The 72,089-nt window shown below is 37.5% G+C and overlaps 2 long non-coding RNA genes across 2 annotated transcripts; both read right to left on the bottom strand.

Annotated features, from left to right (window-relative positions):
- Positions 1-1,766: 1,766 nt before the first annotated feature.
- Positions 1,767-9,515, bottom strand: LOC122426542. Its single transcript, XR_006265188.1, has 3 exons — positions 9,422-9,515; positions 8,524-8,640; positions 1,767-1,781 (listed from the first exon to the last, which is right to left on the bottom strand). It is a non-coding gene; the product is annotated as an uncharacterized LOC122426542 (long non-coding RNA).
- A 7,791-nt stretch (positions 9,516-17,306) lies between these two features.
- LOC122426541 lies at positions 17,307-46,223 on the bottom strand. Its single transcript, XR_006265187.1, has 3 exons — positions 46,108-46,223; positions 20,304-20,397; positions 17,307-17,427 (listed from the first exon to the last, which is right to left on the bottom strand). It is a non-coding gene; the product is annotated as an uncharacterized LOC122426541 (long non-coding RNA).
- Positions 46,224-72,089: the final 25,866 nt, after the last annotated feature.

Raw genomic sequence — 72,089 nt, 5'->3', positions numbered from 1 at the left:
ATACTTTTACTTGATAAACTTGTCAACTTCCTGCAGATTATAGTGTGAAATGACCCAGACCAACAATTTTCCATGTGTGAGACTGGTTGAAGCAGCCTTAAGAAGGACACCATAACTGACAATTCTTGGGGCACCATGGTATGCTTCTGCCAAGCACTTTATCTTTTTAATGCATACAGAATGATTGTTGTTGTTTAGTTGCTAAGTCACGTCTGACTCTTTTGCAACAACGGTATGAACTACAGCCCCCCAGACTCTTCTGTCTATGGGACTTCTCAAGCAATAATGCTGGAGTGGGTTGCCATTTCCTCCCCCGGAAGATCTTCCCAACCCAAGGACTGAACCTGCATCTCCTGCCTTGGCATGTGGATTCTTTACCACTGAGCCACCTGGGAAGCAGATAGGTAGATATGAAATATATATGAAGTGAAAGTGAAAGTCGCTCAGTTGTGTCTGACTCTTTGTGACCCATGGATTGTTCATGGAGTTCTCCAGGCCAGAAAACTGGAGGGGGTAGCCTTTTCCTTCTCCAGGGGATCTTCCCAACCCAGGAAGCAAACTGGGGTCTCCCGCAGGCAAATTCTTTACCAACTGAGCTATCAGGGAATATATAGATATATAGATGGGCATAGATATATAAAATTTCATATATACACATCATATATTATATTTAAATAAAATAACACATATGCAGAGAGAAAAGGAAAACACCTGGTTATCTGCCAATCCACCATCCCCCACTGTTCTGTACCCTCAGTTTCTTTCCGAATACCTAGCAATATGACTTTTGTTTAACTCAGTCTCTATTACAGCCTTCCTTTTTCCAGAACTCTGATATTAATTTAAAGAACTATATAAGGTGACAATTCAGTTTTTTTCAGAGCCATGAATGCTCTGACAAAAGGGCAATGAATGTTTTCTTACTTCTAAGTTTATCTCCAGTGACAACTTTGTTCTATCTAATTCTCTTTCCCCTCAAAGTGAGCTCTTTTCTTATTGACAATGCTCAGGAATTAAGGGTGATATTTGTTAATCAACTTTTACCAAATTCGTAGATCAGAAGCTACAATTACAGTAAAATGGAATGGTGACTATAATGGCAGTGTGCCCTGTGAATAGAAATACCTGATTGGGCTGTTGGTGGGGGTGGTGCTAGTCAATTGAAGGTGAAAGGAGAAATGAGGGAGAAAAGAGTTTTCTAGACCAAGACAAGAATCTCTAAAGATACAAAGGCATGTGAGAACATAGGATAATCCAGAATAGCAACTTGCTGAATGCTGTTCAAGTTTAGGAGGCATATGGGATAGCCAGTAGGCGATCAAGCTGAGTTAGAACTTGAAGCATCTTCCTTATCTCGCTAAAGAGTTTGGGCTTCATCCTGACTGGAAAAGGAAACCATTAAGAATTTTAAGAGAACTGTAAGGTCGGGGTTTTATATTGGGTTCCTTTGAAAGTGGAACCTGAGCCAAGGACTTGAGCATACATAGTTTATTTGGGAGGTGATCCCAGGAAGTAGGAGGAAGGAGCAGAAAGAACTGGGTAGAGATGGAGGAAAAAGCCAATAAGAAGTATCTACATGGCTACCGAAGACACAAGGGTTTGAGTCCACAGGCATTTCTGAGGAGGCTACAAAATGCATTCCACCCTTGGTTGGGAAGGACAGAAGCTGAGACACTGATCAGATGACTCCTATCTCTCCTTGGCTGAGGGTTGTATGGGATTGGATGTTGGTAACTCACCTAGATCTTCACAGTCCAAGTAGGTTCCAGGGCTTTCCTGACCTGGAAGGCAGAAAGCAAAGATGGCACATTTATATGAGGTGGGACTCTGTGCACAAATATGAGATTATATCTAAAATCAAAGCCCTAGCCCAGGGGATGAAATGATAGGCAACAGGAGTATCTTCTGGGACTTCCCTGGTAGTCCAAAGACTAAGACTTTACCTTCTCAATGCAGGGGGCCTGGGTTCAGCCTCTGGTTAGGGAACTAGAACCCACATGCAGCATCTAAGAGTTTTCATGCCACAAATAAAGATCTTGCATGCCACGATGAAGATCCTGCATGCTGCAAATAAGACCTGGCACAGCCAAATAAATAAATCAATAAAAATAAATATTCAGAAAAAAGAGTATCTTCAACGATCAGAAATTCATTTGTAATTTACATTATAAATATAATTTGCTAAATTATATATTATAAATATATTATAATTTGCTATTATAATCATAGCAATTAAAAGGGAATTATTCACAAGAAACCCAAGAAGAAAATATTCACTAATGCATGAATGTTATGACGTCGTATTTAGAATTAAAGTCTTTTACACAGACAGTTCTTATCTGCTAGGAATCTGCAATCTAAAAACCATGATATATTCATGCTTTCTAAAAAGATGAAACCAGCCAAAAGATGTACAAATGGAATGTAAACATTAAAAAAAGCAAGGATAAACTTGCTTTTTAAAAATAGAAGAATAATATGTTTCTTAGTGTGGTTTGTTTGTAGTTTTCAAAATTGTAAATGAATATTCATTGGTACATAAATTGCCTTTAACTGAACTTGATAAATGGATGAAAGAAAAATGAGATGAAGGGCAAGGAGGTAATATGTATTAAGTGTCCACTATGAGATTTTTAAATCTGTATTAATTATGTGTACTTCATAACCACCCTGGAAAGTAGTTACTATTGTCTCCCCACAAATAAAAGGAAATTTAGGATCAGGTGTGTAGAGGGCTTGTTCAGAGTCACACAGGTCATCAGTGGTAAAGTCTAGACTCAAGTCCATCATCTCCCTGATTCTCTTTTCCACTTTGTTTAGCTGTCTTAAAAGTTACTTGATTTGTAGGGTAAAATATTGAAATACTTACATTTACAAAAAAGGAAAACTATGGCTATATCATGCACAGATACTAGAACATATATTGCACTTTTACATGTTTGTGAAATATGTGCTTTGATATTTTTATAAACACAATACTGACTACAATAGAAAGTAATCTCTGAAAATGTTCAAATGTGAAGAAGTTTCTTTTGCTCATGGGCAAAAGTTTAGCAATAATAGAAGTGTATCAGGGTGCTTAGTATAGAGAGAGAAAAAAATGTTTTCTGTGGTCATGTTTTCCAACTTTATATATTTGCTTATCATTTTAATATAAACAGGGTGTATTTATATAGCCTAAAGGAATAGGAACCAGATTCCTTGTTTTCAAGATGCCAAGAAAATATAACTTCGAGGATGATAAGCAATAACAGAAAAGAGTGAATCAAAAATACAAGCTTCTATCTGATTCCTGACCAAGATTTTAATTTTAATGCACAAATATGCCATGAAAACAGATATATACAGAAGTACCACCCACCCAAACCTGACGCAGGGAAGGGTCTGCCAGCATTCCCATTATAATCTTTGAAGGGAATTCCGATATTTTAATACACATGAAATTGGCACCTAGGCTCTCAGCAAAATGTATTTTTATTAAATACAACAAAAAAAAAGTTTTAAAAAAGAGTCCTAAAAGTGTCTGCTGTCTTTGATTAGAAGGCGTGCAATGTACAAATTCCAGTGAACCATTATTAGATCTTATGATGTCAGTGGAATGCCTGTATTGGTCTTGGTCACTCTGACCTGGATCCAGAGGGTAATTCCAAGGGTGAGACTTTATTTACAGGGCTAGGGAGAAAGGTGCAGTATCCAAATTCTTCAGGCTATTCCAAAAACCACATATGTAAGAAATAACCACTAAATCTTAATTTAAATCACTCTGCTTTTCATTGTAGAAAGTGAAAAGTTGTCATCGACGAGAGGGAAGATTGAATAATAGTAGTAGCCCAGCCTCTGGAGCCAGACTGCCTGGGTTTGAATCCCAGGTCCATTTAATTCTTAGCTATGTGACCATGGGCGAGTTGCTCAGGCTCATAATGCCTCCATTTTCCACCCTATAAAATGAGACTAGTAATAGTGCCTATCATAGTTTTGAGGTCTAAATGAATTCATACAAATAAGTGCTTCGAACAAACAGCAGAGACTCATTGAATGTTGGAAACTAAGCAAAAATCCATTATGATTATATACATTCTGGATAAGTAAATCTACTCTCAAACCATGCAGGAAAGAGTAAGTATAAAATTCATGCATGTGTATGTGTGTATGTGAAAGTGTTTGTTTTTCTTTCTTAAACACAGATGCTGTGAAAATTGTCATAGCCATAAATTAAAATCTTTTATAAAGATAATAAAAAACAATGTATGTATTTTTTAGAGTTTCAGTGGCTCAGCAGCGAAGAATCTGCCCACAATGCAGGAGATGCAGGAGACTCATGTTCCATCCCTGAGTCAGAAACATACCCTGGAGAAGAAAATGGCAACCCACTCCAGTATTCTTGCCCTAAAATTCCCATGGACAGAGGAGCCTGGCAGGCTACAGTCCATGGGGTCGTGAAGAGTTGGACACTACTGAGTGACTAGGCATGTATTCACATACATAATATTAGTGAGAAAACACTACTATATGCCAAAATGTACACAGCTTCTCAGGGTGGAGGTTAGGTCAAATGGACCGCCAAATTTATGTGAAGGATTAGGACAGTTTTAACCATTAGACACGATCCATGTCTTGAATAGTGTTGTCCAGTAGAAATATAATGCAAGCCACAAGTATTTGTGTCAAGTTTCCTAGTAGGCATATGTTAAAAGTTTCTAAAAATTGATGAAATTAATCTTAATTTTAATAATACACATTATGACAATATATCAGAAATATTATCAGGTAATAATAACATTATAACAGATAAGTATACAATTACTAATGAGAAATTTTACATATTTTTTGTTCTAAGTAAGTGAAATTCAGCGCATATTTATATTTACTGCATGGTTAATTCACACTAGCCATATTTCAAGTGCTCAACAACCATTGGTGGCTAGCAGCTATGTATTGGAAAGTAGAGGTCTAGATCTACGAACTTTTCAAGGATCTAAAACCTTGAAACTAATATTAGAATATTAAAATATTAAACATTTAGCAAGATTAATATAACAGAAAATATTAAAATAGCAGAAAAATATATAACAAACATTAAATAACAAAATTTTTTTAAAGCTTTCTTAAGCATTTAAAAATATAAAATCTACTAAAGTTGCTAATTTTGGTTTAAGGTTCATTAAAATATCATTTCATTTGAAATAAACCTGTAGGCTCATGTCCTGTGTTTATGTCACTAGAATCCTGAACATGCCTGATGCTTTTGGAGACATCATAGCCTACTATAAATTGTTACTCATAGTCTCAACAATCTCAAAAGCAAAAGTATCTTTCAAAAGTCTGCTAAGTGTTTATTTATCGTGGAATGAGAATCACTTTAATATATTTGATGGGACATAGAATGGGGACTCCAAAATGTCTTTATGTCTTCAAAATGGCCCAAATATAATAATGTAGTCTTATTGCTGGCGAACATGGCTACAATGACTATAGGCCAAGAATCTCAGGATAAGGCAAAACATGTGTCCCTTCTCTCAGCTCTGTAATTCAGATGCTTGGTATCCTCTTAAATCCTAGTATATTCCTCTAATAAAATTGTAATATGATTGCAAAGCTCAGATATAGTCTGTTCCTCCAACTGTACTCCCAGTTTGACTTATTTTCTTTTCTCCAATTCAGTTTCCAGGCGGAAAGGCATAGAAGAGCCATCTCTGGAAGTCGACTGAACTAAGATCCAATCCCAGCTCCATCATTTAGGCTAAACTTTGGAAATGTGTTTTTTAAAAAATATTTATAAACAAATATTTGGCTGTACCATGTCTCAGTTGCAGCACACAGGACCTTTGATTTTCATTGTAGCATTGCAGGATCTTTAGTGGTGAAATGAGATCTCTCAGCTGCAGCACGTGGGATCTAGTTCCCTGACCAGGGGTTGAAGCCAGGCCCCCCGCATTGGGACCGCGGAGTCTTAGCCATTGGACCACTTTGGGAAGTCTGAGACTTGGAAATTTATATTCTTCTCTGAGCCTCATGGTTTTCATTTGCAAAGGAGATAATCATATCTCTCTCACAGTTGTTATGATGCCTAAATGAGAGCCTGCAGTAAATCACCTGAAATTTGCCTGATTCTTCAGCAGTGGACACTCTGTATTATTTCTCTCAAAAACCCTGTATTCAGCTTTTACTAACAAAATGTTAGTAAATGTTATTGGGCATCTCCTGTTGTAGATGTTATCTAAGGCTTATATTTTCATGACAATTCTGTGAGTTAGGAGTCATTCATCCTACTTATTGGTGAGTATGATGAAGCTCATGAGGGTCAAGTGACCTGTACAAGATCACCAAATACCATTGAGTTGAGCAAGATACATCATAAAAGTTTTATAATGGTCTCGTCTAACAGATTGAGAAACATCCTCAGTTGAAGAAGCACATGCTCAGAAACACAATTAGCTTTCATTTATTCAGTGACTGAATATTCCACTTGTGTTATTTTCTTAAAATTTATGCCACAAGCTCACAGTGGATTTAATTCCTTTGCAGATGAAAAGTGGCTATTAATATATACATTCACTCAGACATTGGTGTAGATGAAAATCCACAGACATCTAATGTAAAGCTAGAATCTATTGTCTACTAATTATTATTTTCACAGGAAGGAAGGATAAGAGTGTTTACCTCTGAGGCTGCCTGACCACCACAATACCCCCTCTACAAAGGGAACTATGTTCAATATCCCACTATAAACCATAGAATATGAAAAAGAATGGATATATATGTATACCTGAATCACTTTCCTAACTAACACAGCATTGTAAATCAGCTATATTTTAATAAAATACATTTTTTAAAAAGGCTTAGTCCCTAAGTCAATGTCTGACTCTTGCGATCCCATGGACTGTAGCCCACCAGGCTCCTCTATCCATAGGATTTTCCAGGGAAGAATACTGGAGTGGGTTGCCATTTCCTTCTCCAGGGGATCTTCCTGACCCAGGGATTGATCCTGGGTCTCCTCCACTGCAGGCAGACTCTTTGCTGACTGAGCTAGCACGGAATTCCACACCCCACCAAAAGACGAATACCCCTCTAATTCTGGTAAGGGCTGGAGACAGGGGAAATAGTGGAGTCACAAGTCAGCAAATGGCAAAAGGCAACTTGTCAGGGGTGAGTGGGCGGGGCGTGGGGGAGGGTGAGAACGTACATGCCAAGGTATTCACAGTGCTCCATTGGGAAAACATAACCTTCTCTTTCTTTTGGTAAGACTTCAGCATTTCCTCTAACTGACGTTTTTCACAGCCTAAGGCTCTTGTCTGTTGTGGAAGCCAGGGTGAGGGGGACTGAGTGAGGGGGATGTGGATGGTGAGTGGGCATGGCCCACAGGTCCTGTGGGTACTTGTCCTGCATCTCCACGCAGTTTTAGATTTTTCTTTGGCCTTCTCCCTGACCTGTAAGGATGTCACAGCGTTTTCTCTTTCTCCTCTAGGCTTTCTCTAGAAATTTTCTTTCTGCATAGCATTGTAGAGTTGTGGCTTTTCATAAATTCTGTGTTTTTCAACCATAATTCACATTCTCTTTTTGATGTTCATCTTGGAGCAGCTTTGAATCGTGGGAGCCTCTGTAAGGCTGGCATGTGTGACCTTCTGACACTGCCCCATGACGCTTAAAAAGGTTGTGTTTTCTTGCACTAGCTGTTCTAGGCTCACTATGTCCCTACTCCAGTTTTGATATTTCCGGTTGCTTCAGATTAAGCCCAGGTTTCAGAAGGAAAAAAAACCAAAACATAGATAATAATAATCTAATAATTTAGGTATTAAGATGAGTCATGGTAAAACACCACTTCTGATCATATTACTGGACCAAGCACAGGAAATACAAGCATATTGATATTTATTATTCTGCTCTGATGATAAAGTGTTTCCGTATTTTTTTATTCTAAAATTGTATAGCCATTTTCTTTTTATGAAAATCCTACTTTTTTGAGAAAAGTACTTATTTGATAATTCTAGATTTTTTCCCCCAAAATATCCATGCCAATATAATGCAAACAGTAACACTCCTGAACAAAGTTCAGGGTTTTCTATGTGTAGTACATTCTGGGCTTAAAATGCACCCCACTAGACAGTTGTACACCAAAGTGGGGGAGGGCAGTGGGAGCCATGTGTCTCATGGAGGAACATCTTATTCACGTGTTAGAACTGCTGGTGCACTTATAAAAGCAGGCTGACTTTGTCACTCTTAGAATTGCTTCTAAATGTTTTTCAGGCAATGTACCTTTCTTGCCTGAACCCAGGTTATCTGCCTTCCAAAACTGCACCCTTCCCTCCCAATATTCACTGCTACCAGATACAAACAAATTTCTGTATCCTTGTGTTGTTCTAAATTCTCATTCAGTTTTGCTATGTAAGGGCTTCCCTGGATAGTTCTTACAATAGTTTCAGTTCATTTTCAGTTTAAAGATGTTGGCATTTGCACAGCTGACAGTCTGGAGTTCTTAGAAGGTGATTTCTAAACTACTCATCTTTTCTTGGGGTTAGAGCTCACCTCACAGAAGAGGGTGAAGTCCACACTCCCATCCCACCTTGAGAAGATAGGAAAACTTGAGCAACTCAGTATCCAAAATTTTGTACATGAGTTTCATTTTACCACCATCTGGTTCATCTACAATGAGATAATGTATATTTATAAGTGCAAGATTTATATATTTCAGTTCTGGCTGGCACACAGAAAAAGAAAATCTGCTTCCTACTATTTAATTTCTAGTGATATTAGAACTATCATATTTTCATATATTCAAATACATAGCAACTTTTCTAAATCCGGTTCTGATATTAAAGCTCTTAAATTTATCTTGCTACCTTCTTGAAACCACAAACTCTTCTTTATACTACACAAGATTTCTTATCAATACTGTATGCATGCTATAAATTGTGATAGCAAAGTTTGTGGAATAAAGATCCAAATTATTTCATAGTCAGAGTTAGATTAGCAAAGAATTAAGTGTAAATATAGGCTCTTGAGGTTTTATCCAAAATCCTCTTTGACTCTTATCATTAGAGGATATAATTTTAATTTAAATAACATACACATAATATGTAAAATTATATAAATATCCCTGTGTGTATATATATGAATTTTTATTTTAATTAAAAATAGCCCTAGCAAAGCACTCAAATTTTCCATGGACTTACTATAATGCTTCTTAAATTCATACTTCTAAAATCTAATTTACAAAAGAAAACCTAGACTCTATCCAGAAAAAAGGTAAATAAAGAAATATTAAGAACATCACTAAAATTTTGCATATATTTTGTAATTAGTGCTTTCTTCTAGAACTAATTCATAAAAAGTCAGTTTTTCTATTTGCAACATATATTTCATTGTATGATATATTTCAATTCTATGTTTTATAAAACATTAATGTAAAATTTAAGGTATTTACCTTTGAAGTAGAAATTCGATTCTTTCATGGAATCAAAATATGCCATGCTCAACACCACTACCTTTTCTTTTTGTAGTAATTGTATTCAATTCTTCGGGGGGGGGGGGGAAACACAGAACAAAATCACTTAAATTTAGGACAAAGCATTAATTTTTGCAGTTTTACTGTATAATATATTTTTATCAACTTGTGATATTTAAAAGGCACAGATGATTCAGTAATCAAGAAAGGCGAGATGGCTGATTTGACTTCTCACTGTCTAGAATCGTGGCTCTGGCTAATGATACAAATTTAAAGCTGACACTTTTTCCCTATATTTGCCTTATTCTCCTATTTATTTCTTAGCCTGGGACTGTTCATTTCATTCCAAAGTTAAATTTCTTTTTTTGACTTTAAATCTAGTGGAATCAGGTGAAAGAACAATTGATTTAATATAGTTTTTAACCTTATACATATATATTCACAATGTCATACTGTTTTGCTGGCTAGAAACACATTAATATTGATATCAAAATAATCAAACATAGGTTCTTTATGTTTCATAATGTTGCCGTTTGAAGCTCAATGATTTCAACTGAATATTTTCTAATGGTCTTGCTTTAAAGACCCTTAATCTGAAGATGTTGTTTTAAATTCAATGTATCAAATTCAGAACTCCTTGCTCTCTTCTGATAGAATTGTTTCCCATAAGGTGTATTTGAATTCCTGTATATGTTCAAGCTTTCTTTTGGAATAGGATCCTTTTCAATGCCAGCCATTATTTTTTTCCCCACCTCTTTTGTTATCTAGGCTTATTCTGAGGAAAGAGTTACTCTAATCTGATTCATTTCTAATTAGGCGAAATTTAAGGTTTAGCTGAAGGAGTGACAAATTTAATAAAAATAGATTTCTTCTGGGGAGGTATCGTGAATTTCCTAAGTCTATTATTTGTAGGATATGCCCTCTCAAGGATCAAAGATGTTAAGGATAAGATTCTCTCTGAGAAGTTTTCTGCTTTTATGCGGACTTTCCACAGGCATAAAAAAAAAACAAAAAAACAAAAAAACCTCTCCTTGATTTTCCTTTCTTCTCTTCCTGGCTTTAACTCGCCTTTTTGTCATTTCCTTCTTTGTTTGTTTCTTTCTCTCCCATTCCCTTCTCTTCCTTTTCCTTCCCCTTCTTTTCTCCACCTCCTTTCCTCTCCTTCCTTCTGTCCTTCTTTCTCTTCTTTGTGTCTCTAATCCTTTTGTGTATGTGTATTAGTCACTCAGTCGTATCTGACTCTTTGTGACCCCATGGACTGTAACCCGCTGGGCTCCTCTGTCCATGGGGTTTTTCAGGCAAGAATACTAGAGTGGGTTGTCAGCTCCTTCTCCAGGGGATCTTCCAGACCCAGGGATTGAACCCGGGTCTCCCACATTGCAGGCAGATTCTTTAGTGTCTGAGCTACCAGGGAAAATCGTAAGGCATCTTTTTTAACCTCTGTTTATCTCTGATGGGAGAAGGTAAGAGTATGTCCTTTGTAAGTCTCAGCTTCCAAAAGACACAAACAACTTCAGAATTGAGATTTTCTGACTCTTTTCTTGGATATTTAATAACACGAAGAGCCATGAGAGCCAACTATGGGCATCCTTGGTGTTATAGTTTCAAATTTTAAAGTTCTGGCACCACGATGGTCCAATATGATTTAAGCATATACTGAGTTTCTCTTCTGATCCCTGAACTTAGGAGAGGCCATAAATGTTGATCCAAGCTAGGGATGAAAATAGGATATGCAATGTTTTATGGGATCATAAGAGAAAAATTAAATTGTAGGTCTGGGTGGTATAAAAGGTAGACAGGAAGGCTCAGTTTGTTTCCCTGTCTAAAATGGTCATGTGTTTCTGAACTGAAATTAGTTCAGCACAAAGCCTATCCATAGCTGAAAGGATATAAGCTAAATTTTACCCTTATATCATTCCACGGCTAAAAGGATATAAGCGGGAACAGTAAGATAGCAATGGATCTTACTTATGTATTTTACACAGGATGATTTGTCTATTACTGGGGAGAAGGGCTCACACACACACAGTGACCTCTATGCAAAGAACAAAATTGAAAAGATAAGCTAAAGTAAACTCAGAACATCACTGGACTCAAACCCCTGTGATACTCTGGACTGCACATGTCCAGATAGTTTAAGATAAAGTGAATTTAGTTCATGAGGCCTTTCCCCTTGTGCATGCTAAGTGCACACTTCAGTGCATATTTGTGCTCACTTCAGTTGTGTCTGAATCTTTGCAACCCCATGGATTGTAGGCTCCCAGTCACCTCTGTCCATGGGGATTCTCCAGGCAAGAATAATTGGAGTGGGTTGCCATGCCCTCCTCCAGGGGATCTTTCTGATCCAGGGATCGAACTTGCATCTCTTACATCTCCTGCACTGGCAGGCAGGTTCTTTACCACTAACACCACCTGGGAAGCATAAAACATATCCAATGAATGGCAAAGGCTTTGGATGAGGCCAGATGGCAGAAAAGTCACAAAGAAGGCTTTGAAAGGAAATCCATAATAAGAGCAGAAAGTGGGAGAATTTTCTCTAGTGATTTACACCCCAAACCAAAGCCAAGGACTTTGTCATTCTGTCTCACTGGGGAGAAGGACTGCTTGTACCTTAGAGAACAGGAACTCCAAATGGGAGCAAACGGTAAATAGTAAATGGGGGCCTAGGCAGATTTTCTGTACAGTCTTTGACCCAACATCACTCATGCAAGGAATATCTTCCCTTGTACTTTTACAATCCACCCAAATGTGGCAAATGCAGGGACTCAGATCAAGGACAAGTGTAGAAAGAATTGGAGTCAGCAGTCTGCTTACATCTTTAGCAAGCAGGGAACACAATTCCTGTCTTTACAAAAAGTGACTCTGGCAGCTGCTTTCTAAAAGGTCCACAGAGATTTGGCTTGAGCAGCCACAACTCCAGCTCTACGGCTGCCTACCTCCAGCCACCTGGCCTGGAAGAGGCCAGGCTTCAGTCAGGGGAGAACTACAGATAAACATGCGCCAGCTGGGACCTGGGGTCTGGGAGCCCAGTGTTTCAGAGCCTGGTGTCAACTAGGACTGCCGATGGCAGCAGGTGAACAGAAGGAACGCATATAAGTAAACTCACAGGACCCCATCTTATACTAAGTGGAAACCAAGGGAAATGGCCAGACTCTATTCATTTACCTGGAAGAGTCTCTCTGTTTCACAATTGTGGCCTTTTCTTGACCACACCAGTTGGCAAAGTCTGGATATTGTGATAGATGTGCAAACGTTTTGGTAACCTGACTTTTTTACTGAATGAATTATAACTTAATGTAAATATTTACCATTCTTTACAAGTATTTCATGAAATTATTTTTGACTGCAGCATGGTATTCTATCATATGGACATACAATATAACTCATTTAACTAATATTCCAGATATGGAAATTTAAGGTTCTTTTTTTTCCCCAAGTTTTAATAGTGCCACCACAAATGTATTTGCAGATATCTCTTTGAAAATATACCATTGTGTATATCCCCAATAATTTACCAGTTGGGATCTGTATAGCTTTTCATTTTAGCAAGTTTCTATAGTTCACAAATCATAACCTTAATGTCTATTTTTCTTTTGCTGTATTTAAAAAATTCACCCTTTCTTTAATGAGTAGTATGCTTTTAAAAGCATACAAAGTAAAAAACAGAAAAGGAAAAGACACAGATTTTTATTGATTCAATGCTCAGTCCATCCTTATCATATTTAAGATTTGAAAATCTATTTTCATATTGTCATTTGACAGTGATAATTAAACCAGTTTTAACAAATTGAAGAATATTTTATTTTCCTTTGAAGACTTCCCTTATTTGCCCTTATCAGAAGATGTCACTTCTTCAAGATAGGTGAATATCATATTTAAATCACAAATATTCAAACCAAATTAACAAGGAGAATTTCAAGTCATCTCAATGTCATGGTGACAATATCCAGATTTCAATACATTTACAATTGTCTTGTAATGATTTCAATACATTTATATTACTTTCCTGTTCCCTGTTACAAACTTTTCTACCACACGAATTGGTACCCATACCACAATACAACTGTAACTTTTTTACAAAATGAAGACATTTTTTTCTAAAGCATTTTGGAAGTAAATTAAATATTAAAATTCATGCTCAGTTTTCTTTTTCATAAATCTGTCAACTTTTCCTTACCTTAAAAGTAAACTACGTGAGAAAAGGAAAATAAAAACTAGACAAAGAGACAACCAGCCAAAAATTCTCATTTGGAAGAACACTGAGCTTTTCTATATAGCTGCAAATTGCCTAGCCAAGAGTGAGAATTCTGCCTACTGGGCACTTGTGAGTTCCTTAGTTGTGCCCAACTCTTTGCGACCCCAAGAACTGCAGCCCACCAGGCTCCTCTGTCTATGGGATTTTCCAGGCAAGGATACTGGAGTGGGTTGCCATTTCTTTCTCCAGGCACTTAGTAGGTATTGTTTAGTTCTCCCAAGAGCTTTATGAGGGAAGTTATTACTATAAATGAATGGGGCTTAGAAATCTTCAAGACTTTGCCCAATATCACATAGAGAGTGAGTTGAAGACACCAGTAGTGTTCTAGAACAAGTGTACATCCAACCCACGCCCACTGCTTTCCAATTCAACAGTGGTGTGAATTAGAACTATTGACAGAGTACACCTTCCTTAATACCAAAGTATGGCTTGATCTCTCCTTAGTGAAAAGCCCAGAAGTCTGGGAAAGTAAATGTAATTATTTGTACAAAATTAATAGAGTCCCAAGATAATAATGAAATTAATTAAATTACAATCTACTAGAAATATATACATCTAAGAGTCTCTCAATTTGCTTTCTGTGTAGAAAACGAATGTAACTCAGAAAGGCATCAGGTCTCTCATTGAGGGAGAAAGGAGAGTCAAACTGACACTCACTTTCCCAACTCATATGCGTTCCCTCAGTCCCTTTATTGCCTGTCCTCTGTCCCCAGGTTCAGCCTATCTTGCCGTACCAGGGGTCTTTCTCTGCCTCACAAGACTGCTCTGGGTGAGAAATGGAAATTGAGGAGGCTGTCTTGGAGGTCTACCCTGTGGAAGAATCTCTGAAATAAAATCAGAACTTTCATGATTAATTTTATGCTACCTTATCTTCTGTGTTTTATTTTAAAAGACCTTCTCAGCCTTGAGTTACATTGCGAAAGGAAAGATCCTGTTTTTGCTGTTTAAACTAAACCTTAATTAGGGAAGGGGGGTTGTTGGCTGGGGCAGGGAGAGATCAGAAAGTCTGTCGTGGTGTGAGATTGGGGCCTGCTTCACACTGCTTCAAAGCCACACTTACAGCAAGTATTTATCAAAAAATAATATTAAGCTACTAATGTGAGGATATTCACTTTTTCTTAAACTCTTTGATGGGCTAACTGTAGATTTCCATTCCCATACTCATTTTCAAACAAAACAATTCCTTGAGATGAATTAAAGAGGATGACTGTGGTAAATAAAAGTCTTAGCATGGAAGGATAAAGGCAGTCAGTATACTTTTCATCACCTTTCCTCTGGACAGTTCAGTTCAGTTCAGTTCAGTCACTCAGTCATGTCCGACTCTTTGCGACCCCATGGACCACAGCACGCCAGGCCTTCCTGTCCATCACCAACTCCTGGAGTTTATCCAAACCCATGTCCATTGAGTTGGTGATACCATGCAACCATCTCATCCTCTGTCATCCCCTTCTCCTGCTGCCCTCTATCTTTCCCAACAACACGGTCTTTTCAAATGAGTCAGCTCTTTGCATCAGGTGGCCAAAGTATTGGAGTTTCAGCTTCAGCGTCAGTCCTTCCAATGAACACCCAGGACTGGTTGGATCCTTTAGGATGGACTGGTTGGATCTCCTTGCAGTCCAAGGGATGTTCAAGAGTCTTCTCCAACACCACAGTTCAAAAGCATCAATTCTTCAGCACTCAGCTTTCTTTATAGTCCAACTCACATCCATACATGACTATTGGAAAAACCATAGCCTTGACTAGATGGACCTTTGATGGTAAAGTAATGTCTCTGCCTTTTAATATGTTGTCTAGGTTAGCCATAACTTTCCTTTCAAGGAGTAAGCATCTTTTAATTTCATGGTTGCAGTCACCATCTCCAGTGATTTTGGAGTCCCCCAAAATAAAGTCAGTCACTGTTTCCACTATTTTCCCATCTATTTGCCATGAAGTGATGGGACCAGATGCCATGATCTTAGTTTTCTAAATGTTGAGCTTCAAACCAACTTTTTCAATTTCCTCTTTCACTTTCCTCAAGAGGCTCTTTAGTTCTCAACTTTCTGCCATAAGGGTGGTGTCATCTGCATATCTGAGGTTATTGATGCTTCTCCCAGCAATCTTGATTCCAGCTTGTGCTTCATCCAGCCCAGCGTTTCTCATGATGTACTCTGCATATAAGTTAAATAAGCAGGGTGACAATATACAGCCTTGACGTACTCCTTTTCCTATTTGGAACCAGCCTGTTCTTCCATGTCCAGTTCTAACTGCTTCTTCCTGACCTGCATACAGGTTTCTCAAGAGGCAGGTCAGGTGGTCTGGTATTCCCATCTCTTTCAGAATTTTCCACAGTTTGTTGTGATCCACACAGTTAAAGACTTTGGCATAGTCAGTAAAGCAGAAATAGATGTTTTTCTGGAATTCTCTTGCTTTTTTGATGATCCAGCAAATGTTGGCAATTTGATCTCTGGTTCCTCTGCCTTGTCTAAAACCAGTTTGAACATCTGGAAGTCCGTGGTTCATGTACTGCTGAAGCCCGGCCTGGAGAGGAAAGTCCGTGGTCCACGTACTGCTGAAGCCCAGCCTGGAGAGTAAAGTTCGTGGTCCGTGCATCGCTGAAGCCCGGGCTTGGAGAGTAAAGTCCGTGGTCCACGTACTGCTGAAGCCCGGCCTGGAGAGTAAAGTCCGTGGTCCATGTGCTGCTGAAGCCCGGCGTGGAGAGTAAAGTCCGTGGTTCACGTGTCGCTGAAGCCCGGCTTGGAGAGTAAAGTCCGTGGTCCATGCATCCCTGAAGCCGGGCTTGGGGAGTTTTGAGCTTCACTTTCCTCTGAACAGTCCTCTCCAAATAAGTCCACAATATTTTTTAAAAATCCAGTTCAAATCAAGAAACCTATTTTTTTTATTTTAATAATTCACTAAAAAAGAGAACTTTTTAAATGTCTGCTAATGTGCCAGGTTGGAGGCTCCAAAGAATAAGTGAGACATGATCTTTATCCTGGAGGAACTCACCATCTGAAAATGGAGATAGAACAGCATACAGGAACATTTTCTTACACTTGAAAATATTAATTAATGTGTATTTATTTTTCCACATGTTCTGGTAGTGACACCCCACAATCCGTTCAGCTGGAAGAATTCATTCCTTTAGGAGGCTTTTGGCATTGGGGACAATCAGTGGTCAACTTCTGGCCTCCCAGATGGTCTATTTAATCTGATGTCAATAAGTCAAAGCTTCTGACTGCAGGAGTTGGACTTTTGAGAGCTGAAAATGTTGAGAATTAAAAGACAGAGACATAATGGAGTAGACATAAAGACTATCCACAATTGCTAATCCAGAAATAAACTTTATCCCAGGAAGAGCGGGGAATTTGATGGGTGTGGAAACAGGTCATCGAGATCTTCAGTATCTGTGAGGACCTGGTGGGGAGGAGCAGAGTGGGCACGAGACATTTTTCAAGGTCTTCACAGCAGCACAGTCAGTCCAAGGCCAACATTAAGGAAGGCTAGGGAGATGAGCCAGCAGTGACTGGCTTCCAGACCATTCCAAGCACAGGCAGGGAGCCGCCGCTCACGCTGAAGCTGGGGAGCCCAGCTGGCTGGCCTGATTACTACCTGAACAGGGCCAGACTAGATGTTTATAGATGTCTTCTTCAGTTTGTATTCTTCTGTGTCCAAAATGCAGCCCTTTTGAGTCATCCCACTTGGTCGAGCTGCTTTCAGGATTTTGTCCGCTCCCTGGGCTTGAGTTTGGGCCCTGCCATTAAAGATTTATCACATTATTGATTAGAATTAGTAAATATTATCATATTATTTAATTGATAAACCAAATTACTTAATTGCTGAAGTAGCAGAGATCTGCTAGGCCTTATACATGCCTAATTTTAATAAGTTGGTCTGACATTTAACCTTACAAAAGAGATCTCTCTCAAGGAAACAAAATTATGCTGGAAAACTGAGCTTATAAAGTACATGTACTAATAATATCATCTGAGCCATACTATTAAAGGTGACAGATACGACATTTGCTGACAGATATAAATTGACTTAATCAAGTATTAATAGTAATAAATTGAGGCAGGATTTAAATATGTGGTCTAATGTGACTTTCCTATCAATCAAAATCTGTGATCTGGCTGCCCTGAAAGGAGATAAATTTCTATTGCTTTAGGACAGTGTAGTAACTACTTCATAATGAGGCTTACCTATCATCAGAGAGCTGTGAAATCTTCAAATACATGCAAAGGCTCATTTATGCAGTTAAGTGGTTGGTCCATACACTTAGCATCAGACTATTCATTTTAAGAATATAGAAAATATTCAGAGTTCATAGAGAAAGTGAGAAGGCCTCTTTAATTTTCTGAAACAGTATTGAACCTACAAATATGTGGGTGTGTGGGTGGGTGGATGCATGAATGTGTGTGTTCATATTTTATTGTGCAATGCAGAGTATAAATGCTCTAGATTCAGGGACCACAAGCTGGTGGTCTTGCATGCAAATTCATCCTGCAGACATGAAGACATACTTTGTTTGGCCCATAGTGTTTTAAACATAGGGACATTTCACAGAAAAAAATCTGGATTTCTGATTTCATTTTGGAAAATCAGGCAACAGTGGGCATTCCCACACAGCAACAGTTGGTTCGATCTGAGTAGGAGCTGTCCCATTTAGGTGCAATATATACACTCAGATTTGCCACAATCTCTTCATGCTACCTTCTTCTAGCTTGCTTCACTTATTTACATAAACTTCCAGGCTTCTGTTGGTAATTTAAGTTTTTTTTACCTCTGTTTCAGACATTCAAAACCACCTCAAACATTAGAGTAGAAAGGATTGAAGAATAAAGTATTTAAGGAATACATCATGAATAAAGGGATTTAACATGGGAATTTAAAAGTGAAGGTAAAAGGACTTCAGATAGTTGGAAGGGGAAAAGGAAGTGTCTTTAGTAAGGGAAAATAGGATGAGTGGGGCTTCAGGCATGAATGATGCCTGAACATTGAGATTTGGGCAGACAAGTAAGACTAACATTCCACATTAAGGAAATAAGGTATTTGTGTTTAGTCTAATTTGGTCAGAAATGAGAATCCTGTGAAGGAATTGTAGGAAGCTGTTGATTTAAAAAAAAAAAAAAAAAGCACAGCGTGAGAGTTGAATTTTATTTGGGGCAAAATGAGGACTATAGCCCGGAAGACAGCAATTCAGACAGCACTGAAAATCCTCTCCGAAGCAGTAGGGGGAAATGCCAGTAGATATGTGATTTTGGTGAAAGGGGAGTACATACAATCAGGCATATGTTTTTTGCAGAAGGTTTCTGCTGGTCCCATGAAGGTTAATACTAGCCATGATGAGCGGTGTTCACCATGAAGGATGTTACTGCTCTTCTAGGCATGAGGAGATGTAAGAATTGAACTCATTAAATCTTCTTCTGAAAATATCTAACTATCTGAAGACCTGTTCTGCCAGTTTTTCCCAGAGCACAGAGTGCCTCATTTCTGATCTCCACTCTGAACTCCTTTCAGGGGGTATTGAAGGTTGGCAGCTGCAGTGGCTCATAATTTAATCCTTGTAAAGGTAGATTACAGGTGCCAATTTGTAAGTAAAAAGTTATATGATATGATGAAAGTGGTATTTTATAGATCAGTTGGTAGAAGAATATGTTGAGAGAAACTGTACTCACGTGTAATAGTTGGTTAGCTGTGCAGTAAATTGGTGTGAAATAAGGAGGAACTCCCAGCTGGAGATTTGCAACACCAGGAAAGACTATACATGAAACCTTTTGAAAGACTAAGCAACTGGCCTTGAAGAACATGTGTTTTCCCAAATTGATATATTCACAGGTATATCACTCAGTTCAGTTCAGTTGCTCAGTCATGTCCGACTCTTTGGCGACCCCATGGACCACAGCATGCCAGGCCTTCCTGTACATCACCAACTCCTGGAGTCTAATCAAACTCATTTCCATTGAGTCGGTGATGCCATGCAACCATCTCATCCTTTGTCATCTCCTTCTCTTCCCACCTTCAATCTTTCCCAGCATCAGGGTCTTTTCAAATGACTCAGCTCTTTACATCAGGTGGCCAAAGGATTGGAGTTTCAGCTTCAGCATCAGTCCTTCCAATGAACACTCAGGACTGATCTCCTTTAGGGTGGACTGGTTGGATCTCCTTGCAGTCCAAGGGACTCTCAAGAATCTTCTCCAACATCATAGTACAAAAGCATCAATTCTTTGGTGCTCAGCCTTCTTTATAGTCCAACTCACATCCATATATGACCACTGGAAAAACCATAGCCTTGACAAGATGGACCTTTGTTGGTAAAGTAATGTCTCTGCTTTTTAATATGCTGTTTAGGTTGGTCATAACTTAACTTTCCTTCCAAGGAGAAAGCGTCTTTTAACTTCATGACTGCAGTCACCATCTGCAGTGATTTTGGAGTCCCAAAAAATAAAGTCAGCCACTGTTTCCCCATCTATTTCCTGGCTTTAAAACACTAGATGTATTTGTTATATTAAATAATTAGTACTTATTTTATCTTGAGATAAAATCTATTATTTCTTTGAATTTATTATCTTTTAATTGACACTATTTCTGAGACCAATTATTTCTCCATACCTTTGTCCTTCATCTTACCTCTCTCCAACATGGTAAATGTCTGTCCTTCCTCTGGGTTCCTTGGTAGTCCACTTATATTGTAACAGATGATAATTTTGAAAATATAATTCTTCTTTAAGAGAGAATGGATATGAAGACAGAACTCAGAAAAATAAATTTTAGATATTTTGAGTTATAAAAGATCTTAGTGATTAATCTAATCCCCTTATTTTCTGAACTGTTGGTCAGGAAACTGAGGCTCAGTTGATGCAAATAATAGATTGAACCAATAAAAATGGCTACTTTTGAGCAATGCAAAAGTTTCTTCCTTCCAGTCATAGGAGTTTAGGTAAATTAGCTCCTAGCAAGATCTGCTCTGGTTTTCTGTAAGATCATGCATGTACTATTTAGTCAGTCAAGAGTATCTGAGAATTCTTGAAGTCTTAACTTCAGGTATACTAAATTTCATTTTACTAGCTGAGATTACTGGAGTCCTGATGCAGAAATTTTCGTTAGCCTATACCTCTAAGAAGTCTCGTTAGAGTAGCATGAGTCCTGATACGAGGTCTGGTTCAAGGACCTGCTCCACATGTAGCCTGGCTAAGATGCATCTAGCTCCAAGGTGGATTTTATCTTCATTAAAATTTATAGGTATTTTAACCCACAAATTAATTAAAATGCCTTCTACCTGAAATTGAAATATTGTGGCAACAACACATTATCTAATAAAACAATTTATACACAAAGAGGATTTTATTCTCTATTTTGGAAGATCCACCTATAAATTTTAATGCCTTGGTTGGATCTTGGCCAATATGACTCTCTCTCCACATATATCATAAATCCAGATCTTTTAAAGCATATTTCAGGAGATGTTGATGACATCTAGATTACAAACTCTAGCTAAAACAAAGTATCAGTTCACAGTGATTCTACTAAAAGTAAGACCAAGTGTTTATGTAATTCGGATGGCTTGCTGTCTATATGGGTCTGGATATGTAATAAACTGACAAGCTAAAACTAAAATGAATTCTATTTTCTATCTACTAGGATAAATCATAAATTTAACACCCTATAGTAGTTTCCCAATCAAAGGAGAAAATTTATATAATGAGAATAATACACATAACTATATTTTTCTAAATATATGTGCATCATATAATTATAAAATATCTTGTGATTAGCAATAACTTCTAGAAGAAAGTATTAACTAATTGTATTCAAGAATATATTTGATTTGCCTTTCTGAAATTATTCTCAAAGTGAGTTGTCAAGCTCATTTTAAAACCAGTGTTCATTTTAAGAAACTGAGCGTTAAGTGCCATGCAAACCTAACATTGAAGATGATTTATTAATGCATAACCCTTCCTCAGTGGATAGGAAAGAGCCAAATAGTTGAATGTTCAAAGAAGCCTTTTTAGGATGGCAGTTTCCTTACCTTAAAAGCTGGTAGCCCTTTGGTTTCTGAAGGCATCACTGCCCCCCTGGGATTATTTTCAAAACTAAGAACCAAGAAACCATTTAGGTGGAGCATATGAGCACTGTCCTTTCAACTGCATTTCTAATAATTTCTTTGTTCCAAAATGACAGTTACTTCAGCATTTAAAAACGCTTGGAATCTGATTTTTGAACAAACTTGGAAAGTTTAGAACCCAAATTAAAATTCCTATTGCCAGGAGTTCCTCAGTGGGCCAGTAGCTGAGAATCCACACTCCCTATGCAGGGGAGGTGGGTTCTACCCCCAGTTGGGGAACTAGATCTAAGATTCTGCATGCCTCAACTAAAGACCCTGCATGCTGCAATGAAGACCCAGCACAGTCCAATAAATAAACATATATTTTTAAATTTCTATTGCTGAAAAAGTACACTTCTTCAGAAACCATTCTGATCACATTGTTCCCTTATTGTTGTTTGTAATTTCAGTTTCTCAAGATTAATGAGATTGTGTGTCCTTTCTTTCATCAATGGTTTGTTCCCCTAACCTAACCTATGTGTGTGGGTGTGTGCACGCGTGCACGCATGCTAAGTTGCTTCAGTTTGAGACCCTTTGAGACCCTATGGGCCGTAGCCTGCCAGGATCCTCTGTCCATAGGATCCTCCAGGCAAGAACACTGGAGTGGGTCGCCATGCCCTCCTCCAGAGGTTCTTCCAGACCCAGAGATCGAACCCTTGTCTCTTTTGTCTCCCGCATTGGCAGGTGGGTTCTTTACCACTAGTGCCATCTATTTCAGAAGTCCTATACATCTGACCAACACATAAAATAATATTTGACCCACAGTGACTCACTCTCTTTGCTCTTATAGGCCTGAATGTTTTTATAGCACTTACCATCTGGCATCTTATGGATATATTTGTAGTATTTGCTTGCTGGCTTGTCACTCAATCCACTAGAAGCTGAACTTGGTGGGGACAAGGCCTTAATCTGGTTTGTCTGTGCCCACAGTGCCTGGCACAAAATAGGTGCTAAATAGACTTTTAATACATTGATGAATTACTGAACATTAAAAAAAGAATTTATTATCATATAGAACACAATCCTGCCAATCATTTTCTTCCACACAAAGAAGATGATATACATGTGGAAATTAAAAAAAAAACTTAAAGATTTTGCAAAATTAATTCATCACAGTATCAGTCCCTTGAGATCTACCCATTCATGTAGAGCGTTTTTGTGTCACAAATGAAGGGGAATAAAGGAAAAGAAGGCAACGTAGCCTATAAAAAGATATGATCAACCAACTCAGTGTATCAGAAAATCCTAACAATGGTAATCCATCACTTACGATAAATTCAAACAACATTTACTTTTTGGCAGGTAACTTTGTGCCAAGAATTTATCTTGCATTCTCTTTATTTATGATAAAACAAAAATGACATTATACTTTGTCATGAAAGAATACTTTAAGTGATGCTTTTAATATATATATACACTGTACTTGAAACAACTTCTTCCTGATTTATGATTATAGATGCCACTATTCACAAGCTGTGGTAGGTGATATAAATAGGAGTGTGCTCAGCTACCATGTGAGTGAGGATTGATGCATGTTCCATTAGACTAGAAGTCTTAATGCCTTATCCACTCCCAAATTTTTCCTAAGCAAGCACAAATTTGGTTTTTATCTCAGGAGATAAGTACTCACCTGCCAACAGAATAAAATTCACACGCTTTAAGACCTGTGATCTTAACATACTTTAATTTTATGTGCTATACTTGGACTAGTCTTCTGTGGGATTCCTTAAGGAATTTTACTTTTGGCCTGGCATTATTTTCTAGCATTTAAAGTTACATGCTTTGAGGCTGACAGTACTTTGACTTTATAGACTGTGTGCATTGCACTGTTCCTACACTAATGATTTAATTTCCATTAGAGTATACTCTATGTGTGTGTTCTCTTTCTATCTCCCTGCCTCCCTCTCATGTGTGTGCACTCACGTACATTTATTCCTTTGATGGAGATTCCACTGGGGAGCATTATTATTCTTTTGTTTTTGACCTAGGCAAGTATTGCTTGTAATATCCTCAAGATCAAAAGAGAGAAATAAGAGGAAGTGGGCCTTTTACGTCACTTCATGATGCTTTTGGATTTCTACTAAGTTAGGCTAAAGCAAGTATAAATGTTTCCAAAATGACCATTCAGGTATGGCCTAAATCAAATCCCTTACGATTATACAGTGGAAGTGACAAAGAGATTCAAAGATTAGATGTGATAGAGTGCCTGAAGAACTATGGATGGAGGTTCATGACACTATACAGAAGGCAGGGATCAAGACCTTCCCCAAGAAAAAGAAATGCAAAAAAGGCAAAATGGTTGTCTGAGGAGGCTTTACAAATAGCTGTGAAAAGAAGAGAAGTGAAAGACAAAGGAGAAAAGGAAAGACATGCCCATCTGAATGCAGATCTACAAAGAAGAGCAAGGAGAGATAAGACAACCTTCCTCAGTGATCAATGCAAAGAAATAGAGGAAAACAACAGAATGGGAAAGACTAGAGATCTCTTCAAGAAAATTAGAGATACCAAGGGAACATTTCATGCAAAGATGGGCTCAATAAAGGAAAGAAATGGTATGGACCCAACAGAACCAGAAGATATTAAAAGGTAGCAAGAACACACAGAAGAACTATACAAAAAAGATCTTCACAACCCAGATAACGACAATGGTGTGATCACTCACCTAGAGCCAGATATCCTGGAATGTGGGGTCAAGTGGGCCTTAAGAAGCATCACTATGAACAAAGCTAGTGGAGGTGATGGAATTCCAGTTGAGCTGTTTCAAAACCTCAAAGATGATGTTGTGATAGTGCTGCACTCACTATGTCAGCAAATTTGGAAAACTCAGCAGTGGCCATAGGACTGGAAAAGGTGTTTTCATTCCAATCCCAAAGAAAGGCAATGACAAAGAATGCTCAAACTACTGCACATTTGCACTCATCTCACATGCTAGCAAAGTAATGCTCGAAATTCTCCAACCCAGGTTTCAATAGTATGTGAACCATGAACTTACAGATGTTTAAGCTGGATGTAGAAAAGGCAGAGGAACCAGAGATCAAATTGCCAACATCCACTGGATCATTGAAAAAGAAAGAGAGTTCCAGAAAAACATCTATTTTTGCTTTATTGACTATGCCAAAGCCTTTGGCTGTGGGTATCACAACAAACTGTGGAAGATTCCTCAAGAGTTGGGAATACCAGATCACCTGATCTGCCTCTTGAGAAACCTGGATGCAGGTCAGGAAGCAACAGTTAGAACTGGACATGGAACAACAGACTAATTCCAAATTGGGAAAGGAGTACATTATGGCTGTATATTGTCACCCTGCTTATTTAACTTATATGCAGAGTACATCATGCGAAACACTGGGCTGGATGAAGCACAAGCTGGAATCGAGATTGCTGGGAGAAATAGCAATAACCTCAGATATGCAGGTGACACCACCCTTGCGGCAGAAAGTGAAGAAGAACTAAAGAGCCTCTTGGTGAAAGTGAGAGGAGAGTGAAAAAGTTGGCTTAAAACTCAACACTCAGAAAACTAAGATCATGGTATCTGGTCCCATTACTTCATGACAAATAGGTGGGGAAACAATGGAAACAGTGTCAGACTGTTTTTTGGGGCTCCAATATCACTGCAGATGGTGACTGCAGCCATGAAATTAAAAGACCCTTGCTCCTTGGAAGAAAAGTTATGACCAACCTAGACAGCATATTAAAAAGCAGAGACATTACTTTGTGAACAAAGGTCTGTCTTGTCAAAGCTATGGTTTTTCCATAGTCATATATGGATATAAGAATTTGACTATAAAGAAAGCTGAGCACTGAAGAATTGATGCTTTTGAGCTGTGGTGTGGGAGAAGATTTTTGAGAGTCCCTTGGACTGCAAGTAGTTCCAACCAGTCCATTCTAAAGAAAATCATTCCTGAATATTTACTGGAAGGACTGATGCTGAAGCTGAAACTCCAGTGCTTTGGCCACCTGATGTGAAGAACTGACTCATTTGAAAGGACCTTGATGCTGGGAAAGATTGAAGGTGGGAAGAGAAGGGGACGACACAGGATGAGATGGTTGGATGGCATCACCGACTCAATGGACATGGGTTTGGGTGGACTCCGGGAGTTGGTGATGGACAGGAAGGCCTGGTGTGCTGCAGTTCATGGGGTCACAAAGAGTTGGACATGACTGAGCTACTGAACTGAACTGAGATGAAGACTGGTAGAAAACCATAAAAAACAAAAAACAAAACAAACAAAGCAGTAGTTTTCAACCTGTACCTCCTATAAGACTAGATTTTTATTGGAAGTTTCCGTTTTCAAATTAAATATATGCAACACTTTAGGTCCCATTACCCTCCCATTAGTTCTTTTTAAGTTCTTACATATTGCACCCTCTGGCAATAATTGGCCCTGCAGTCTATCGTGGATGCTTTTAGAGTAAGGATCCTGTCTGAATACAATACTTTTGAAATATACTTGATACAAAGCCGGCAGAGATCTTTTTTTCTTTTATTAGCAGTGTGACCTTGGACAAGTCAGCAACCACTCTGGAAATAGTTTTTCTTACCTGAAAATAAGAGAACTGAGCTAGTAAACTAACTTCCAATTTTTGTTCTAGGAAATGGAAGAAGAGAAGAGGGAATAAAATAAGCAGATATCTGGTTTTCTTCTCACTAGGACAGATCCTATTTGATTGTTTTGCATAATGACTGTTGGATAATGAAAGAATCACAAAATTAATGCAAGTTAAGAAATCTCTGGGCTAGAGGATCATCAGGGCTCTTTCTAGTATTAACTGTTTTTGAGCATCCTCCTGATCTGTAAATTACACGAGAAATAAAGAAAAATAAACACAGTCTGGGTAGTAAGAATATGGAAGAATTTTCATTTCTTTTTGTTTTTTCTCTATATTTTCAACAGTGGGCATACATAATTATTCAAAAATTAGTACTCTTTAAAAAGTAGCTACAATGACCATATACACTGTAACAGTCAAGAAAAACTTGATTTTAAAGAAATTTTACTGATATTTATAAGTTATATACTGAATAAACATAGGGGAGAGAAAGAGACAGACAGGCAGAAAAGCACACAGTTATGGGTTGATATTTTCAAAGCATAGAATTTAAAAATCATCTTATACAGATTAGAACATGAGTTATGACTTATTTTATATAACCAAAGTCAGTCCCAAATTATATAAGCTTCATGTGCTTTCCATTCTTAGAAATTATATTATTAGGTGTAGTTTATATTCATTGAATACATACTTTAAAAAATAAGATTTTTAACATCAATTCATTTTTTAATGGTTGGTCTTTAGAAAATTGAATAAAAGAAAAATTACCACTAGTATTAATTAGTAAATGAGAAATATTACATACGGTTTAAAAAAACCTGTATAGCGTAAAGCCAAGAAAATTCTTTCTCTAGTCTAGTTTTCTAACTTTTCAAAAAACAATATAATATACTCAAACTCAAACTAATATTTTAAAATTGCCTCTAATAAGCCATTTTCTCAAATCATTCTGGCTTTTAAAGTAATCACTATTCAAGCTCTGAAGAGCAGGAGAGCCAAAAACCATTGTTGTAGTTTTTGCTGCTTTTAAAACCAGTTTGTTTTCCTGGAACCATTCTGCCAAAGTCTTTTTGCAGTTCAGTAGTTAAGTGAGAAACAGATTTGCCATTAAAATGCACAGTCGTGCCATCTGCATAAAGATGTATAGAGCGGTAATGACATATCCATGTTAAATCATTAATAAAAAGAGAAAAGAGGAGCGGGCCCATGACTGACACTGTTGCTTAATAACTGGAAGGAGAAGGAGTGGAAGAGACAGCCCCGTGAACAGGAACAGATTGATGTCTGTCAGAGCCATTTCTTATCTTCTGACAGCGTTTGGGCCAGAGCCCACGCTCCCTACCTTCTGTAGTTAAAGCCCGTGGTTCACTAGGCCAGAGCAGTTTGAGGAATTAATAAAAACTATCACTTAATTCAGAATTCCCCTCAAGACATGGATTCATTAATATTAGGTTGTCATAGAGTGACATATGAAGGGTTGGCAAATTGCTTAAAGGCTTTTCATATGTGGAACTCATGTGTGTTTCCCTCAGCAGCATCTTTAAGCGTTCTAAATACTTATTATCAGAATTAACCACCACACTGATGGGCTTTATTGCATGATTTCTTATGTTATTTTATGCTGGGGAAATAGAGCCTCTGAGAATATTAAAGTGAGTCATGAATTAAATAATTGGTATAGAATATAAATTTCAAATTTAGGAAATATCTTTGAAAAGGAAAAATTGGGCAGATAAATGAATTTTACTTTTGGGTAAAAAAGTTATACCATTTGATCTTCATTTTTCTGGTGGTAAAGTCAGTGAACAATATATATTATGATATAACACGTGAAGTGTTACAGGATAAATTGTAGATAAAATGCCTCTGGCCCTTAGGAATTAACAATTTAAAGGGAAATCTTAACCCATAAGAAAGATGGATAATCCAAGTATCAAAAATATATAAAGGAGTTCAAAACAAATTCTGGCTGGTCACAATGTATATACATCTACAGGATGCCCCATGGGATCTATAGGAGTCCTGAACTGATGGGAGTGAAAAGATTTAAGTGGCATTAGTCTGGAAAGATTTTTAAAAAGACATAAATTGGGGGGAATACTGACTATTTTGATAGTCTAAATTCACCTTCTACTATAGGTATTAGTCATAGATTGTAAAGTTCATGGTTGTATAGTTCAACATTCAATGAGACCTGAAAATATCTGCTATCTTTTCTTGCCTATATCTGCTATCAATTCCTCTGTGATATAAATATGTGCTATAGGATGATCATATGTTTGCGGGTCAAGGGCTCTAAGTGCTGTCTCCCTCGGACCCTAACTTGTTGAGTGATAGTAAGCAAGTCAGTCTCCTTCTTCCTCAGGTTGTCCTACCATAAATTTAGATCCCTTTTAGCCCTTGCATTCTAGAATTCTACTGTGTTAATAATGATCTTACAGTTGGGGGGGATAATGCGTACATTAAAACCCTTCCCTGGCCATTCTAAGAGCTTTATAAATGCCTGTTAGAGGGCTCCGTACAAGTGCAAGGCACATGTATTAATAAAAAGGAAATCATCAAGCTTCCCTTCCCCAGCTGTTTACTGAGAGATCCCAGTCATATGGCAGGAACTGTGTTTGGCATGGTGACACGGAGACCCAGTTCCTGTATTTGTGGAGCTTCTTGTGCAGTGGGAGACATTAAATACTTGAGGGAGGAAACAAGTCCATAACTGCTAGTTATGTTCACTGATTTGGAAAAAAGTATCCGTTTCTAGGGGACTTCCTAGGTGGTGCTAGCGGTAAAGAATCTGCCTACCAATACAGGAGATGCGAGAGACATGGGTTCAATCCCTGGGTTGGGATGGTCCCCTGGAGGAGGGCACGGCAACCCACTCCAGTATTCTTGCCTGGAGAATCTCATGGACAGAGGAGACTGGAGGTAGGCGGTCCATAGGCTCACAAAAAATCAGACATAAATGAAGCGACTTAGCACGCACGCATAAGGTTCAAGGAGAAATTTACCTCAAGCTGGTTAAATTCTAGCTGGAATTTACCGGGGGAGAATCCATGTGGGGTTATCTTTGAGGTATAATTGACACATAACATTATATTAGTTTCAGCTATGCAACATAATGACTCATTTTTTGTATATATTGAGAAATGATCACTACCAGATCACATGGCGATTCTATTTTTATTTTTTGGGGGAACTGCCATACTGTTTTCCGTAGTGTGTTAGTCGCTCAGTAGTGTCCAACTCTTTACGACCCCATGGACAGCAGCCCACCAGGCTCCTCTGTTCATGGGATTCTCCAGACAAGAGTACTGAAGTGGGTTGACATGCCCTTCTTCGGGGAGCTTCCTGACCCAGGGATTGAACCCAGGTCTCCCTCATTGCAGGTGGATTCTTTACCCTTTGAGCCACCTGGGAAGCCCCATTTTCTATAGTGGTTGTACCAATTTACATTCCCACCAACAGTACACAAGCATTCCCTTTTCTTTATATCCTTGCCAGTACTGTTATTTGTCTTTTTGATAATAGCCATTCTGACAGGCAGTGTCTTCCCTGGCGGCTCAGATGGTAAAGAGTCTGCCTGCAGTGTGAGAGACCCAGGTTTGATCCCTGGGTTGGAAAGATCCCCTGGAGAAGGAAATGGCAACCCACTCCAGTATTCTTGCCTGGAAAACCCCAAGAATGGCAGAGCCTGGCAGGCTATAGACCACTGGGTCACAAAGGGTTGGACACAATTGAGCAAACTTGTCCAGTCTGACAGGTGTGGGTGATATCTCACTGTGGTTTTGATTTGCATTTCCCAGATGATTAGTGATGTTGAGTATCTTTTCCTATACCTGTTGGCAGTGTGTATTTATTTCTTCTTTAGAAAAATGTTTATTCAGATTCTCTATTTTTTAAAATATTACAAAAAAAATTAAATAAAATATTACAGTCTTTATTTTATTTTTAATTGGAGGATAATTACTTTGCAGTATTGTGATGGTGTCTGCCATACATCAACATGAATAAGCCACTCTGCCTATTTTTTAATTGGAGTATTTGGTTTGTTGCTATTGAGTTGTAGGAGTCCTTTGACCTGAGACTTGCATAGGTATAATATGTGTATGTATTAAGCAGGAGATAATTGGGTGCTAGGATTCAGGGTGGAGAGTGCCAAAGTGTGTAAAACAAAGGAAGCAGTAAGTGCAAAAGCCCCAGACATATTGAAGAAGTTAAAAGAAGGTTACTGTCACTCCCCAAGGGAAAGAGAAGCAGTAGAAGAGCGTTAGGCAGGGGCCACATTATGCAAGGGTTTGCAGGCTAGAATATAAATACCATTGTGATTAGTGGCTGAGAAATACTTCTCAAAAAATTCCTAGGAATTCATGGAACACTTTCCACATCTGTGATAAGAAGAAATAATGGACACTATCTTGGATGCTGTATTGACTTCATTTCTCTCTGCATAGCCTCTCTAATGAAGGAGCAGCTTGCTCACCAGCAAACAGAATGCTTGGAGAGTTTTCTGAATATTACAAACAGAGTAAGAAATAATAGTAACAGATGAGAGTCTGAGGCTCAGTCATGTTTACCTGAAGTTGCCATTTTCATAAAAAAAAAAACATGCACATCAACAAAACACAGTGATCAGAACAATTCTAAAGTGCAGAATTGCCTTTCCCTTATTGTTTTATTTGGCTAAAGGACAGACCGAAAATACATTCCCTGAACGACCTGTACGTTGCACATTCTGAAAGATGTTGGATCCTTGCTACTCAAAGTGAGTTCTGCAGACCAGTGGCATATTGAAGAGTATGTTAGAAATGCAGAATCTTAGCTCCCAAACCTGACCCACTGAATCTGAAACTGTATTTAAATCAAGATATTCAAGAGAATTTTGGTATACATTGAAGTTGAAGAAGTGCTGCTTTAGGTACTGGGAATAAATGAATTCAAAATAATGTATAAATTAGAGCATTGAGAGGATTTTTAAAAATAGCTTCCTTGTAATTAATTATCATTTTAATGTAAAATATCCTTAAGACTTTCATAAATTCAATTTTAATTATTGTTATGGAAAATGTTTCACTAGGAAACAATTACTCTAGGCACAGTGCCAACAGTTTCAAGGTTTAAAATTTACTCAAAACACAGCAAAATATTTTGAGTGTATACATATTTCCTTGTAGGGTAGAAATAGCCATGCTAAATATCAAATATTGAAATATCAATACTGAAATTGTTCACAGTGGTTAAGGGCAAGCAACTGTTCAATGGTGTGTTCTTTTACTAAAATGATTGTTAAGTAATTGTTCAGCCTTTAAGACCCTTATAGTGAAAATTTAGAACTATTTATGGAATTCATGCTTGAAGTTTCCAAGAGTATTTGGACTTATTTGGAGCTAAAGTTTATATAATAAAAACACATTCTTAACAATTTATTTAACTAAATTTGGAGCTCAAAGCTTTCAATGGATGTATGAATCATAGGAGCCTTGCCAGATGTTTTGGAGTGTGGAATTCAAAACGCATTAGCAGCATGGCACGTCATGAAGTTTGATGCAAAACATTTCTTCTCTCTTTCCAAAAAGCTTTGTTTGGTTTCTATTGTAAGGCATGAACTATGGTGACAGTTCATAGCTCTAGGGAGACATCTAAAATCCTTAAGTAGTATCTACCCAGACAGTGGAAATATGAGGCAATTATCTACACAATCAATGTCATAAAAAAGCTTGCCCACCTGGCCATATCCAGAAAACCAAGTTCAAAATGTGTTTCTACCTGTTAATTTTATTTCACTTTTTTTATGCCTAATATTCGGTAGACAACCTCTTGTTCCTTCCTCCATTTTCACCCGCTCACATCAATGGATGACCTTCTCTATTATTTACAAAGAAAAACACAATTAACTAGAAAAATCTTGTGAAAAGTCCCATAGTTTTACCAACACAGTGGTCAGAATCTCTATTTCTCTGGATACTGCTATACCACTTATATCTTCTTCGGCTTATCCTTTGCCTTTGAATCTTTTCTCTCAGCTTTTAAATTTGTCCCAGTATTCAAGATTGAGGGCAAGAAGAGAAGGGGTGGCAGAGGATGAGATGTTGGACGGCATCACAGACTCAATGAACATTAGTTTGAGCAAACTCAGGGAGATGGTGAAGGACAGGGAAGCCTGGTGTGTTGCAGTTCACAGGGTCACAAAGAGTCGAACACAACTTAGCAATTGAACAACAGCAACAGTATTTAATAGCATCAAATTTGATATGAAATAGTGGGCTTTTAATAAAAGTTAAGATGAAGGCTTTATTCTCAAGCATTTTAAAAACAAATACAACACATTCAAGTATCTTCTTTTGACACTGTGATCCCCTGAAGATGTCATTTGTTTTTCCCACTTCTTTTAGAATTAGATTTCTTGAAAGAGAAATGAACACACTTCAACTCCTTTAAAACATGAATTCTCATAAAAAACGATGATTTATATATATTAAATTGCTTTTGTCAGTACAAGGCATGCCTAAGTAGCAATGTGGAAAAGTAATCTGTAACGATAACCTGGCATTTATTGAGAGTTGCTGTCTTCTAAGTTGGAGAAGGCAATGGCAACCCACTCCAGTACTCTTGCCTGGAAAAATCCCATGGACAGAGGAGCCTGGTAGGCTGCGGTCCATGGGGTCGCTAACAGTCAGACACAATTGAGCTACTTCCCTTTCACTTTTCACTTTCATGCATTGGAGAAGGAAATGGCAACCCACTCCAGTGTTCTTGCCTGGAAAATCCCAGGGACTGGGGAGCCTGGTGGGCTGCCGTCTATGGGGTCACACAGAGTCAGTCACGACTGAAGTGACTTAGCAGCAGCAGCATCTTTTAAGTATTGTGTTAACTGCTTTAAGTAAGTACTTTTACTTAATTCACACAATAATCCTATGAGGTGTTCTCATCATTACCTTTATTTCTTGACACAGAAATGGAGGGAGATAACTTGCTCAAAGTCACACAACAAGTAAGGGGTGGATTTAAGATGTGAATGTCAATAGACATAATTTTAGAGTCCAAGTTCTTACCCAGGTCCTACCTTCTGAATGGCCCTGTGAAATGGTAAGTTCAGAACATCACTTGTATCTAGTATTTCCAACAGTATTACCCTTAGATCAGAGGAAGAAGAGCCCTCACCTGGATTCCACACCCAGCTCTATTGTAAATCTTCCCCACAGGGTACGGTATCTGCTTTGCAAAGGGGGCATACCACCCACAGGACAGGTCCTCCCCTCTAAGGATAACTGGAATACCTGAATCTGGAATTGCCTTCCCAATAGCCTTTGTGCCACTTCTAAGCCTTACACAGGCATCTTTGCCGGATCTGTTCTCTCAAGCAAGACCATGGTGTCAGAATCTATACTTCTAGCTATGCCTGGGTGCTGCCAAGGGATGTCCACAAAGGGATGCCTCCGCCCTACCACAGTCTAGCACAGAAATCCAAGGAATGTAGAGTCTAAAATCTGGCCTCCAGGTAACAAACAGAATGGAAAAATTTTCCAAGTAGGGCAGAGAACATTTTAGTTTACAACTGCTTAAGCTTGACTGAAAACCCTTAAATATTTAGACATATGGTATACGAGCCCTGACTCTCTGTTTGTCCCAGGTCCTGCAGTTGTTAGGAGTGAGCCTGGATGTAGAGTTCTTTTATTTTTCTTTTTTTGCCTTTTAAAACTACAAGAGACTGAATGCCACAAAGGTTGGTTTTTGTTTTTGTTTTGTTTTGTTTTTTCATATCTATCACAATATTATGCATCTTAGAACAGTACTTTCTAGATTTTAGTATGTACAAGAATCACTTGGAGCAATGACTATCCAAATTTAATGTGAATAGGAATCACCAGTTTTTTAAATTGCAGGTACTGAGTCAGCAGGCTGCAGGTGGGGCCTGAGAGTCTGAATTTCTAACAAGCTCCCAGGTGATGCTGACCTCGGTCTTTGGACCCCATTTGGAGAATTGAGGACCTACAGTACTTATTTAAAATGCAAATTCTTGGGCATAACCTTCAGGAATTCTGATTAAGGTGATCTAGAGGGGAACTTTTGCCCTCATAATGAGGCTTCTCTGACTCTAGGGGAAGGTTCTGGGATAAAAATCAATTATCTAGAAAGCTAGTAGAAAAGTGAACAATTTGCAAGTGCAAAGGTAAAATGGACATAGGATATTATAAAACAAAACGAAACAAAATTAGAGTAGCCCACCCAGACAAGGGGATGAGGAATGGGGATGTAGGAGCGTAAGGAAAGTCTACCTCTCTGTCCTTAAGGAGTCCTCCTCATCATCATTTTACCCCATACCATGGGTCTTGAGACAAGCAGTATTCTCTTAAATGACAGAAATAATAATGAATGAAGGTGAGAGAGTTATTTCACAGCATTAGTGATCTCAATTGAACTGTCTGGCATTTATTATTTACAGTATTTCTCACATTAATTTTTGGCACATTAGTATGATAGTAGATTGCATACCATGAGCAGGAAAGGTTTTTGAATATAATTTATTTCATGAAAGCTAAAAAGTTCACACTGATTTATAAGTGTACAATGGAATAAGATTCAATGAGCCTTGATGAGACAAAGCTGAAATAATTCAGAATCAGGAGCCTGAAATATTATAGGCAGTTTGTTCATCTCTGAAATCTCATACTGTTATTTAAATTCCTCTAAGTTCATTAATCCCATTTAATAGCAGCTGATGCAAATCCACTTGGACTTTGGGGAGGAAAAAAATAATGAGCCATAATGCCCTTGTGCCACAGAAAATAATATAATTATTTTTACTTTGCAAGAGGTCACAAATGAAGAGTTTGAGATTTTGAGCTGCCATAACTACAAATTTAGCAAAAAAGTAGGCATTTAATGATAGAGTTCACTTTGGTGGTTTAGGTTTTATTTTGAATGTTTGTTTTGTCTTAAAAACACTAATGCTGAAATGTTGTCTCAAATCTTTATTTTCAAATTACTTATTATATTACCATAAATTATAGGGTGCAGTAAAGGCCAGATTTAAAAGAAAGCACACTTTACTGTCTCATTTTCCTATAAATAACATGACACTTTATGAAATAAGAATTATTATAAAAGTTTCCCTCTTTTTTTTCTCCTATAACTCCAGTTGCAAGCAGGGAGCTAATGGCCTTGCTCCAAGTAGCTCAGTGGACTATTCCAAATATAGGAGCATAATGGGTAGAGGTTACCTGTAGGAAGTCTGAGAAAAATGGTAATCTATAATTTCACCACAATTATAATGTTTCCCTTAAATAAGAGTTAAGTCCATGGGGTGAGTGCTAACAAATACCTTTTAAAGATGCTCTTATTACTTCCATTGTTTTGAAGTTGTGCACTTTCCACGTATGCCATTAGAAGCAGTAAAAGACCTGAACTTTGACCCATGGGGTTTGGAGATGATGGTTAACAATCAAGTAGAGGTCTCAGCCCATCAGCCCATCCTCAAGGGTGGAGTACATCGTTATCTAGAGGGCCAGGCCAGGCCACATTTACAGGAAACAAAACCAGTGGAGTTAAGAGACTCTGTCAGGATTAACCAGGCCTTCATCTAAGACCCTCAGAAGAGGAAATAATGTTTGGCTTCATTGGGATGACTCAGAGAAAATCTTTGTTTTTTTTCCTCAGTAAAGAGATAATAGATAAAAATTTCAAATTTAGTGGGTTTATGTGCAAATTCTATTTTGTCTGTTTTATACCCTGCCTTTGAGAAAGTAAAGTTTACAAGTAAAACTCTCTCTTGGGTAAAGAACCCAGCAGGTCATACGGACAGCTGTGTTGGAATCTCCTGGATGAAAATGGTACAGGTCCGCAGAATCAAAGAAGAACACGTGAGCTGCACATTTAAAACAAATGATGGGTAGTGAGTAGATGAGCATCTCTGTAATTAAACCTGTAATTTCAAAGGATGAGAGACACTGTTATGTCAGCAGGCTTCAGGATCTCTGTCTATCAAATATCTTGGGGACAAAAGCAGGGTTTGTCTGGGGGGAAATATTCGTGGGATCAGTGAAGAGAGGAAAGAGTGAAACGCAGACAACTCTCCCAGGTGGGTTTATTGGTTTATTTCAGGAGAGTCCTTCTGTCCCCACTGTCACACACTGTACTATTATGGATTGTGATTAGGGATGGGATCATACATTTTGCCAAGTTTAAAACCCACACAAAATTGTAGGGTTAGAGTCTGGAACAAAACTCCAACTTCTTGGTGTGGAGTTTTTCTACTTATGGTAAAATGTGGCTTCCGGGAGGGTGAGTTAAGATGCCTCAAAGGGAAAAAATTCTTCCAAAGGAACATTTTGATAATTCAAGTGTAAATAAATATAAATCCAAAACACATTTTTAATTAAAGGGAAATTGCTTAGAAAAACACATTTATATCCACTCCCCTTCCACACATACTCACTCACAATCCCCTCCAAATAAAGTTCAAAAGGGGTAGCCTTGGAGAGGGAGGGCTTATAAACCCACACTGGATTGCCAGGTTCAGATAGTATCTCTGGGAGTCAGGCTTTTTGAATACACATAAGACTTATTATTAAAGTAATACAAAAATGCATTGTTCCAAATCACAATATGCCATTTGTGCTTAGTCACTCAGTTGTGTCCGAATCTTTGTGACCCCATGGACTATAGCCCGCCAGGATCTTCTGTCCATGGGGATTCTCTAGGCAAGAATACTGGAGTAGGTTGCCATGCCCTCCTCCAGGGGATATCTCCAACCCAAGGATCGAACCCAGGTCACCCACATTGCAGGCAGATTCTTTATCATCTGAGCCGCTAGAGAAGCCCAAGAATACTGGAGTGGGTAACCTATCCCTTCTCCAGGGGATCTTCCCAACCCAGGCTCTCCTACATTGCAGGCAGATTCCTTACCAGCTGAGCTACCAGGGAAGCCCTCCAAATCACAATAAATCACATTAAATAAAATAAACGCAACTGGTTATGAAACTTACGTTGTTATTTCCCCACATTAAACATACCTAAATTTTTGTACTTTTATCTCAAGAACCTGATCTTTTCACAACCAAGTTATTCACTTCCCAAGAAGTCCCTATACTTTGAAAGCCACAATTCCTTTGCACTTCACCTGCTTCTGTTACCATTCTATCATACAAAGGCACTTGAATTACTGGATATAAAATATGAAGATTTAGTTTTAGCTTTGTTCTTTCTTTTAAGCTTTCTATCCTTCTGGTGGCTTTTGCGGTATCTTGTAATTACGCTTCATAATATGCTTTCAGGCCCATCTTCTCCATATATAGATATATAAAAATATATATAATAAGCAACCATTCAGAAGGAAAGAAGATAGGAACAATGAGGAAGGGAAATTTTGAAAAGAAGTATTCAGTTACCCTCAAACATTTATACTGTTTATAGTCTAGTACGTTTTTCTTTAAACCCGCCTTCAAAAGGAAACCTAAAGACACTGATACATAACTTCTTAGAGAGCTCTCACTAGCTACCTACAAGGACAAGCAGAATTTAGTATTTGTTTCACCATTTAAACAAGAAAGGCCAAAGGAATTTTCGCTTGTGGAAACAAAGTAATTAAAAGAGCACATAGAAATTAGCCTTGAATTTTTATTCTACTGTGTTTTCTTATAATGTCCTTCTACCCCCTTATAGAAATCTGTCTCCTGCACTAAACTGAGCTTGATTTTCTCACATAACCTGGAACTTACAAGACATGCTCAATAAATGTATTTGAGAAATAATTTTGAATATGTTTTGTGTGTGTGCACGCATGTTCTTCTTCTAGGCCCAGCAGAGACAAGAGAAATCGATCCTTTGAAATGCTCCAAAGTATCTAGGGCTGTTGTCAGCAAAAATATCACAGAGTTAAATCTACACTGAAGTCAATCAGGTGTCTGTTTACACAGAATATAACCAAAAATCGACTCAAATATTTTGGTATCTAAATTGAAAAACTTATAATCACATTTACCGTGTGATTCATGATCATTTTCTTAGTATTATTAAGAATATTGTCTGTTTAAGACAAGATAGGCTTGTGGTCTGATTTTGGTTTTAATTACTAATAGTACTTACCAATAATAATAATGAGTTTGTAAAATGCATTTAGAAAGTCTTTTAAATGGAACAAATACTTTTTTGTTCCAGTTTGAAGCCATATGTAGTCCAAAGGCAAAAATCAATAAATTGGTTTGATTCATTCATCTAGACTTTGAATGTATTATTTTTATTTATATTTAAATCCTAAGAAACTCAGTAAAAGTACATTTTTAGGGTCTCAAAACAGTTTTACTTTTCATTGAGAGAAACAATTTAGAAATCATAAGGTTATATAAGAAATCAGAGCTAAATCTTTATTTTTAATTTTAAATTTCAGTCTAACCTTTGTTTGTAATGGGGTTGGGAAGATTTTTATTATCTTAAATAAATATTTGGCATTTGATATCAATATACAGAGAAAATTCTAAACTTCTACTTTTAAAGGAAAAAAGGTATTTAGGTTTTTTTTTCTTTTCTTTTTTTGGCCATTTAGTGCTTACCATCACACTAATTGGGATATAATTTAGCAAGAACAATGAAGACTTATGATTCCTTTTTTCTTTAACTGAATTTTTCCTTTTAGAGTTAATGATTAAACACATTGAGTAGCATAATAGGGGGAAAATGAGATTTCCCAGGCAATGAATGGCTTCCTGATAGGTTACAAATTTATTATGAACAGATAAGCTACTGTATTTTCAACTGGACAATCAAAATATCATTTTACTTCAAAGGAAAGAAGCAATAATTGAATGACTTAACTCACTCATATTTATGGCTATTTCCCCATTACAGAATACAGTCGGACATAGTCATATGCTATGAAATAAACCCATTTCTTTCTGCATGAACTTACTACATGAAGAGACATATTGTACAGCAGAAAGAAAGAGAAGCATATAAGAATCAGGTCAATAGCAATAAACCATTCTTGCTAAGTATTCAGTTGTCCTCTCAACAATTAAGACTATCTTAGATGATCTTTTCTTGGAATCATCTTCTTTGCCCATATCATTTATATATCCACATCTTTGTATTTAAAGGCATTTGAGGACTTCCCTAGTGGCTCATTGGTAAAGAATCTGCCTGTCACTGATCCCTGATCCGAGAAGACCCCACAGAGCAACTAAGGCAGTGTGATACAACTACTGAGCCTGTGTTCTGGAGCCTGGGAAATGCATCGACTGAGTCTGCACCGCAACTGCTGAAGCCTTCGCACCCTAGAGCCTGTGCTTCGTGGCAAGAGAGGCCACCGCCATGAGGAGCCCGGGCACAACTAGAGAGTAGGCCCTGCTCTCCGCAACTAGAGAAAGCCTGCACATCAAGGAAGACCCAGCACAGCCAAAAATAATAAATAAAATTATATTTTAAATAAACAAATAAGGCATTTGATTTTTCTTTAAAGAGACTGAGGAATATGAGATTATACATACATAAACACCAATGCTAAAGATGTGAATAACAACCCTAGGTTAGACAAAAAAAAAGTAAAATGCTGTTTGGAAATTAAGGACTTGAGAAAACAATGAGATGGCAGACAAATTTGTGAATCTGTGCTTGCAAATGTTTGGGAGGGCACATGGTAATGATCAAACTTCATAATTCTGCTGTTGAAAGGGTCTTTGTCTCAATTGCGTGTAGCAACCCTCAAGCCAAGAGCCATGAAGACATTCAGATGCTAGTGGAGACACTGAGGTTAAATTTTTCCATTAGGCACAGACATATCTAAAACCAGGCTTTGATTAGCCTCATTGTTATCATTATTTAACATTGATAAAATGCCAATGATGTACTTCATGATGAATAAAACATCAACTGGTCTTGATGAGTCCTACTTGTTTTTCTGTAAAGGGCAAATCCAGATCTCTACCACTGGGATAAGAACCAAGTTGATATTACCCTTCAACATTTGAATATAATACATGAGGCCTTTGTTTGGAATTCTCCTTAAAGCTATGGTTAAATGATCCAAATCACACTCCTGCCAAATAGTATGGTGTGTATTGCAGGTGCCCTAATTTTCTTAGGCTTGTTCTCAGTTTATATATGTAAGAACTATGTCTCAAGGAGTCTTACATTTGGGAAACAGGCTGCTATTAATCCAGAGGGATAGAATATTCAAATTGATATACAAAAGGCAGGTCTAGAAGAGCTTTATAGTGACAGTCTGCTCCTTCGAGTGATGTTTATTGAGATTATACTGTTAGTGACAAACAAGACATTATTACTGACCTCAAAAATTCGTGATCTAGTTGTGGGGGCAAACTTCTGTCTCCTGCATTGGCAGGCAGATCCTTTACAACTAGCGCCCCCTGGGAAGCACATCCAAAGATACAAATATGTAAAGGAAAACAGCACTGCAGTTTCGAGGGATAGGAAATTGCACACCTGAGTACCCCTAACAGCTGAAGTGCAACTTAAGGAGAGGGAATTCTCTCCCGAGGAAGATTGAGCTGAATCTTAAAAGTCTAATGGAAATTAGCCTGTCTAAAAGCTGCGGATAGGGTGTTCAAATAGGGGGATAAGGTAATAGACAAATGATAGAAGCTAGGGAGAGCTGAGCATGGGGGCAACTTGCCAATACAAGCTGGTATGTGGGGCATGCAGGGGAGGGGTCTGAGAGGAGGCCAGCGCGATGCAGGCAATTCCAGAGGACTTCGGAAGAGGCGTTGGGTTATACACTGATGCCACTGGTGACCTTTTGAAAATTTGCAAGTGGGTGTCAGGAATCAGTGTTACTTTAAAAAAAAAAAGTGAAAAACTCTTGTTTTTTTTTTTTTTTTTTTTTAAATTACCGTATAGTAAATTTTTGAAAACAAAAGACTGGAATGATTGGAAAGGAATGACTGGTGTTTTAGCTTATTTTGAGATATCATCACAGTTCATCTCTTCAGTTTTAAAATACCTGAAAGTACTAATACCATCATGCCTTATTGGAATGCATCCTCATTCAGTCACTGGGCTTATAAAAGGCACAAGAATCATGATAGTTCCAGATAACCAAAACAAAGCAGGTAGGAATTCCGTGGTGGCCCAGTGTGGACGACGCTGTGCTGTCACTTCTGAGGTCCAGCGTTCAGTCAGACTGGGGAGCTAAGATCCCACAAGCTGAAGCACAGCCAAAAAAAAAAAAAAAAAAAGGCAAAAAGGCAGGTAATGTGTTCCTCCACAGGCTATTTGGCAAGTTGCTTTGTTCTCATTTCATCACAAAGATCATTGTCACAGTTTCTTTATTGGGATTTATTTGTTAAGTCTTTTTTTTTTTATGTAACCATAAATCATCATTTTCAGGGTCCCTTTTCAACAGCTTTATTATGACCAGCAGCTATTAGTAGTAATATTCATTTTTATCACATGAAAAGTGACAAACATATATGTATATTATTGCATTAAATCCTCCAATAATCCTAATGAGGTTGATGCCATCATCACATCATATCCTCATTTTATATATGAAGAAACTGGGACTTAAAGGAATTATGCGATCTGCTCCCTGGCAACACCAGGACCTGGCATGGCCAGGATAGGACCCAAAGCGGTTTCACACGAAAGCCTCTGTCCTTGGTAATTTCTATATCCTGCCTGCTTGAACTAGTTTTCACTAGTATGTTTTAACTTTAACTCTTGTTTCTAAAATATTTCTCTTCAATAGATGATATACTCTCCTTCAAACAAAAATATTTCAGCAACGTTAACAGCATGTGTAAAATGGACTGTCTATAGTTTTTTGTTTTTTTTTCTATTTGTGTCAATTGACCTTGTAAAAGTCTCCATTTTGTTGCAACTTTGGTTTTATTTGTGTTTTAAATCAAGATCTTTCTTCCTGTGGAGTCCACACAGGCCACTCTTGGGACATCCTTACGTTTCAGCAGAAGCTAAAAATGGAAAATTCAGGGTCCTTAACTGGACTCTGGCTTTATAATTGTCTCTGTGGTCCTCTCACCACATTCCCAGATGTGCAAGAGAGACAGAGGGGGTAGCAAGGGAAGTGAAATGTTAAAATAAGTCTAAGCAAACAGTTTGCCCAACAGATGTTAACCCAATTCATAATTTAAAAGTTCCTATTTTTATGCACAACTTTGACAATGGACATTTTACTTCTCCTCTAAACACTGCCTGCGAATTAGGTTCAGAAAGCTAAAGTCATCATCATTTCCATCAAAACTTTTCCCTAGTCATAACTCCAAGAAACAAATGGAATATGTTTTCTTTTTATTTGAGGCATATAAATATTATGAATCCTTGTTAGTACTTAAACAATTTATTTAAATAGGCCATCTTAGTTAATATGATTACCTGGACTAGATTTAATCAACACTAAATTACTTATTATAAGTCCCACTGGAAAAGCAATACATTCACATAATTTTAAACAGAATAATTGAAATCAAGGATGACTAGCACTTCTTTTTCCCAAGTCACTCTTCATAGTAACCTCTGCCCTTAGATGGAATTTAGGAAGCATTGGAGAAAACATGGTGAATTTATTACAGTAACCTTGTATTATCCCTCTGTTGAGGTATATTAACCAGTCATTCACAGCTGTTACAAATAGGAGAGGAAAAGGATACTTGCATAAACTTTATATTGAACAAATTATTTTTCTGACAGAATCAAGTTTAAAAACATGAAATTTTCTAATCTTGACTCTTTTACTCAAACAAGAAGAAAGCTGCACCCCCCTAAGTCTCCCTATGACTCGAGTCCCCAAATCACCCTTGCACCACAGTCAAGCAAATAGGACCAGTTCATGGGTGCAGGAAGATAAAGCCAACACAAGGGCTGGTAAGAATGTTGGTGGTAAAAGTCAAATGTATATTGGAGGAGCAAAGTTAATTACAAGCCTAGCCCATGTGCTATAAACGAGCAGTAAATAGAGAACAAAGGTATGCAGGAAAGAACAACAACAACAAAAAGCTGAGAAAATCTAAAAAGACCAACTGAATTTTAGGTGAAAACTCAGTATAACAGGAGAGAACAGTCTTTCGAAGAGAGAAATTTCTTTTCTGATCCTCCATTAGCACATGTTGACTTCTGTATTTGTTTCCTCTTTTGTGGCATCTTAGTCATTTTTCAAAGATCAAAATTATATCCTTAGACACTCATGGGCTTTCTACTTAACAGTGGGCTGATGCCAGAGATCTACAGAGAGAAGTGAGTATCCCAGTTATAATTATAGGTGGATATATCATAAGAAGCACATGATGAAGATGATTATTTAAGACATTTCATGAAATTATAGGATGAGACCTAAACATGACCTTAGAGATAAAATCCTGAGTTAAATTTCGACAAATGAAAGGCAACAACAGTATCTAAGGATTAGATATTTTAATGAACTACCGTAGATTACATATTTCAGTTCTGAATTCTCTGTTGTCCTTTCAACTATGTGATATACCTAGGTACTTCAGAGATACTGAGAGTGTTTGAGGACTTAAAAAATTGGGACAACATGCATGTTTCTCAGAATCACACTTAAAAGTTCAACCACTTTAAAATGTTTCTTTCAGTCATATCAAATTTATATATATTTTTAAATTATTTTCCCCTGGGAAATTGTCTCTTCTCTCCCAATGAAGATAACTGTGCTTTGCAATAATTAGTATATCATTCATTTTTAAATCTTGATTTCCAACAAGTCTGTGAGTTTGAATGTAATTTTTCCCCCTCCCATTTTGAACTTTTGGTGAGAAACTATAACTACAAAGATATATACAAGGTAGTTGAGAAATTTCCAAAAAGCTATAAGTAAGCTATTTATTAGAGTGATACAAATAGGGGTTTTACTAAAAATTATTTTATAACACAAAAATTTTACAGAGGTAAATATTTTAACATTGACTGCAATATTATGGGCTTAAATAGCTGTGGAAATAAAAACAAGCAAATAAACAATTTTGTTGTATATACTATGCATCAGTTATTGTTAAATTTTCATTACATAATGTAATATATAATATAATATAAAAATATTTATAGTATACATAATATAATATATTATATTATATAATAAATATAATATAAATTAATGTATACTATAAGCATATATTGAAACTAATTAGAATAAGAAATAGTGTAAACTTTTTTCTTTTTCTGACAGATTTTAAGTTTTAAGACTATGTCTCATCATGATGACTTTTAATCTTATATTAAAATATAGACTGTGAAAACCTGGTGATTTTTTTAAAAGTCTCAATAGATTGTGTTTTAACTTTGTGGCATTTTGCTAGCGATACCAATAGAGAGAAAGATAATATATAATCTCAGATGAAAAGATTTTTCATACCAAGCCTAGATGCCTCCTTGCTGGGGTCCTGAGCTAAGGAAAAAATATTAAATCCTAACTTCAGTCTCCTTTGTACTGGGGAATCCAGGGCAAACTTTTATCCCCCCAAAGAGTGACATATGCCAGAGTGCAAAAACAAACAAACCAAAAGATTCAGTAGAAGGAGTAAACATGCCATTTTCCTATTAACTCCTAGGGCTCTCTCACTGAGCAGAAGAGGAGAAAGGGGAGCTCAGTGCAAGGAAGGGGCACACACATTCAACAAATAAGCCACATGAGTAGAGACTTTGCTACTAATTACAATTAAACTGAAAAATAAAGTTTCCTTTTGACTGGAGGATCATGTGTCTGCAGGACAAAGGCTGGCTGGAATGATGATCCTTTTCATATTGTTATTAACCTAGTGACACAGACATTTTTAGGCAATGAGGTCTATGTTCACAATGAAAGTAAATAATTATAAAATTTACTTTGAAAGTTCTACTTTCTGCATCTGGATTTATGAGAGAAATGCGAGTTAAGAACAGAGGCGTGAGGGAGAGAGCAAAGGAAATAATAAGTTTAAGATCAGCAGACATATCGTGACTGCAAGACCTGACAAGAAACAATATAACAGAGAATTAGGTTAACATCTAATATCTCTTTGTAGTAAATAAGTTCAATTCTTTACAAATTAGATTTTTAACTGAATATCTGAATTTCTATTTTAACTGAATATCTGAATTTCTAAAGGATGCACTTTCTGATATCTAGGGTCTAAGAACAATTCACAGGTAAGTGGTCAAAGAGAAACTAAAATGACTGCGTGTGTATATGTAGGAATATACATACACGCATTTTCATATATATGCATATAGAGATGTCTTTAGCTTCTACACAATATTGATTTCTAAGAATTATTCAGGTAGTACATGAAAAGGTATTGTTGATTCAGCAGATGGCAGTCTTCCCATTGAGCCATTAAAAACCATTTTTGAAATAGCATTTTCAGAGAAGGGAAAACTATTTTTGAAGTTAAAATACAGCTTTCTGACACGAATTATTCAAGATTACATTCAATTTAAAAATTCAGTGTCTTTCTGTTGATGTTAAACAATTTAAATGAATTATTCCTAATATCAAATCAGTAAAACACGCTGGAGCTATTCCTCTAATTGTAGGAACAGGAATGACAAGGAAGATGGGATCTTTCCCTCCTCCACTCTCGTATATCTGAGTACTCAGATGCCAGGGAAGAAAGGAAACTGATTAATTTAGGCCTCTGGACACTGAACCCCAAGTATCATCCCTTCTTTGACTTTATATCCTCCCACTAAACAAAGGAACCACAAACAAAAGCAAAACCTTTCCTTACACGTTGGGATGCCCTCCCAGCATTTTGGAGATGAATAAGATGGAAAACTTTGGTAGACTCTCTGGAGGTGACTCCTTGTTTTGCCACTTACCTTGCAATCCTGGGAAAGCTACTTAAACTCTCCAACAAGGCTGTACTCCCTTTGTAAAAGCAGGGATAATAAAACCAGCATTACAGGATGGCCATGAGGATAAAAGGTAACCTTACACTAGACATGCGATAGAAGTCTATTTCCTTTTCTTTATGTTCTCCCTCTTCCTAAAAATGATCTTGAGGAGATACATATTTATATATTCAAATACATGGATTTTTAATTAAAGTGAATTAAAACTAATTTTATTCTGATAATTCTAAACTTCCTCTCGTGAAAACTGGCACTACTGTTTAAGGAATGTGGGCTCAAGAATCCAAAATGAGGGATCTCATCACTATTTTAAATTAGATTTTTTTTTACATATTTTATTGCATATTCACAGTATACTGATCATTAACTATCTTTTGTACTATGTAGGAGTTTGTGCATAAGAGTTTGTCTTCTCCACAAATGGCATTTCACTTCTACTATAAGCAAGTTATTTCATATTTAGTGTTTGAAAACAAAAAGTAAAATTAGATCTATTCAGCATGGACAGTAAGCAATACTTAGAAAACTATTATAAGGAGAAAATTCTAAATGTATATATATATTCACTTACTGTCTTGCCCATCCAAGTATAGTGCAAGGACCTATTGTTTGTACTCTAGCAAATAATAGTTATTACAAAGCAAGAGGATCCCATCACTCTTAGATCTATTAATATTTCACTGGTTGGTATTATTAATTCAATACAAATTGACTTCTGAATATTGCATAGAATAAAAAATCCTTGACATTTAATAGTCCATTTTTTCCTAACAAACTTTAAAAAAATTAAAAAAGAATTAGTTGCCCAATGAAACATCACAGACTATTTCATTTCATCTGTTTCTTCAGTTGCCTGCCCTTGCTGTCTCAATTTAGGGACGCACACAAGCTTTACTGGCATAACTTCCTGAGAAAGTTGATGTTCTCCTGAGTTCTACTCTGGTACCCATGAAATAGAAGACACTGATTTATACATCCAAAAAAACAATTTTTCCTCTGTCTAAACAATTTGCATAGTTAATGAAAAGGCAGATCAAACTCTGCTTCTCTGAGAGTAAAGCATTTATGATGGCCAATCTTATTTTGAAGGGATGGGAAAGAGAAGTGTCTTTTCATGCAGATGCTACTGTAGCAGACAGCTCTGGTCAGGGGGCTCTCAGACATGGGCCTTTTACTCAGAAGTGTAAGCACAGTTTCCCCCACTATTAGGACCTCCACCAACCCCGTATTGTTTGTCAAAAAGCTAACTGCTTTAGGGAATCTTCCCAAGATTTTTTGTTTGGGAGTTTTGTTTTATTTTGTCAAGGTAAAGTAGATAAAAGTCATTGTCACCAATACATTTCTGTGATTTCATTCCTTAAATGCTTTTCATGTCACTTCTCTTATTACGTCAGCACCACTGCTTTCAGAGCAAAATAGAACATCTTTTTAAAAAGCCATAAAAAAGTGGGACTAGGGGAACCCCAAATGCAGATCTGAGAGAACAATATTTTTCCATGTGTTTTCCAAAAGTAGCAGGGGAGGGTAGCAGGACCATCTCAACAAAGGAATAGTTATTATATGACATAAATAAAGCTTGCTGGAGGAGGTGCTTCCCATGTTGCTGGTATCCCTTTAATTCACTGTAGACTGTTTCTTATCAAAATAGATATAATTCAAATGCATGCTGTTAGTTAACAATATTCAAGTCACTGTGAAGAATTTTGAGTTTCTTGAATTTAGGGATATCATCTCATTTTTCTCTGAATTCTCCACCTTGAGCAGAATGACCCACACACTGCAGACTTTCCTAAAAGTAGCTGCTGTTTGCAAGTATGAATAAATGAATGAATGAATGATTTCTCTGATAAATTTATCAGGATTAAAAGAAACTCAGAGCAGAGATTGCTGATGTAAAGAATCAAATCCTGGTATGTAGCTGTATTGTGAATTGCTCAACAATCTTACAAACACCTTGCTATCCCCAGTTATGACAGGGAATAATTTTTATCCACTTATTTCTAAGAATCATGTAATTTGGAGTAACCAACTTGTATAAACCTTATCTCTGTGTAAAGGCTAGGCAGCACCCATTAAAGCGACCCTATCACAGCTCTTAAACCATTCAAACACTGGCATTGCCTTTCCAGCATTTAGGTCTATTGGCAAATACAGCCAAAATTCCAGTGTTTTTGCCGAAAGTTGGGAAAGTATATGATTATAGGCTAGTCTTAGTCTCCAGATAATAAGGAGAGTTTGACTGATGATATGCTGATATATACCATTTCTAAGCTCAAAAGCAGCTTCACTCACCTGGTTGCTAATTAGGGTCAAGGCTTTCTGTTTCATAAGCTGAATTTCTCACTGTGGCTATTATGATTGATAACAGGATGTGACAAACTCATATGTTTAAACAAACACAGGAACTAAGAAACACACCTAAGTAAGCACAGGGAGATCACTCCACAAAGGCACCCGGGAAGCTCCTACTGGTATAAAATGGATTTGTGATCGCTGGTATGATTATTTCACTTCTCTGTCTAACATAGTGGTGTGCACTTTTAATCTCCCTTCATCTGGTGCGGAATTTGCTACTACAAAATGCCTAAATTTTTAATCCATTAAGTCAATATAGTATTTTTTTAGTTTGGTTTACAAAATATATACACACATTTTTCTCAGGCACAAACTAGTCTCAATAAAATTTCTACCTTCATTTCTGTGGCTACAGATCACAGGTAATTCATAACAGAAATCTGACTCTATGCTGGTTCTTTTTGCAAATAGTACACTGAGAGGACTTCACTCAGCTAGTTTGAAAGCAGGTTCTCCCTACCAACCTTATCATTAGGAATATACTATAAACCTAATTAAGTGCTCATTGGCTATTAAAATGTTAATGATAAATAACTCACATTCTGATAAAAATATTAATTAAATAAACCTTTCCTTAAAATCTTGCCTCAATCTTTTCATCATCTGATAAATAACTATTCACTCTAAAGATAGCTATTAAATAAAACTAGTCAAGTAACACTAAGAACTAAGGATCCTTGATTATTAGGAAACACAGAAATCTTTACAAACACAAAAAAAAAGTTGCAAAGAAGAGCATCAGAAGAATCTCCTATTGTCCATGATTCATGACTGATCTTAGCAATAAACACACTATATACTGAAAAGGAGACGCAAGTAATCAGCAATCTAAGTCAAGTTCTGTCTTGTTTATTTTCAGTTTTAAAATATCTTCAAAATAACTGACTTGAACTTCAGATTCATTGCTCTCCTGACTCTATTAAAAATACCTTTTCATATCACTTCCTTATTTGCTTCGTCACCTTTTTATGAAAAAGTTGAAGATTAAAATTTTATATACTTTTATTACCAAGTTTCCAATATATTGGCATCTTATAAAACCTATCACTGGTGCCCTACCCACGGCTTTTTTCTAGTTCCAGATCAGCTCAGCTACTGTTACAGAGGCAAGACCAGCTAGGTTGGACTGTGCTACCATCACAGATTCTTTCTCATGCTGAATTTGGATGGTGTTTATGGCATATACCAACTTAGTGCTGTGATCTTGAGGGTTTTATAGGCCACAGACCTCTTGCCCCATTCTCATGAATCCCTCATGAAATTATCTCATACTCGTTTCCATTGGAAGGCAAAATTTATTATAACACTTTATAGGTGTTGACTTTTCCCAATTGCTACACCCTTCGATACTTTTCCCCTCAGGATTCTTACCTATTTTATAAAATAAAAAAGTTTGCTACTTCAATAAAGGTGTAAATAGTTTGTGGATTGGACTTTTTTATGAGGTTATTTAAAGTCTGAGCTAAATCAAGTAATCTGGCTCCCAGCACTTTCAGGAGAATGGAGCCAAGTAATATACCACTTGCTGGCAGCACTCATTTATCTTTATGAAATTTTCTTTCCATTTCTTTCTTACCCTATTCACTTTAATTCACCAGGGTATATCATATTTTCCTTATTTTGAAGAATATTTGTTAGTAAGATAACTGTTTTGTGTCCAATTGGAAACAAGTAAAATTATATATTATTATACGGTCCTATCCAAAGAGATACAAATATTTCAAACATACAGTAGTAAGTAAATAAAAGTCATTGATAACATTGGAAACCTCCAAAACAAACATGAGTTTCCCAAAGGCAGGAAGTTATGCACCTTATTTTATTTTCAGCTCCTAGCTCAGAACTTCACTGGGAGGAGTCATCAATAAATGTAATTTGTTGAATGAGTATTCTCCCACTCTATATCAGAAGAGTCTATCATAGTTTTCTCCCAACCGAGTCCTGAGTAATATTGTATCCTCCTCAGACACAGATTTGGGATTAGAGAATTATCACTGTAGTTAAGTGGTTCTCTCACATCATATTGGCAAGTTTCTAATCTTTGTACTGACTGGAAATATAATCTGACTTAGGACTTCCTTGGATTGTGCTTGTTTTTGCTTTTATAGAGAACACAGGTAATAGTGTTAGGAGTTGGAATTCTGGCTCAGCCTCTTACAGGATGTGTGTTAGTCATTCAGTCATTTCTGACCCTTTGACTCCACAGACTGTAGCCCACCAGGCTCCTCTGTCCATGGGCTTCTCCAGGCAAGAATACTGGAGTGGGTTGTGATGACCTCCTCCAGGGCTTACTGGGTGGGTGAAGCACAATTTAGTTATTTTTGGGTGCTACATCAGTAGCACCACTGAAGGACCAGGCCGAGGTGGTCGTGCCAAGGGAAGGGGCAATATTTGGGAGGATAACAGTAATGCCCAGGAAAGAGAAATTGGTGAGTCACCTACAAACCCTGTCGGCATTGATAAGGCGCCTTCATATAGCTTCCCTGGGGCCAGACTCCTTAGCACTGTACACTAAGGCTTTGGTCATCAACTTGGGCTGCAGATAAAAAATAGCTGGGGAGCTTTTAAGAAATATTCATTCCTGTGGCCTCACTGTAGCACAATTAGCTCTGAATATCCCCAGTGTGGGTATTATTTTTCAAATTCCCCATGATTCTTAGGTGTCATGAGCACCTCAGGATGTCAGAGCAGAAACAGAGAAAAGGCGCTGGGTCCATTTCAGATAAGCCTTCTTTGCGACACCTGTGAGATGATCCCCCCACCCCCCTGCCCACAACTGGGAATGCTGCTGCGGTGCATCCTGGGAAAGAGAAGGTGGCAAAAGTGCTACAAACTCTGCAACAGCAAGCTACCAACATCTGAAGCCTTTGTTTTTAAGACACACATTCTCAGATGGGTTGTAAGTGTCACAGTGTCAAACTTTAACTCATGCCAATCTATGGAAAGTTGAGAAAATGTACATTCTCTTTTAAATGTGGGAGTAACCGGTGAACCCCTGACCCTGCATTTCTGGGTTGAAAAAGAATGCTCCTCTCCAGTTTAATACTTAAAATTTCTAAAAATACAAATACAGTCTCTTAGATTAAGTAAAAAGCCTTGGTAAAAGGCTGTATCCTGTATTGCTTGATGCCTCCGCGAAATGTTTTTCAACTGTCCTCCCATTGGCTGGCAGTGCTCAGATCTTTGGTGAGCTCCTGACTCATTCTTTTACTTCTGACCATCCCCTCATCACTGAGACATTTCCCATCAGCTCCCCATCCTCCCAAACCAGGCCCCATGTACAGATCTTAAGTCGCCCTGTCTCTCCTCTGGCTCTACTGACTTATGGTCCTCTCCACTGGTCACTACCTAGCTTGTCTAACCTGACTGCTCCTCCCTCTTCCTAACAAGATCTTCCCTGTGTTGGCATGGCATTCCCCCTTCCAGAATTCCACGGTCCTTTCCTCTCTGGGTTCTGAACACACTACCAGTACCATAAGACCATAGTGGAGAGAAAGCAAATCAGAACAAATATTCTACTAGTTTCTCTCTTCTTTTACAAACTCATTTAGTGCTTTCTTATTTGCCCTATATCACCCCTAAATAGAACAGTAATAGATTTTTTATTCTGTGCTAGAGAATAGGAATTTTCATTTGAGTTGCAAAAAGATGAGGTAAAGAACTTAAAAAATTCACCCTACATCAACGTGGTTTCAAAGCTTTTGTCTTGCTATGTGATATCTTAAATGTCAAAAGTTAGGTAGCTTTTCTTTATTTTGCATTGTCTCAAACAAATCTATTTTCCTCTCTTCCTCCAAACTTCTTAGGCAAATGGAGGACTTGGGCCAGTAAGGGAGAAAGAATGTACTTGGTTGGGGAAGAAGGAAAAGAAAAAATATATTAGTAAATCCCAAAGGGTCATTCTGTTGCAAAAGTAGCTATCCTGAAAAAGCATTCAGTTCAGTTCAGTCATTCAGTCATGTCCAACTTTTTGCGACTGCATGGATTGCGGCCTGCCAGGCTTCCCTGTCCATCACCAACTCCTGAAGCTTGCTCAAACTCATGTCCATTGTGTTGGATTGTAGCATGCTGGGTCTCCTGTCCATCACCAACTCCTGGAGACTGGTCAAACTCATGTTCATCGAGTCGATGATACCATCCAACCATCTCATCCTCTGTCGTTTCCTTCTCCTCCCGCCTTCAATGTTTACCAGCATCAGGGTCTTTTCGAATGAGTCTGTCCTTTGCATCAGGTGGCTAAAGTATTCGAGCTTCAGCTTCAGCATAGTCCTTCCAATGAATATTCAGGACTGATTTCCTTTAGGATTGACTGGTTTGATCTTGCAGTCCAAGGGACTCTCAAGTGTCTTCTCCAACACCACAGTTCAAAAGCATCAGTTCTTTGGTGCTCAGCCTTCTTTATGGGCCAACTCTCACATCCATACATAACTACTGGAAAAACCATAGCTTTGATTAGATGGATCTTTGTTGGCAAAGTAATGTCTCTGCTTTTTAATATGCTGTCTATGTTGGTCACAGCTTTTCTTCCAAGGAGCAAGTGTCTTTTAATTTCATGGCTGCAGCCACCATCTCCAGTGATTTTGGAGCCCAAGAAAATCAAGTCTCTCACTGTTTCCATTGTTTCCCTATCTGATGTCTGCTGCTGCTGCTGCTAAGTTGCTTCATTCGTGTCTGACTCTGTGCAACCCCATAGACGGCAGCCCACCAGGCTCCACTGTCCCTGGGATTCTCCAGGCAAGAACACTGGAGTGGGTTGCCATTTCCTTCTCCAATGCATGAAAGTGAAAAGAGAAAGTGAAGTCGTTCAGTCGTGTCTGACCCTTCGCAACCCCATGGACTGCAGCCCACCAGGCTCCTCCGTCCACGGGATTTTCCAGATGTCTACACAGCTATAATTCACAATTATCAGCTTGGTCCTGCAAATCCTGAGAGACCTTCAGAATCTAAGAATAACTGAATTCTGTCTGGTCTCATTTTAGTGATAAACATCTTTTGACTCAATCTTATTTCTCTGAAAAGTGGTTATTTTCATAATGATTAGACCAACCAGAGAACTCCCTGCCCATGTTAACTAATTTAGAATTTGCTCTATGGAACACTATATTTTATTCATTTCAAATGGCTCCCAAGAGGCAAGCTCCCTCTATTTGAGAAAATAAAGAAAGTTGTGACTCAGGAGCTGACTAAAGGAACTGGTGGGATATAGAATACGTGTCCCCTGAGTCACCAGTTCAAATGTGACCCCAAATTGCTAACATCTGAGTGTCACTTGCTAGTCTCAGCATGATCACTGAGGAAAAGAAGCCACATCATATGCATACCACAACTGCCTCTATTCCCAATAAAGAAGCAAGGTTAACACGAATCCCGAGAATGTACCTTTCCCCATCCTGTGCTGTTATCTCCCACAGCACTGTCCTAATACGCGCCAATGTCTGAGATGTATTTTTCAAAGGACTTGTGTGCCTCTCAAAGTATTTTTTTCCTAAGTGAGTTTTAGTGAAATACTGAAGACACAGGTATTTTTATTTCACCAAAATGTCTTTGGCCAGAAGAGATGGTGTAATGAGTAAAATAATTGCCCCAATATCATAAATGCTTTTATTGTTTAGTCACTAAGTCGTGTCCAACTCCTTTCAACCCCATGGACTGTAACCCTCCAGGCTCCTCTGTCCATCAGTTTTCCCAGGCAAGAATACTGGAGGGGGTTGCTATTTCCATTTCCAGCAGATTTACCCAGAGCAAGGATAGAACCTGAGTCTCCTGCATTGGCGGGTGGGTTCTTTACCACTGAGCCACCAAGGAAGCAGTAATAATTAAAAATTGATTGAGCATCCATGATTTGTTAGGGACTGTGTTAGCATTTAAATTTTAAGAATTTAAGCTTCAAAACAATACCGAAAAGTGACTATTCTGACCTTCATTTTACAGATGAGAAAACTGAGATGAAGGTAACTTAGGTAACTTAGCCAAGAGTACAGCTAGTTAGGTGCAGACTCAAGATTTTTATCCCTGCTTTTCTGACTCCAAAGCTATGCCACTTCTCCTAGATGCATGTATTTCTCACGTCTTGCTTCCAGGGGCTATTTCTTGGTCAGTTACTTTCTATCCATTTTAGTTGTGTCATTTTGCCAAAGGAAGTTCATGAGGCTGACCCTCGAAGTATACTGTCAATTAATGACACTAAGATTATCAAATCTAGTTGACTAATATAAAAATGTGAAGGCTTAAATTTCCTTAAAGGTAGTCTTCATTTAAGTTTTCCAAAAGGCTTTTCCACTGTTACTAGTCATTTCAAACTAAATAATTCACAGAAGTATAATTTTTTAAAGTAAGAAATTAGGCAAATGAAAACTTGAACCATATCCTTAGAATGACCCATATGAAAATTCAGATTAAAAGCAGATTTCATGATTAATATTTAAATTTGAAGTAGATGACAACTTTCTCTTCATCCAAATGTTCTTGTACTAGTCTTCGCATGACTATGGAAATAAATCATTTTTAAAAATATTAACCATACATTTTCTCAGTAAGAGAATAGCTATTTCATTTAAAACCAAGTTCACTGGAACTAACCTTCATGCAACAATTTTAGGAGTTCTTGGGGGAGTTAATGTTCTATACAGCCAGTTTCTAATTGGCTAAATAAAGTAACTATTTGCCCTAATGACAATCAGACCCTTAAGACAGAAACAATAGATGGATTTAAGAGTTAAGTTTTCTTTGTATTCCTAAGTACTTTTCTCATGGTTGGAGCCATGGAATGCTTGCTTGTGCCCACGGCACAGTTTAAAACAGGATGGGCCAGCACCTCAGCAGGTGTTAAAATCATTGTTTCCAAAATTTTCATTCTAGAACCAGAAATCTGAGAAATGACCATTGTGAAGAAAAATTTTCATTCAATGGAACTCACTGGGCAAACAAATACTTTTAAGTCTCCTGTGTTTTGAGTGATCACGCACTGTAGGCCAAAGACAAGCCTGTTTGGATTAAATGCAAGGTCTAGTGAAAAGCTGCCCCATGTGATCCAAATGTGACCTAACAAAATTTAGTGGTGTATGGTAACTACACCTGAACTAGCACATCTGAACTAGAGAAATCAGCGCAAACAACATGGCAAATATGTATTTAGACCAACAGCAACAACCACCACCAAAAGAATACCACCAGCCTTATGAGGCATGGGACATTAAATTTAATAAGTAATAAACCATGATTAAGCTACAAACATATTTTTATTACACAGTAACGATGAAGAGCCATGCTTGTTAGGTTTAGTTGCAGGAGCCAACATGCACCTATAAACCTGCAGTGGAAACAGCAGAATCTCCATGTGAAAGAACAACCATGGTTTCAGGAGCCTGAGGCAGCCTTGCTTGCAGTTCAAGGGAGAAGCTATACCTCAGCCTTATTCCACCCTCTCGGAACTCTCTGACCACAGTTGCTAAAAGCAATCTGATTTTCCCTCCTGTGTGACTGCATATGGAAAATCACTTTGTTTTATAAATCCCCAAAAGGGAAATATCTGATGGAATCTAAGACACTGATTCACCTTCCTAAGACGTTTAGGAAAAAAAAAACGAGCAACATTTTTTAGCCTGGAATAGCTTAAAGGATGGAGAAGGCAATGGCACCCCACTCCAGTACTCTTGCCTGGAAAATCCCATGGATGGAGGGGCCTGGTCGGCTGCAATCCATGGAGTTGCTACGAGTCGGACACAACTGAGCTACTTCCCTTTCACTTTTCCCTTTCATGCCTTGGAGAAGGAAATGGCAATCCACTCCAGTGTTCTTGCCTGGAGAATCCCAGGGACGGGGGAGCCTGGTGGGCTGCCGTCTATGGGGTTGCACAGAGTCGGACATGACTGAAATGACTTAGCAGCAGCAGCAGTTTAAAGGAAAATTCTTGCACAATTTAGCACTTAGAGAGCAATAGATTTCATTTGCTGGATTAAGTCTGAAATCATAGTTTGAAAGTTGGTGTCTTATAGTCTGGATCTGACTAATAGACATAGTATTTTTTTTTTAATTGTATTTGTTACAGGAAAAGCTGTAAGTATACAGTCTTAGTCTGACAATAGTCTTCTAGAGTCGGGCACTGCCGGGGCTGTCACTGTTGACCAGGTGGGATTCACTAGTTCACCAGGGGCTTTCCTGGTTCTCGTCTTTCATACATGCTCCCTGCCTGCATACATCCGAATTTTTAAGAAAATTTCACTGTATTGTTTCATGTCTTTTCCTACCCCGTGAACTGAGAGTTTTACTTTCAACTTCTGCCAACACACAGCCCATTCCCTTTCCCAAACCTCACCTCTTTGAAAAAATAAAATCTCCTTTATTTATTTATTTATTTTAATTTTTACTTTTCATTTATTTTTATTAGTTGGAGGCTAATTACTTTACAGTATTGTAGTGGTTTTTGTCATACATTGACATGAAGCAGCCATGGATTTACATGTGTTCCCCATTCCGATCCCCCCTCCCACCTCCCTCTCCACTCGATCCCTCTGGGTCTTCCCAGTGCACCAGGCCCGAGCACTTGTCTCATGCATCCAACCTGGGCTGGTGATCTGTTTCACTCTTGATAGTATACTTGTTTCAATGCTGTTCTCTCTGAACATCCCACCCTCGCCTTCTCCCACAGAGTTCAAAAGTCTGTTCTGTACATCTGTGTCTCTTTTTCTGTTTTGCATATAGGGTTATCACTACCATCTTTCTAAATTCCATATATATGTGTTAGTATACTGTATTGGTCTTTATCTTTCTGGCTTACTTCACTCTGTATAATGGGCTCCAGTTTCATCCATCTCATTAGAACTGATTCAAATGAATTCTCTTTAATGGCTGAGTAATATTCCATGGTGTATATGTACCACAGCTTCCTTATCCATTCGTCTGCTGATGGGCATCTAGGTTGCTTCCATGTCCTGGCTATTATAAACAGTGATGCAATGAACATTGGGTGCACGTGTCTCTTTCAGATCTGGTTTCCTCGGTGTGTATGCCCAGAAGTGGGATTGCTGGGTCATATGGCAGTTCTAATTCCAGTTTTTTTAAGAAATCTCCACACTGTTCTCCATAGTGGCTGTACTAGTTTGCATCCCCACCAACAGTGTAAGAGGGTTCCCTTTTCTCCACACCCTCTCCAGGATTTATTGCTTGTAGACTTTTGGATAGCAGCCATTCTGACTGGCGTGTAGTGATACCTCATTGTGGTTTTGACTTGCATTTCTCTGATAATGAGTGATGTTGAGCATCTTCTCATGTGTTTCTTAGCCATCTGTATGTCTTCTTTGGAGAAATGTCTGTTTGGTTCTTTGGCCCATTTTTTGATTGGGTTCTTTATTTTTCTGGAATTGAGCTGCAGGAGTTGCTTGTATATTTTTGAGATTAATCCTTTGTCTGTTGCTTCATTTGCTATTATTTTCTCCCGTTCTGAAGGCTGCCACAGTCATCAAGACAGTATGGTACCGGCACAAAGACAGAAATATAGATCAATGGAACAGAATAGAACGCCCAGAGATAAATCCACGAACCTATGGACACCTTATCTTTGACAAAGGAGGCAAGGATATACAATGGAAAAAAGACAACTTCTTTAACAAGTGGTGCTGGGAAAACTAGTCAACCACTTGTAAAAGAATGAAACTAGAAAACTTTCTAACACCATACACAAAAATAAACTCAAAATGGATTAAAGATCTAAATGTAAGACCAGAAACTATAAAACTCCTAGAGGAGAACATAGGCAAAACACTCTCTGACATAAATCACAGCAGGATCCAGAATATTGGAAATAAAAGCAAAACTAAACAAATGGGACCTAATGAAACTTAAAAGCTTTTGCACAACAAAGGAAACTATAAGCAAGGTGAAAAATCTCCTTTAAACAAGGAAGTAGTAGCCTAAATTATTCTTGTAAAAATTTAGATACAAAGAAAATAGATGAACTATGAATATATGTATTACTTGAATCTCAGGGTGTAAAGATACTTTTTAATTCACCTGCTCTTGCCAACAAACCAGCAAAAGAATTATTACAGCCACATCTCTGATAGATGGTTATTTGGCTTCTTTTCAGTGCCAAGAAGTTTTTACTCACAGGGAAAAATAATGGTTTCTGGTATTGGAAATATACTAAAATAATGTTTCTTAAAGTGTATTTACAAACTGTATTTATAAACGTATTAAACAAACTCAGCATGGGAAGCAAATTTGGTATTATCATAGAATGATACATTTTTCTGACACTGGACTGAGTGTCGAATTCATTATAGGACCTTCCTGATAAAAGTGAGTTATGGGTGTGAAATGAACTTTGATTGCATATTACGTGTTTGTCTAAGTGCTTTTCTTTATATGTCCTTTCATCTTATCTATTGATACAGTTAATTGTTTATCCCGTTTTTAATGAAAGAAGTGGAATTCACATCCAAAGAAGTGCAGGAACTTGCCCCAGCCACACAAGTCGCACAGGACCAGGCATATTCTCAGAGCTGAGAGATAATTCTGAATGGTTTAAGTGGCAGAACCTGGACCTGTCACTGAGCATTTTCACACCATACCATAACCTTTTGATTTTGGCAGAAGGAAGAAGTGCTGAAGTGTTGAACATTAGAAATTCACCATATGATCCATTTGTCATAGTAATATGATCCATCTTAATGCTGGCCTGTTGCAACAACAATAACTAGTGAGACAGCTAGTTACTCAGACCACTTATGTTTGATTGTCTATCAGTACTGTCTCTGTCCCCCAAAGCCACACTTCCCGAGTCCTCCTCCCAGATGGTTCTAAGTCAGAGTTTGTTAATGAAAGAAATACTAGTAGATGGAAAATGGAAGTAAGGGAAGGCCATCATGCTTAAAGGTCTGTGGCTGTCCCATGGTGAACATGAGGCCACAGAGCCTTTCCAGGCTCCTGAGGGTACTCACAAGGCTGTGCGGGAACCTTTCCGGAACCTTTCCAGATCCTTCTGAGAATTTCAGCCCTTTCCCCATGAAACATATGAAAACTACTCAGAGTCTTCAGATGAGGTCTGCAGTGTCCATCCCTCCGATCTTCAGCCTTCCTGATATTGACTCAAGCAGCATGCCCAATTCCTATATCAGCCCCTTCACTCCCATAAGACTTTGGAATGGTTGTGCTTTCCTATGTGAATCTTAAATGACACACCATCGCTGTTCTTAATCTTGGACCACCCCAGGACTCAGGATCAACTTTGTAGGAGCCACCATGAAATGACTCTGCTAAGGCAGACACTATTGGCTGTCCTCCAAATCAGTACTATTCTTCCTTGGTGAAAGGAGTTCCTTGCAGCTAAGAAGTCCCATGTGAGTGATTTCAAGTCAATGGAATGTAGTAAGTAGAAGTGATGTGTATGTCATTTCAGAAAATGTTCATAAAGGAAAGGGCCAGTCCAGTCTTCATACTTCCTCCTTTCTGCTGAATGGGAAATGATAGTTGGAGTGCCAGCAGCCATCTCAAACCATCATGGAATTTGAGTTATTGAAGAGGTGCACAATAGAATGGAAAGCTAAATAGACACTGGGCCTCTAATACTATGAGCAAGCCTTCTAGAACTGAATAGACATTTTTAGAATAGACTAGACATTTCCTTGTGAGGGAATGAAATTTCTATTTTAAGTCACTGATATTTTGATGGTGCTGTCATCTATGGTCATAACTAGTACTCACTAATATATCAGCCTTACCAGATATTTTCAGACTGTTAGGTGGGAGGAAAGGAGAGAAATCTTGGTGGAAAGGAGCCTACAACTGCCAGGCAAAGAGTGAGAGAGGGTGTGAACAGGACTCATCAGCTGTGTCTTACCCATCTGAGGACAAAATGGTATCTTAACAACTGGCTATTCTGGTTAAGAAGGAAACTGAAGTGATTTTGAAACTCATAGAGCAGAAGGAATCACTATGACCTGATCTTCTAAAATTACTGTTTTACTTTAAAGTATGTTTATTTATAATTTGTCTATGTCCCCTTTTTCCAGAATAATAATTTCAGCATTTTAGTTACACATATATGAGATTTTAAAAAATAATAAATGAAGACATTAGAAAAATGTTCATTAAGAAATAATATGCAAAATGCCCAACATGAATTGTGATCTGTTTTGTTCAATGCTGTATTTCTGGAGCCTGAAAGTTGTTAAATAAACATTTGCTTAAAAACATGCACATTCTGAGTAGACATTTGTTGGTTTTGCCTATCCAACTTCTTTTTATCCCTTCCATTCCTACAACAAGCATTTTGTTTGTCTTTTGTAGCTTAGGCGATGTTGGCTGTACCACTGGCTTCTGGAAGGCTCCTCACATGATCTCTGACAGTGGGAGCCCTACCTGGAACATTCTTCAAGGGAGATATGCAGAAAGTGGTACCCTTCTCATCTCCACACTCTTCAGGGTGTTGAACTGGTGGAACATAAGTCTGCTCTGGGTCACTTTTGTTTGGATATGAGTGTGATCCTGTTTGAAGTTATTTTAATACCTAGACTTTTTCAGTTATCTGAAAAGTGTCCCCAGTCATTTTCAACTGGAGACACTTTTTCCCCTCAAGGGATATTTAGCCCTTGGAACCAAGAGTCCTGACTAGACAGAATGGATGAAGAATTTGATTCTAGCAGTTAAAGAGCAAAGTAACATCAGCCAGTTCCTCAGGAGGTGCACAGCTGTCCTAAGCAGCAGTACTTGAGATGAATGACACCAATACAGCCTTAGGAGGGAAATAGAAGCCGTCTTTTTATGAATATATTCTAACCTTCCTAGAATCAACTAACACTAATGATAGTCTGTAAGTAAATATTATGCATCACCAGTCATCAAGACTGTATTTAAATATGCTTGCATGGCCACTATGTGTTGTATTAAATAGTTTGTGCAATACACAAAAGTGCACTGCCAGGAAATCCTGCTTTCCAATTTGTCCAGTTAGAAGGAGTGTCTTTTCTAATTTGCATAAAGACATTGTACAAGCTCATGCAGCTCTAATGCTCACATATGGAATTTCAAAGGAAGAAGAAAATGCTTCTGATCTGTAGTCATAACAAGGCTATCGTGCATGTGTACATGCTCAGCCATGTCCAACTCTTTGTGACTCCATAACTGTAGTCTGGCAGGCTCCTCTGTCTATGGGATTTCCCAGGCAAGAATACTGGAGTGGGGTGCCGTTTCCTACTCCAGGGGATCTTTCTGACCCAAGGATCGAACCAGTGTCTCCTGCATCTCCTGCCTTGGCAAGCATATTCTTCCCCACTGCGCCACCTGGGAAGCCCTAGTAAGGCTATTAACCTTAACTTATTTCAGATGAACCTCTTGGAATAAGGTTTGCTCCATCCAGAATGGTAAGAGCTGCCACTTTAGAGATTAACAAATGAGTGTGTGTCTCAATTGTCATGTGGTAACATGTACAATATGTTACTCAGAACAACTGAAGACTTTGGGATCTTTTTCCGCAGCACTCAAAATGCAAATTTTTCTTCTGTTCTCTATTAATGTAATAAATAAGAGCTCTTATGTATTTTTATGTAAAAAGACTGTCAGTTGCCAAGCAGGAAAGTCTTGAAGTTCTTTTCCTTGATATGTCAAAAAACTGACATAACTTTAGAAGATGGAAATATCACTAGGTCAAACAAAGCATGCTGGGTCAGATTAGGTCTGAGTCAGGCAATCTATTTGACAGTGACAGATAAAGTAAATGTCAAAGACTTTTGCTAGTTTCTCAAAAAATTCTACGGATGTTCAGTGAGAGAATGGAGGCTGAAATAAAGTGGGAGTATAGCTCAAAGAGGAAAGCTCATTTGTACATTACTTGATACTTTTAAAGGCTAAACATTTAAAAATTCTTACCAGGGGAAAGAAGGCAATCTGAAAAGGCTGCATACTGTATGATTCCAACTATATGTCATACTAGAAAAAGCAAAATGATGGAGAAAGTAAAATCGTTGGTTTTCAAGGGTCAGAGGAAGGGAGGAATGAATACATGGAGCACAGAAGACTTTTAAGGCAATGAAACTAGTCTGTATAATACAATAATGGTGGATAGATGTATTATATATTTGTCAAAAGCCATAGAATGTACAACAGTTGACCCTAATGTAAACTATAGACTTCAGGTGATAATGATAAGCCAATGTGGGTTCATCAAGTGTAACAAATGTGCCACTCTGGGACGTGTTAACAATGGCAGAAGCTGTGCATAGGTGGAGGCCAAGGGTGTATGGGAAATCTCTGGAACCTCCACCCAATTTTGCTGTGACCTAAAACTGGTCTAAAAATTAAATACAACTTTTCTTAAAAAATTAGGATTAATTTAGATTATTAAAACACTGAAGACATCATGTGAGATATTAACACTGCAGACATCTTTCCTTATTAGTCTTAAAATCTTAAAAAACATTATTTGTTTATTTATTTTATATTATATATATATATATGTATCTACACACACAAACACACACACATTAATGTGACAGTCTGAAATTCTAGTAAAATCATATACACAAGCTCCATCCCCCTTTCACATGCACACACACACACACAGACATATTAGTAATGAACAACAAGAAAAGTGCCTTTCTTGAAGCAGAAATCATGAACTGTTCTGGAATGAGAGGAAGTAACTGGTATCAGATTGAACATGAATTCACAGACCCCAGCCTGTGTAGGCTTTTACAACAGGTAACAGCGTGTGCAAAGGTGCTATAGAGTTAGATGACATATGGTAAGCAAAAGTGACTCTCAGGGTGATACCAGGATGATTTATTGGGGGGTCATAGTAAGAGTAGCCAAATCAATCAGCCTTTTTTGCAGAGGAACATGTAGCAATTTGGAATCGAATTTGTGGTTTAGGTTAAAGGAGTTTTGTGCTCTGGGTGACTGGAATTACCCCAAATAATTTGGATCTCTCAAATCCTATGGACGAGTAACTGGCAAACCTATCATTAGTACAACCACTCTTTTCCTAAAAAATCATTAAGAGCACTCTTTGATAATATTTACAGCAGTCAAACTCAGAGTCAGTAGGGGATCTCAATTACAAATATTGGTATACAACCAGAAGTCATCAAATATTTGAGAAAAAAGAACACCTCCAAAATTAGTATCTAAACCAAAAATAGAAGAGCTAATCTTTGAAGTAACAAAGCTGATAGAGCAAAGTGAAGGGGAAATTTAAATAATTATAAGAAATGTAATTATAAAAATATAAGAGTATTTAGCAACAAAGAAAAACTCAGCTAGAAATTTTGGAAATTAAAAAAAAATAATAAATGGTGAAATTAAAACAAACAAAACCTTACTACATGGCAGCACTGGTATAATTAAAAAGTAATCTGTGGAACTGAAAAATAAATCTGCTGGATTCTTCAAGACTATAGCAACAAAATAGAGAAATAAATTGCTAGTATGAAAGAAAATGTTAAAACAGAGTATAAACCTAGAAGATCTCATGTCTTTTGAATGGAAGTTCCAGAAAAAAAAAAAAAATGAAGTGAAGGAAGTACCAAAAAAATTCAGAAAACTAAATGTCTGACCTAATTAAATATAGAAGTCTTCAGATTATAGACGTCTACAAAATGCTAGGGACGTCCCAGGTGGTACAGTGGTAAGGAATCTGCGTGCCACTGCAGGAGACCCAGGAGGCATGGGTCCACGCTAAGCTGTTGTTGTTCAATTGCTGAGTCCTGTCTGACTCCTTGGGACCCCGTGGGCTGCAGCACACCAGGCTCCTCTGTCCTCCACCATCTCCCGAAGTTTGCTCAAGTTCATGTCCATTGAGTCAGTGATGCTATCTACCTCTCTCCTCTGTTGTTCCCTTCTTTCACCTTCAATCTTTCTCAGCATCAGGATCTTTTCCAGAGTCAGCTCTTCACATCATGTGGCCAAAGTATTGGAGCTTCAGCTTCAGCATCAGTCCTTCCAATGGATATTCTGTGTTGATTTCCTTTAGTATTGACTGGTTTGATCTCTCTGCAGTGCAAGGGACCCTCAAGAGTCTTTTCCAGCACCACACTTCAAAAGCAATTGTCAATGCTTCTGCTCCCAGCCTTCTTTATGGTCCATTTCTCACATCTGTACATGACTACTGAAAAAAGAAAAAAAAAAGCATGGCTTTGACTATATGGACCTTTGTTGGCAATGTGATGGTCTCTGCTTTTTAATATTTTGTCTAGGTTTGTCATAGCTTTCCTTACAAGGAGCAAGCATCTTTTAACTTAATGGCTGCAGTCTCCATCCTTAGTGATTTTCAAGCCCAGGAAAATAAAATCTGTCACTGCTTCTACTTTTTCTCCTTCTAGAAGTGCTAAGCTGAATGAATGGAAAAGATTCACTCCTAGATATATATAATGAATGAAATTTCAAAACAGCAAGGGTAAAGACAAAGCATTGAAAGTATCATGAAAAAAAGAAATACGATCTTCAGAAAAGTGAGAATAAGATTGGAAACAATTCCCAACATATAAACCTGAACATAATAAAGCATTATTACTATAGAAAATCAATCTTCTGAGAAAAAATAATTTTGAATCTTCAATTTAATACATAGTCAAGCAACCATTCAAATATGATGGAAAAATAAAATGTTTTCATACTGCAAGTATTCAGAACATGTATCAAACACCATTTTGAAAGGTTTACTTGAGAAAATGCTACAACATAAAATTTTAAAAAACCCAAGAAAAAACCTTGGATTATAAAAACCAAGGAAACAATAGTACAACTTAAATTCATTTCAGTATATACATTTCAAATACAAAACTGAAATAGCAGTATGTAGGGGCTTCCCAGGTGATGCTAGTTTTAAAGAATCTGCCTGCCAGTGCTGGCGATGCAAGAGACGTGGGTCCAATCCCTGGGTCAGGAAGATCCCCTGGAGTAGGAAATGACAACCCACTCCTGTATTCTTGCCTGGAAAATTCCATGGACATAGGAGCCTGGCAGGATACAGTCTATAGCGTCTCAAAGAGTCAGACAGGACTGAACACATACACACAATAAAAATTCTAGACTATATCAGTCAGGAGGTAGACAGCTTGAATGGGGTAGGGTAGATTTCAAAAAGAAACAAGCAAAGCAAACACATGCTATGTGTCTTGTTATGTTTAAGAGAAAATTTAAAGTCACGTTAATCCTGGATATTTTGAGAATAAAATTTAATTAAATGTTTTAAATTTCAAGCATATAGAATTGAGAGAACTCAATTAATAAAAGAAAATGCAAAAAATGGGGGGTTAAGTATCAAATGTTTCTAGAGCTTCAACTTGTCATCATGGGTTCCTTCTTTCCATAAGTTCACCTCTCGTACTCTTTTGAAACTTGACTTAACCTATCAAGAAATTTCACATCTGCACCTCAGGTATTTCCAGGTGCCATCCAGACCAGAATACTCATATCTAGTTATTTTCTTTTAGTCATCCTAGTTTTGTTTTCCCGCGTCTTCTTTTAGATCTAGGAAGGATTGTCCAGCCTACTTCCCCAACTTTTGTCCTTGGTCTTTGAGTGAAACTCTAGTTTCCTTTCTGTGCTCCCTCCAAGCTTCTGTCAGAAGTCAGGCAGCCCAGGCTGCTCTGAAAACTTTTGCTTCTCCTTTTCAAGTTTTGCTAATTGCCTGAGTTCATAGGTTACTTTTCTTAGACTTTTGATGGTTCTGCTTTTGAAAACAGTGAAGGATATCCGTACTGAGAAATGATTACTAAATATTGAGGTTACATACGTGACAAAATAATACTTTAAAAAATAAATCAAGCATGAATCAAAATTATTAGAAAAATAATTAGAATGGGAAACATTACAGGATTTTCAGGCTCAATGTTTTGCAACCTGATAGAAATATGAAGAGTCTCTTTTAGGGAAAGAAATGTTCATAAATTGGTCTTAAATCAGTTTTTAGAAAGGAGATCACTTTGATCTGCCAATGTAGTTTCTCTATCAATGCAAGAACACTTATGTCTTTATTTCTCATTTAAAATGGTCTCATTGGCACTGCTATTTTGATTCTTTGTTCTCTATATGAAGCTTGATTTCCAAATTTAATTTATACATGAGCAACACATAGGGCTTCTTCACCAGTATTAAATTTCCAGAACCATGTGGCTTTTCCTGAATGGCTTGTGGAGAAAATCTTTGCTTAAGCTATGGGTGTGTGAATAGGAGAAAAGCAATATCCTGAATTTGTGGGAGTTGTTCATATGGCCTCTGTTACTAACATATGCCCAAGTTCAGCTTGAAAGTAAAGAGCTGCATGCAGTTGTCACTATTAAAAAATGATAAGACAAAAAAAATGTAGTAGTAACTATGTAAATAGTATCAATTCTAAATAAAAATAAATGGATTTTGAAAATTTTATAATATGTAAAGAAAATGATGCCAGATATCTGCAGTCTGTAGTTATGTAAAATAGATTATGCAAAGATTATATTCAAATTTAGCTGATGAGAAAGACATATATTAAAAACAAATTAAAAAAACCTAGGTTACCAGCTATGTAACCTTTCTTGCTTACATATACCTACATGCTAAAGGGCCAAGGCAAGCAATTTTCATAGGTGAATCTACTCAACATTTTAAGAAAGAGAAAACTTCAATGCTACTTAAGTTGTTCTAGAGCCCAGGAAAAAAATAAAAATGCTGCAAATTTTTTTAACAAAGCTCAGTTGCTCAGTTGTGTCTGACTCTTTGCAACTCCATGGACTGTAGCCTGCCAGGCTTCTCTGTCCATGGGTTTCTCCAGGCAAGAATGCTGGAGTGGGTTGCCATTTTCTTCTCCAGAGATCTTCCCAACTAGGGATAGAACCCATGCCTCTTACATCTCTTGCATTGGCAGGAGGATTCCTTACAACTAGCACCACCTTGGCAGCCAATACAGAAAAGTATGAACATTGAAAATGTAACAAACTAATTTCAGTTATGAATTTTGACACAAAAATCCTAAATAAAATATTAGCACATGGACTCCAGCAGCATATTAAAATAGCACATCACTGTCAAATGAATATTTCTTAGATAGAAAAATTATTAACATAATTTACCATATGAAGAGTTCAAAGAGGAAATCTATAATCATCTTCATAAATATTAAAAAAGTGATTAAAAAATGAGTGCTCAAATGCTCAATGAAACACTAGCACACATGAAAAGGATTATACACTTTGACCAAATAATTTACTCAGTGAAAGCAAGTGGTTTAACATCCGAAAAGCAATTAATATAACTCACTCTTATCAGTGCTTCCCTGGTGGTTCAGACTGTAAAGAACCCACCTGCAATGCGGGAGACCTAGGTTCTATCCCTGAATCAGGATGATCCGCTGGAGAAGGGAATGGCTACCCACTCCAGTATTCTTGCCTAGAGAATTCCGTGGACAGAGGAGCCTGGTGGGCTACAGTCCATGGGGCCACAAAGAGTTAGACACAACTGAGCATGCTTGACCAAATGCAAATTTCAATCAGTTATAAAATAGAGTGAAAATAACACCACATTTTAAATTGCAATGAAAACAGAGATGTACCAAGAAAGTGCAAGGTTCATATGGAAAAGGTGCAGATTTAAGCAAATGGAAAACACATACAATTGTCATGTAGAATGATGTAACATCACATTAATTATCTGTAAATTAATGGATCCTAATAAAAGAGAAACAGAGTTGTTTTGAAATTAAGGAAGCTGAATCTGAAGTTCATGTAAAAATTCAAAGTGCATATGAAAATTTCACATTTAAGAATTTATCCTACAGATATATTTTCATATGTGTGAAATGGCATATATGCAAAGCTATTTATGTCACATTATAATTGCAAAAGAGTTTATATAGTCTAAATAACCATCAGAAAAATTGGTTAACTATTTTTTTTAACATTTACGTAATTAAATACTATGCAACCATTAAAAAGCAAGCATAATGATATTGAAAAAGTTCCCAAATATATTGTTAAATCTAATATGAAAAGTTCAAGCAGAGTGAGTAAAGTATGTTACCTCTGTGACAAAAAATAAAGAAGTATGTATGATTCTTTTGTAGGCATAGAATATCTTTGGAAGGATACACAAAAACCTGGTAATAGAGGTTGCTTCTGGAGCTAGGGAACAAGGGCTGTGAGAGGGTTAATTTTACAAATATAAAAATATACACATCTACTCTATATTTATTTGTACCTTTGGAGTTTCCATAACATGTATGTTTTCACAAAATAAAAGAAAATAGTCTAAAGAGATTAGATATAAAAAAGTAAGGAATCATTTCATCATCTTCCTTCCCAAGGTCAAGAAGAGACACAAATTATATTTGGGGTAAAAAGAGGAAAATAAGATAACTAAATTAAACAAATGGTATGTAAAATGTCCAAATTTCTACTGGAACACAACAGAGAATGGGATTAATTCTGCTTTGAATTTGGACAAAACTCCTTTGTCCAAAGGAGCTTGAGAAGGGAAGAGGAGGAGTCTAGATGACTGGAAGAATGAAGTGGAGATGACAGAGGATTCTTGTGTTTAAAAGCAGTGAGTGGTCTAGTTAAATTGTATCACATGGAAAACAAGGTGAAGGGAAACAAGGTTAGAAGGGAAAAAGCAATGGTGATTTTTCAACCATGACTTGTGGAGCTCTGTGTCATTCTCGGTAGAATCTGAACTCATTTTCCTGGCTTCAAGCGAGTCTTTGAAAGTCTGTGAGCAAAGAATTTTCTGGACGAAAACCAAGCTTTGGAAGGATTATCAGGGTTATTTTAGGACAAAGAATTAACTAGCTCTCATTCATTCATTCATTCATTGTACAAATATTTGTTTAGTGTCTACTATGAGTCAGGTAAGCCTTGTATACAACCTACTATGTTTTAGAAATTTTATGTATTAGTTACTTTTTCCTGATGCTAAAAGAAAGTAATATATGTTTATTATGGACAATTTTGGAAATATGCAGAATTACAAAGGAGAATGACTCAAAATTCTACTGCCTAAAATAAACATTATGATTCTGATGTGTTTCTATGTAAGGTCATTTTATTCACACACACACAGACACACTGGTGTGTTCTTTTATTTAATTTTAAATCATGAATATACCCTACATTTTCAAGGGTAATAACTATTTTTAAAATTTATAGAAGGCTTAATCTGTGTCAAACACTGAGAGAAGTATTTTTATGCATCGTGTTATTTAATTATTAAAACAAACCTGTGGCATCTTTTGTTTTTAATCTGTATTTCACAGGAGAGGACAGTGTATCAAGGATACCTGGTTCAGTGATTGATGGAGAGAGGATTCAATCCCAGGAACAACTGCAGAGACTGGACTCTGAATAACAAAATGCACTATCTCATCAGCAACATGGCAACATAGTCATGCAATGCTCCATCATGTAGATGCTCTATGATTGCTCTATGGTCTACCATATGCTCTATGGTCTCTTGATTGGTTTAAAATTTTTAACCAATTATACTGCTTTTAAATATAATGCAAATATATTCTGTGTCTCATCAAGGGGACAGAGAGCATAGAAGGAATAAAATATAAATCTAATCTCTTTCCATTTTTCAAGCTCCCCAGGGGCTGCTCCACAATAAAAAGTCCTTGTAAGTTCCTAGCTTCTCCCAAGTCCAGTATCATTGTCTTCAGGTTGATGAAATTTCCTTCAAAGTTGTCTTCCCAGCTTATCTGTAACCCTTCATTTTTGGTGCTGACATTGCTGTATTTTTCCCTGTGTGTTCCAAGCTCTATCCCTCCAAGGAATTTCTCAGGCAAGAACACTGGAACAGGTTGCCATTTCTTTCTCGAGGGCATCTTCATGACCTACGGATTGAACCCCAGTCTCCTGCATTGCAGGCAGTCTTCTGCATTGCAGGCAGATTCTTTATCCATTGAGCCACCAGGGAAGCCCTCTTGTGTCTTCAGAAGTATTTAAATAGGATTCAAAGATAAATTAATTAAGGGACTGCTAGCTATCAGAAAATTGGACATAGATATTAAGCTATAATTAGGATAATCATTCCAAATTTTTTCTTTTAATTGAAATGTGCTCATGCTTATTTTGCCATTCTTAATGTCATACTTTTCTGTTAATTTACCACACTCCACCAGTTTCTACAACTCAAAATATTCCAATTAATTGTAGGGACATTAATTTTTCAGGGAGATTATGATACTCAAACATTTCATTTAATTATTAAAAAATGAGAAGATAAAAAATTTTATTTACTATCTCTTATGGACTGTCAGAAAGAAAGTGAAAGGGTTAGTTGCTCAGTTGTGTTTGATTCTTTGTGCCCCGTGGACTGTAGCCCACCAGGCTCTTCTGTCTATGGATTTCCAAGGCAAGAATGCTAGAGCTGATTGCCATTCCCTTCTCCAGTAGATCCTCCAGACCCAGGGATCAAACCCAGGTCTCCTGCATTGCAGGTGGATTCTTTATCATCTGAGCCTCCAGGGAAGCCCACTGGGGTCTCCTAAACTGTCTACTGTTATTTAATTCTCACCATTAATCTCATTTTACAATATATAAACTAAAGAATAAACAAGTTTTTAAAAATAAGTGATGGTAAATAGGGCTTCCCAGGTGATGCTAGTGGTAAAGAACCCATCTGCCAATGCAGGAGACATAAGAGATGAAGGGTTGATCCTTGGGTTTGGAAGAGCCCCTGGAGGAGGGCACAGCAATCCACTCCAGTACCCTTGCCTTCTTCATGGAGAATTCCAGGGACAGAGGAGTCTGGCAGGGAATGGTAATCCACTCCAGTATTCTTGCCTGGAGAATTCCATGGACAAAGGAGCCTGGTGGGCTACAGTCCATGGGGTAGCAAAGAGTTGGACTCGACTTAGTGACTAACACTTTCACTTTCATTGGGAAATAATGTAGCCAGGACTTTTAGTCAGGACTGGAATCCAGGTCTCTCTGAGTCCAAAATCCACACTCTTTTCAACATCATGCAGTCTTCTCCAGAACGTAAGAGAAAGAGAGTAGTTTTGCATAATTACCTAATAAACAAAAGCTTTAGCAGGCAAATTTTATAGAATGAGAAATTTATATTAGGTCTTTAGACTTACAGAAAAGGGCACAAAAGTTGAATCAACATGGGTTTTTGTTAAAAATTGCTTACTGGGACCTCTTCAGTTGGTCATTTCTCAGTGATAATCCCAAATCTGTGGGAGAGCCATGCTTTCAAGATTATATCTATTTATTTCACACATAAAAGTATAGAGATGAACTAAACTCCCTTGAAACTCTCTAATTTGTATTTCCTTTCACATAACTGTCCTTTTACTTCATGAGCATTTATACTTATGAGGGTTAACAGGGTAATAAAAGTTTAAGGAACACTAACTCTGGTGCAACATTATGCTTAAGAAAGCATGGTGTGTGTGTGTGTGTATTGTTTTGTCTTTAGGTTATAAGGTAAGTTCTGCCTTCTAGAAGATTCTGGGTTTTGTCATTTGATAATGTCACTGCAGGCAGTTGAGACAGCTTGCAAAATTTACTGAAAGTGGTATTTTGTTTGTTTTGTTTAAGAAAAAAAAAAAAAACCCACTGCAAGTCCTCCTTACCAAATCAATGGCAAAGTCAAGGATAAAATAACTGTGAATTTAATGC

Source organism: Cervus canadensis, chromosome 24, assembly GCF_019320065.1.
Source record: "Cervus canadensis isolate Bull #8, Minnesota chromosome 24, ASM1932006v1, whole genome shotgun sequence".
Classification (NCBI taxonomy): Eukaryota; Metazoa; Chordata; class Mammalia; order Artiodactyla; family Cervidae; genus Cervus; species Cervus canadensis.
The sequence above is the reverse complement of the archived record's forward strand: the minus strand, read 5'-3'. Positions and strand labels throughout refer to the sequence as shown.